Source organism: Columba livia, chromosome 2, assembly GCF_036013475.1.
Source record: "Columba livia isolate bColLiv1 breed racing homer chromosome 2, bColLiv1.pat.W.v2, whole genome shotgun sequence".
Taxonomy (NCBI): Eukaryota; Metazoa; Chordata; class Aves; order Columbiformes; family Columbidae; genus Columba; species Columba livia.
Genome location: NC_088603.1, coordinates 163471741 through 163541183, shown reverse-complemented (window position 1 = coordinate 163541183; position 69443 = coordinate 163471741). Strand labels below are relative to the sequence as shown.

The 69443-nt window shown below is 57.6% G+C and overlaps 2 protein-coding genes across 11 annotated transcripts; both read right to left on the bottom strand.

Moving 5' to 3' along the window:
* Window positions 1-12604: 12604 nt before the first annotated feature.
* On the bottom strand, window positions 12605-19601 carry LOC135578759 (uncharacterized). Of its 6 annotated transcripts, none has more exons than XM_065054783.1 (15): window positions 18227-19597; window positions 17800-18042; window positions 16474-17095; window positions 16243-16337; window positions 16023-16114; window positions 15751-15889; window positions 15395-15586; window positions 15026-15157; window positions 14746-14823; window positions 14297-14461; window positions 14022-14143; window positions 13641-13706; window positions 13392-13530; window positions 13103-13241; window positions 12605-12818 (listed from the first exon to the last, which is right to left on the bottom strand). In XM_065054783.1, the coding sequence occupies exons 1-15, from the start codon at window positions 18599-18601 to the stop codon at window positions 12694-12696; spliced, it is 2724 nt and encodes a 907-aa protein (XP_064910855.1). In that variant the 5' UTR covers window positions 18602-19597; the 3' UTR covers window positions 12605-12693. The 6 variants fall into 6 exon arrangements, with proteins under 6 accessions (XP_064910855.1, XP_064910858.1, XP_064910857.1 ...); XM_065054786.1 differs by having other exon boundaries at window positions 13103-13238; XM_065054785.1 differs by having other exon boundaries at window positions 15395-15583.
* An 18001-nt stretch (window positions 19602-37602) lies between these two features.
* LOC135578761 (collagen alpha-1(I) chain-like) lies at window positions 37603-61355 on the bottom strand. Of its 5 annotated transcripts, none has more exons than XM_065054808.1 (5): window positions 60814-61355; window positions 58958-59086; window positions 52401-57975; window positions 46878-51457; window positions 43969-46461 (listed from the first exon to the last, which is right to left on the bottom strand). In XM_065054808.1, the coding sequence occupies exons 1-3, from the start codon at window positions 61253-61255 to the stop codon at window positions 57692-57694; spliced, it is 855 nt and encodes a 284-aa protein (XP_064910880.1). In that variant the 5' UTR covers window positions 61256-61355; the 3' UTR covers window positions 43969-46461; window positions 46878-51457; window positions 52401-57691. The 5 variants fall into 5 exon arrangements, with proteins under 5 accessions (XP_064910876.1, XP_064910880.1, XP_064910878.1 ...); XM_065054806.1 differs by lacking the exon at window positions 60814-61355 and having other exon boundaries at window positions 43969-45100; window positions 45575-45683; window positions 58365-59203; XM_065054807.1 differs by lacking the exon at window positions 60814-61355 and having other exon boundaries at window positions 43969-45057; window positions 45575-45683; window positions 58365-59203.
* Window positions 61356-69443: the final 8088 nt, after the last annotated feature.

Genomic DNA, 69443 nt, shown 5'->3' with positions numbered 1-69443 from the left:
CATAACAACTTAAATAAATAAGGGCTCTAAAAAAACCGATTTGGACTCAAAATCCCGGGGAAAAGCCCCAAATCTCCCCGAGCTTTAAACTTTAATTCTCCTGATAAACCCTCAATAAACAGATTTCAAAGGCGCCTTCTGGCACAAATCGGCACCCAAAAATTACGTAAAAACATCTTTTAAAAGCCGAATTAGACCCAAACCAGCCCCGCTTGCTGAGAAAAGCCCCGAACCGGCTCCTCCCGCGTTCAACACAAAGATTTAAGCCGCTAAAGCGGCTTCGGGAGCCTTAATCGCCCCCGCCCCCCCCCCCCCCCCCCAAACCCGCGGCTTTAAAACCCCAGTTCCGATCAAAACCCCCAGATACACCCCAGCCCGCCGGTCACTCATTAACCCGCCGAGCCCCAATTAACACCCGCACGATAATTACCGCCCTTACCCATCCCGTTAACTGATTCCGGCCGCCGTTCCTGCCGTTCTCCGGTTTCCCGCGGCGGGCGGGCGGGCGGGGGGGGGGGGGGGGGGGGGGCCGATGAGCTCGCGCTGCCGCTGCCGCCTCCGCCTTTCTGGTCCTGCGCGCGTCCTGCGCCACCCCATTTATTACCTCGTTGTCCCGCCCGGTCCCGCCCCCCGCCCGCCCTCCTTCCAATGGACGATCCGCCCCGTCAGCCGCGCTGCCCAATCAGCGCTTCGTTGCTGTGGGCTAACGTCGGCGAGAAAACGCCGACCAATCAGCGCCTTTTCTACCTCAGGGGCGCTAGCGAATCAGCGCCTGTTACTGGGAGGGCGAACTTCGGCGGAAAGTGACCAATCAGTGCCTTCCTCCCCTCAGCGACACGGTGACCAATCAGCGCCTTCCTCCCACCCCCTCGGAGAACCCCTCGTGGGGATGAGCCAATGGACGACTTCCGAGGCTGACACTGTCAGCCAATCAGCGAGCGCCTCCTCCCTCCCTCGGTATAAAATAGCGAATGAGAGGAGAAGGGGGAAACAAGATGGCGGAAGAGAAGACATCGTGGCGGCATGCAGCGGCGATTGAGGAGGAAGGAGGAGAGTCGGGGCTAGGCGGAAAACCGGCGGCTCCTCCGGCCGCGGCAGCAGCAGCGATCGGGGGGTGTGTGGGGGGGAAACCGGCGGCTCCTCCGGTCGCGGCAGCAGCAGCGATCGGGGGATGTGGGGGGGAAACCGGCGGCTCCTCGGGCCGCGGCAGCAGCGATCGGGGGGTGCGGGGGGGAAAACCGGCGGCTCCTCCGGCCGCGGCCGGCACGTGGCTTCACCGGCACCGCGGCCGCGAGACCGCGCGCTGTGGGGCTGCGGGGCGGGTGTGGGGCCGGGGGCTCCAGGGGTCCCGCAGCGGCGGCCGTGGGGCGGGATGGGGCGGCTGCGGTGATAGCTGTGGGGCACTGAAGTGGCTGCTGTGGGGGCTCTGCAGAGGCGTGTCTGGAGCTCTTGCGGGGCAGGAGCAGGGCTGCTGTAGCGGTACCTGTGGGGCAGCCATAGGGCTGCCATGGGGTTACTTAGGGTCACGCATGGGTGGGGGGGCCGCGCGCGCAGCTGGGTGTCACACCCCCATAGGAGAAGCCGCTTGGGGTAGGGAGAAGGACACGCCCAAAGAGGGCGTAGCTTAGGAAGGGAGGGGTGGAGCCGAGAGTAGGGTGGGCTCTGTACAGCACGTGCTCTGAGGGGGCGTGGTTTAGCAGGGGCTGAGTTTAGGGGTGGAGCCGCGGGCGGGGCTTCGATGCATTATGCTGCTGGGAGGGGTCTGTAAGGGACACGCGCCTCGGGGAGGGCACAGACTGGCAGGGGCGGAGCTTGGACGGGGTGGAGTTGGGGGTGTGGCTTTCTCAGACCACGCCCTTGGAGGGAGAAGCCGGACTGGATAGCACACTGAAAAATTAAAATTAGCTGTTGTTAATCACATCTAGTTTGATGTCTTTTTATTTTAACTCAGAGGTAATTAATAGCGGTCATGTTTTTGCACAACCCCAAAAAAGCTGTGGTTAAATTCAGACTGTCATAACTGTTTTCTAATATTATTTTACATCTAAATATCTTTTAGTGTTCTGTTGGGAATCATTACTGCCTGGGAACTTTTTAATACCTCTGTTTATAAACAGCCACTACTTAGTGGTTCCTTTATACTTCTCTTTAAAAAAAGAAATGTAACGTTTTGACTCTGTTTGGTTCTGAGCTTTGTTGCCTCCCATCTCGTGGCTCTGTTATAATTTAAATACTAAACACTCCCGATCACTTTCCAATGCTGTTTAAAATCTAAAGCTTCCTCACTTTGTTTCCTATGCAGTCATTCGTGTCTGCGGTTTATTTCATAACGGTTGTTCAAATGAAGCTACCAATGACTCCACATTAGTTTTCTGCCTTTATCATTTAAAAGGAATTCCAAACAATGTGTTTTTTAAACTAGCATTCAGATTGGGAACAACTGCTGCCTACTTCACCAAGTAATAGCTGAAATTAAATTTACTTCTTGCTCATGCCTATATAATTTCATCTATTTACACTTTAACATTTTTATCATTACATTACTACCAGGCGGATTAACTAGCACACATTATTTTTTATTGTAGATATAAACTAGAGGTTTTTTTCTCTACAGGTATTACTTCCAATTAGTGATCCAGTATTTATATTCCACTCTTTTAAATTTTACTACATAAATTGGGGATTATTACTGTCTGCCTTGGAATTACCTTGGAATTTCCAGGCAAACCCACCGCAGCGCCTCGACGTGTCAAGATTGTCGGTGCCGGCTCCGCCAACAACGCGTCCAGCGAACGCCGCGGTGCTGCCGGGGCTGCGGCAGCGCGACGGAACCGACCGGAGCGCGGGGAGGAGACTCAGCCCAGCAGGTACCACACGTAACGTGGAACACCGGGCGGCCCAACTTCATTTCAAAGGAGGAACACGCACACGGAGCACAAAGGATGCTCTTCTGCACGAGACGCGCTGTCCTTAGCAGCTGCACAGCGACGCTGTCTCTGTGATTGGGAGATCTGGTGGCAAATGAGGGAGCTCTGCACGTTGCACCTTTCAAACCTGCACAGAGTCACACTTCACCCCGCAGGTGACACCAGAAACTAGGAAGCCTCCAAAAAGAATTTACAGCCCCACACCCAAACCAGCTGCACTCACCTCCACCACCAATCCTGCTCTACACACACCTCCTTCTCCTTCACACACCCTTCAACAGCCAGACCCACAGCCATCTCCTCACGGTCATTCACTGCACTGAACGCAGCAGGGTAGGGGTGGAGGGGGGAGAAAGCTAAAGGAAATTTTTTAAAAACTCCCTGTGTTTCTTTCAGTGGCATTTTTGGCGTTATTTTTGTTGGGGGCCGGGGCACATGTTGGGGTGTTTTTAATTAAGGAAACTGCTGTTTCAGCCTGCAAGTGAAAACAAACCACACGCACAAGGCTGGACACGATCAAAGCAGCCCCAGCTCGTTCCGCAGTCGCTGACAGCGCGTCCATTCAGCCGTCTGCCCGCCCTGACGCGCTCCCCCAGCGTACCCGGCTGGACACACACACGTGTGCTGGGGAACTCGGACCAGCGCTGCGGTCTGGGGAGGAGTGAAGGACGAACCAGAAATAGATCCTGCAAGAATCCGTCTCTAAAACACTGTAGATCAACAATGACGGTTGTAAGTCACAGACACTCCTCCTTTTCTCTCGGACTCTCACAACAGTAATAAGTAAGTCCTGAAGGATGGAAAACACCAGGATAGGCTGGGAACAACAACAAAGGTAGGTAAAAGAAGGTAAATGGGGGCTCTCAGGGGCCCCAAAAGACAAGCTCAGCTGTCCTGAGAGGAGCAGATGGGAATCAGAGGAGTCCTGAGGGGATTGGGGTGGGGGCTGTCCTGGTTTCATTAAAAAACAAGTTTCTCTTTCAGTGAATTTGCCTGTCAGCTAAAGCTTCATATTAGCTGCATTTTCCTGGAGAACCAGATACATGTTTTGGTAAACAATGCAATGGAATGCTTACTTGTTGATAAGGACAGATTCACATCTTGCAAGAGGAGCAACAAGAAACAGGTGACCAACAAACTGACCAACCGTGTATAACATCCCCTTCACATGAATACTTCATATAGAAGTGGCAGATCATGAGGATCTTGTCCTCTTTGCCCCTTTTCGTCCCTTCTGCTTATGGTGACATTAGGAGAGGACCTTGCTAGTCGTCCCTGCAAACTGAGGCCTACTGAGAGACTGAATCCAGCTCCGGTTGGCTGCAGAGTCCAGTCCAGGACTTCAGGTGCTGGCTCTGCAGTTGCTGAGACTTTCAGGATTGGTTTTGTATTATTTTCTCTACTCTTAATATAGCATTAGTAAAACATTGCCAGTTTTTCCAACTCTCTTCTCTCTGTCCTTCTTTCCCTCCGGATCGCCTGTCCTGAGTGGGAAGGGGGGAGAGGGAGGGGCAAAAGGGGGAAGTGGGGGGGAGACGGGGTTAACAATACATCTGCCAGGGTTTTACTGTCACCCCGCAATCTAAACCCTCGACAGGGGCCAACAGATGGGGGGTCCTGAGAGGAGACAAGAGGGGAAAATGAGGCCTCTGGGATGTGACAAGAGCAACCGGGGAAGTTTTGAGGGGAAGAGAGAAAAGAGGGGAATTTAATGGGGCAAAAGGTCAAACAGGCACCGTGATGCCACCAACGAGCCTGCAGGGACCCAAAGGCAGGCAGGGCAATCGCAGAGGAACTGGGAGGAAACGGGTTTCTGAGGGAACAAGGTGGCGAGTGAGCTTGTGAGGGGTCCAGAGGCAAAGGGATGTGTCCCGAGGAGAACAAATAGAGAGGTTCTTACTCTGAGAAGCTGTCCCGGACTTTGTTCCACCAGCAGCCGTCCTGCGGTCTCGGCACAGCCTGGGGATCCCTGACCCGCACCACCACAACCTTTAACAGCACATCGGGCTGCTCTAGAACCGCAATGACAAACAGCAAGTACTTCTCTAGGACAGCTTTGATGTGGGATTGTTCTGTTTTCTCTGCAACGGACAGGGAGACATTTCTCCTCCCCACAGTACCACTAAACACCCCACCCATGATTGTTCAGGCGTTTTGGGGCTGAAAGCCCCCATCTCTCACTGGCCTGCTCCTCCAGCAACATCATCATCACCCCCCGAGTCCCCCCATTTATTCACTCAAAAAAAAAAAGGTAGAAAAGGAAAACAGCCCCAGCGGGCAGCACATTACTTTAAAACGCCATTTACCTATGTACATACCAGAGCGCCCAAACATGGGGGGGCAGCGCCCCGAACAGCCGCAGCCACGTCCCACAGGCCGGCAGCCGCCCCCCGGCACGCTGGGGACGGAGGACGGAGCCGCGTCTCCCGCTCCGGCGCTGCTCCCCCCACCCGGGCTGGGGGGTCTGCTGAGCACGGGGCGGTCACAGCTCCCCCTCTGAAACACAGGAATTCCACATTAGAGTTCCGCGTTGGGGCGGCCGGGTGCAGCACCGCGCTGTGCCCGCAGCCTTTCCTTCCTTGTCCAATTTATACAACGGCCTCGGCTCCTCAGATTCCGCCAGGGCTGCTCTCCTCGCATTACCACCAGGTGGTTCCCCAATCCCTTTCCCGCGAGCTAAAATACCGCCCAACGGGCTCTTGTGCAGAGCACCGCTACCGCGCCGTCCTCCCGTTACACGTCACGCAGGACGACACGGCTCATCTTGTAACAGAGACAAGCAAGAACTACGAACGCTTCTAGCGGCACTCCACAGGCAATACTAAAACCTGCCCACGACGTACCGCCCTCACAAGTTGTGCTCCAGGTTTATCCCGCCCTCTCCAAAACAAAACGATTCCGGCACGCGGCTCAAGTCCGTCTAACGCTCAGCGCCGCGATCGGGACGCTCGGCCACACGGGCGGCTTCACGGCGCTCGCGCCCCTTGCACGCTAAAGCCACCGCAGCTTCCGCTGTAGGTTTTGGCGTTCGAGTGCACAGTCAGAGCCGAGGCCTATCCGAGAATCAAACCGAACTGCGGTACGCCTCACCGCTACGTACGGGGCCGGCTCTACACCGCGACGGAGCGCCGGAACAACCGACACCAAAAGCTGGCCGCACGAGCAACCACCGCACGCCTGTAAGGCGCTCGCAAGCCCGTGCGCGCTATCCTGCCTAAATTCCGTACCGCGACTTACGGACGCCCCGCGAGCGCGTGCCCGGTCCCGGCTCCCAGCGCAGAAAGACCCCTCGCCAGAGGTCCTCGTCCGTCCCCGCCGCGACGCGACCGAGACGAGGAGTCTCTCCAGAGAAACCCCCGGGGCGCGCCGACAGAGCCCTCGACTCCGCGGGCCCCGCGGCCGCACAGAGCGGGTCCTCCGGCCGCCTCGCCGGCTGAAACGGGGAAGGGAACGGGACGGCAGAGTCAGCAGCGCTGCTAAGCCGCATTCTTCACAGTATCACTGTATGTTTGGGACGGGAAGGGACCTCAAAAGATCATCCAGTCCAATCCCCCCATGGAGCAGGAACGCCCAGGTGAGGTCGCACAGGAGCATGTCCAGGCGGGTTTTGAATGTCTCCAGAGAAGGAGGCTCCGCAACCTCCCTGGGCAGCCTGGGCCAGGCTCTGCCACCCTCACTGAGAAGAAGTTTCTTCTCAAATTTAAGCGGAACCTCTTGTGTTCCAGCTTGATCCCATTACCCCTTGTCCTATCGTTGTTTGCCACCGAGAAGAGCCTGGCTCCATCCTCATGGCACTCACCCTTTATGTATTTATAAACATTGATAAGGTCCCCCCTTAGTCTCCTCTTCTCCAAACTAAAGAGACCCAGCTCCCTCAGCCTTTCTTCATAAGGGAGGTGCTCCACTCCCTTAATCATCTTTGTTGCCCTACGCTGGACCCTCTCCAGCAGTTCCCTGTCCTTCTGGAACTGAGGGGCCCACAACTGGACACAATATTCCAGATGGGGTCTCACCAGGGCGGAGCAGAGGGGAAGGAGAACCTCTCTGACCTACTAACCACCCCCCTTGTAACACACCCCAGGATGCCATTGGCCTTCCTGGCCACAAGGGCCCAGGGCTGGCTCATGGTCACCCTGCTGTCCACCAGGACCCCCAGGTCCCTTTCCCCTACACTGCTCTCTAATATGTAATTTCCCAACCTATACTGGAACCTGGGGTTGTTCCTGCCCAGGTGCAGGACTCTACACTTGCCCTTGTCAAATTTCATCAGGTTATTCCCCGCCCAACTCTCCAGCCTGTCCAGGTCTCTGATGGCAGCACAGCCTTCTGGCGTGTCAGCCACCCCTCCCAGCTTGGTGTCATCAGCAAACTTGCCGATAGTGCACTCTATTCCCTCGTCCAAATCGTTAATGAATATACTGAACAACATTGGCCCCAGCGCTGTCCCCTGAGGCACTGCACTGGATACTGGCCTCCAGCTGGACTCCGCACCATTGACTACCGCTCTCTGGCTTCTCTCCTTAAGCCAGTTTGCAACCCACCTCACTGCTCTATTGTCCAGACGAAGCTGTTCCATTACTTTCCCAGGGACAGAGCTGAGGCTGACCGGTCTCTAATTACCCGGGTCCTCCTTCTTGCCCTTTTTGAAGACTGCAGTGACATTTGCTTTCCTCCAGTCCTCGGGCACCTCCCCCGTTTCCCAAGACTTGGCAAAGATGACGGAGAGCGGTCCAGCAGTGACTTCAGCCGGCTCCCTCAGCACCCGCGGGTGCATCCCATGCGGACCCGTGGATTTATGGATGTCCAGACTATTTAATTGCTCCCTAACCCAGTCCTCATCGACTAAAGCAAACTCCTCCACTGACCTGGCTTCATCCGGGGTCTCAGGGGTACAGGGCTCCCCAGGACAGCCTCCGGCAGAGTAGACAGAGACAAAGAAGGCATTCAGGAATTCTGCCTCCTCTGTATCTTCTGCCACCAGGGCACCCACCCCGTTCATCAGTGGGCCTACATTGCCTCTGGTGTTAGTTTTATCTGCTATGTATTTGAAAAAGCTCTTTTTGCTGTCCTTGACCCCTCTCGCCAGCTGTAATTCTAGGGGGCCTTGGCTATCCTAGCTGCCTTCCTGCATCCTCTAACAGCAGCCTTATATTCCTCCCAAGTGGCCAGCCCCTGCCTCCATGACCTGCAAACTCTCCTCTTCTGCTTGAGCATACCCAACAGGTCCCTGTTCAACCACACAGGCCTCCTGGCTCCCTTCCTCGACTCCCTTCGTGTGGGGATGCTCTGATCCTGAGCGTGGAAGAAGCAATCTCTGAATGCAACCCAGCTATCTTGGGCCCCTTTTCCTTCAAGCAGTCTTGCCCGTGGGATTTCCCCCAGCAGTTGCTTGAAAAGGCCAAAGTTGGCCCTGCTAAAGTCCAGGGTTGCAATTCTACTTGCTGTTCTGTTCCTGCCACCCAAGATGCTGAACTCCACCTTCTCGTGGTCACTGCAGCCCAGGCAGCCCTCAACCTTTCCTGCTTCGACCAGACCCTCCTTGCTAGCAAGGATGAGATCCAGCAGTGCACCTCTCCCAGTCGGCTCCTCCACCACCTGCATGAGGCGGTTCTCACCGATGCACGGCAGGAACCTCCTGGACTGTGGCTGGCTGGCTGAACGGTCCCTCCAGCAAACAGCAGGGAACTTAAAATCCCCCACAACAACCAGGGCCTGTGACCGTGAGGCCGCTCTCAGCTGCCCATAGAAGGCCTCATCAACTTCCTCAGCCTGATCTGGTGGCCTGTAACAGACGCCCACAGCAGTGTCACCCCTGCCAGCCTGCCCCTTGATCCTGACCCATACACTCTCAACTCGCTCCTCATCCGCTCCTGGGCAGAATTTAGTACACTGCAGCTGCTCTCTCACATAGAGAGCAACTCCACCACCACGCCTGGCTGGCCTGTCTTTACTTCATTTGATGAGGTTAGTTGTAATCGTTTAGTTTCTCGCTGACAACACGTCTCTTAATTATTAGTTAAATACAAACTAAGCTCTCAGCTCCTAAACAACGTGTTACTTAACCTTCCGTCTCCCTCTTGTCGTGCAGAAGGAGCTAAAAGGTGAAAAACGTCCCCTCACCGCGCAGGCGGTCAGAAAGCATTTCCCTCACGTCAACCGGTTCCTGAGGGCCGCATCTTGTAGAACTTCACCGCAGCGTACGCTGACTCGGCAGCTTCTCTTCAAAAGCGGGAAGAGAAAACAGGGACAGGCGTCTGAAAAAACAAGGCAGAGAACAGAGCAGCTGGGAACACCGTGTCATTCGCACGTGCACGTCCCACAAGCCCCCGAACGTGGGGGGGCTCCCCGAGGAAAACAAAGCGGGGGCAGCGCCCCAAACAGCCGCAGCCCCGGCCCGCAGGCCGGCAGCCGCCCCCCGGCACGGCAACGCTTCCGGCCGACCCGAGAAGGGAGCCGTTCGTGCCGGCCGGTATCGACACCCCCCTTTTCCAGGCAGCTCGGAGAACTCCCTTTGCCAGCGTCGTCCTGGTACGTTTCCCTCGTCCGGCTGCTCTTGTCTGTACCCCGCGTGCACCATCAAGATGGTTTTCTAGGCACGTTTCCCACTGACTCGTTCGCACAGAGCTTCTAAATTCGCTCTTACCTGTTCGTCCGATCTCGACAGAGCGCTTCAGCTCCTCGCGCCGCGAGGCGCCACTGCTCTCCCGTCGCCGGTGACGGCTCCTTTGGACCCTAATTCTGATCGGGCTATAAATCTCCTATTAATTGCTCATCCTCTTTGTTACAGTTCCCTGACGTTGGCTGGAGGACACGGCCACCTGGGCTCAGAGACGCGGCTTCCGTACCGGTCTCTGTCCTCTCGGTGGCTGGTTTGACAGCGGCGCCTGCCAATTTATTGCCAGTTTCCTGAGCAGCGTTTCCCTTCTGAGGCCCGTTGCAACGCGTGACGGCAACTCTCCTAGCAACAGCACAGCTTCCAGCAACCGGAGCATCACGTTTAATCTGCCTCCCTTGTGCCGTTAATACACTTTATTCTTTTCAAACGGCTTCAAGGGCCCGCACCCTTCAAGAAACCTGCTTAGAATCAGTGCAGCTACTAATCTTCTTCTCTTTGCGTAACTCTACAGCTCACGCGAGAGCAATTGCTTCAGCTTTCTGGGCAGAAGTCCCTGGAGGTAAAGCTATAGCTTCCCTTACCTGCTGGGCGGTCGGCACCGCACGCCCGGCTTCACGTACCCCTCGCTTTACGCAAAGCTGCTCCCACCGCTGACCCGGGAGGCTTCGGCATCCTCCAGCGGCCGGTCCCTTCAATCCGCTTCTGCTGTTGCCGAGCAACCGTGGGCCACCGACTGCCAGACGGATCCACTGAGGAAAGAAGCCGCGCCGAAAACGTTAGCAGGAGCAATATTTACGTCATTAAACGTTTAAGGAGGCACCGAGGGAGGGATGTCGTTTGCACACCAATGGGGACCTGACCCCCGTCGGGGGGGACGGACACCGGCACGCACAGACCCGACCGCGAACCCCCGCGGCTCGATCGGCGTCTCTGCCCCCCCCCCTTGCCGTGCGCTGCAGTACCCGAGTTTCGCCACAGGGCGGCAGCACCGAGGCGCGCCGCGGCACCGCGTTGGGGCGGCCGGGTGCAGTACCGCGCTTTGCCCACAGGACGGCGCCACTGAGACCCGCCGCGGCAGCCCCGGGCGAGCGGTCGTGCCGCGTTTCGCGGGAATCCCGCCAAAAAAAACCCAAAAAACAAACGCGACCAAACAAAAAAGCGCACAGAGAGAGCCGCGGCGCGAAAGCCGCGCCGCAGGACACGGGACCCGCCGGGGCTCGCCCCGAGCTCCCGCCGAAGCGGCGCCACGCCACCCAGCCCGCCCGCAACCGCGCCTTAGCTCTGCTTGTAACCGTCCCCGCGACCGACGGGGGCTGCGCCGCTCCCGGAGGGGCTGCCGCACCGGGCACGGGCGCTGCGCCGGAGGGAGACGCGGCTCCGGACCGCACGCCTCCCAGCAGCTTCGCCAGCGCGGCCGTAAGGGCTGGGGGGGGGAACCGGAACCGAACGCCTCCGCGCCGCGCCGCGCCGGCCCCTCCCGCTCCCCCCGTTCCAACGGCACGGTCACCCTCGCCGCTGCCGCACTCACCTGCCGCCTCTTTCGCCGCTCCGTGCCCCTCGCGCTCCCCCGCCGTCCCGCCGGGCTCCGCGGGCACCGACAGCCGCCGCGCCCCCGAGACGCCCGCGGCGGGAGGTCCCCGGCTGTCGCCTCCTTCCCCTCCGCCCTCCTGCCGCCTCCGGGGAACCTCACGAAGGGCGGCCCTGAGCCGCCCGCCTCCCGATGCCCGGGCGCCGGCCGCAGCGAGCGCTCCGCAGCCGCCCCGACCCCCGTTCCCGTTCGCTCCCGGTCTCCGGCCCCGGCCCCGAGACACCGCGGACCTATCAGCGCTCGCGGTTTGGGCATGCGCACTAGGGAGACTGCAGCACCCGCCCCTTGCCGCATCCCGGTTGGCTCCCCGGGACACGTCAATCATCTCCCTCTCCGCCTATCAGCGCTCGCAACTGGGGCATGCGCAGTAGGGACACCGCAACGCCCGCCTCTTCCGCACCATCATTGGCTGCGGGCGGCACGCAGTACCCAGCCCTCGACGCCCGCCCCTCCGGCAATCTGATAGGCAGACAGCATGAATTTGCCTGTCAGCTAAAGCTTCATATTAGCTGCCTTTTCCTGGAGAACCAGATACATGTTTTGATAAACATTGCAATGGAATGCTTACTTGTTGATAAGGACAGATTCACATCTTGCAAGAGGAGCAACAAGAAACAGGTGACCAACAAACTGACCAACCGTGTATAACATCCCCTTCACATGAATACTTCATATAGAAGTGGCAGATCATGAGGATCTTGTCCTCTTTGTCCCTTTTCGTCCCTTCTGCTTATGGTGACATTAGGAGAGGACCTTGCTAGTCGTCCCTGCAAACTGAGGCCTACTGAGAGACTGAATCCAGCTCCGGTTGGCTGCAGAGTCCAGTCCAGGACTTCAGGTGCCGGCTCTGCAGTTGCTGAGACTTTCAGGATTGGTTTTGTATTATTTTCTCTACTCTTAATATAGCATTAGTAAAACATTGCCAGTTTTTCCAACTCTCTTCTCTGTGTCCTTCTTTCCCTCCGGATCGCCTGTCCTGAGTGGGAAGGGGGGAGAGGGAGGGGCAAAAGGGGGAAGTGGGGGGGAGACGGGGTTAACAATACATCTGCCACACGGCGGCCGTGGGCACCCCGGGGCGGGGCACGAAGCTGCTGCGTCCCCCCAGTTCTGGATCCCCTGACCCAGAGCAAAGCGCAAAGCGCTCCCCTCCTCCGGCTGCCGACAGCCAGCCCGGCTTCTTGCACAGCCCCCTGGTTCCCCCCTCACCCCGTCCCCCCAGTTAGTCCCAGGGGTGTTTCTGAAGCCCATGGACACCTCAGCCCCACCCGGGGGCAGGATGGGCCTCTGCTGGCTCTGCCCTGGTGCCCACTGGTTTGCTCCTCGTGCTCCTTCTGGGGGGGCCTGGATACCAACTGGATCCACCTGGGCACCCCCAAAGCGCCTTTTTAGCACTTATTTTTCTCCTGAAAAAGCAAACACAGCGGGGCTTTCTGCCATCCTGCCCCAGGGACTCCTCTCAGACCACACCGGTGCTTGGTTTCCCATCGCCATTTATTGCAGCCGCTGCCTGCTCAGTGCCCGGGGCGGTGGGACCGGGGCCGGGACCCCGTCCTGCCCGGCTGTCAGGGGGTTGGTTCACGGCGGGGGGGCGGGATGGGCGGCAGCAGCTGCGGTGCCAGGGTGAAGCGTCTGGGAGACGAGACTGGTAGGTGCTGCAGCACGGCTGATCTCAGCGAGGAGCGGGTGCCTGGGGGCGAGGGGCAGGGTCAGCCACAGACACCCACCAACAGGGTCCTGCCCCCACCCTGAAGCACACAGGCTGTTGTCCCACACTGCCCAGCACCACCCCCCATGTGCCCCCAGCTCCCTCCAGCTCCACCACGAGGACCGGCTGCCCCAGCAGCCAGTGCTGCCCCCACAGCCCAGCCCAGACCCCAGACCCCCCTCCCACCCCGCCCAGCTGTGGGCACAGACCCGTCCCCCCAGACAGCGGGGTGTCCTCTGCCCCCCGGTGCCCTGACAGGGCCATACTTGGCCGGTTCCTGGAGGTCGGGGTGTCTGGGGTGGCCCTTGGCATTGTGGGCAGCTCAGAGCCCCCCATCATGGAGAGCTGCTCGTCCTGCTGGTTCCCATCAGTGCCGTCCTGGCCCGACAGCTGCATCGCGTCCTTCTGGGAAGGGGAGAGCGTGTGACCCAAACACGGGGCCCCGTTCCGCATCCCCCAGCAACCCTCCCCCAGCCAGCTCTCCCCGGGGAAACTGAGGCACGGATGGATCCCCCCACAGGCTCAGATCCCCCTCCCCACCTCTGTCATCCCTACCTTGTTGGGGCTGCGGGCACTGGGTTTGGATGGCCGTGGGGTGCTGGGCGGTTTGGGCTGGAAACGCGGGGGCGTGACGGTGTGTTGGCCTCCGCAGCTCCGCGGAACAGTGGGGTATCTACACTCGCCTGTCCGCTCCCTGTGGGACAGGACATGGGGGTGCTCAGTGCCCGGCAGGTGGCACCCCGTGTGTCACTCGACGCCAGGAGGGGTCGGAGGCTGCTCCCTGTTCAGGGGGCAGTTACTCACGGTCCAGGTGCCAGCATGTTGAGGGGCCGGTCGCAGGACAGGCAATGGAAACCGGGCAGCAGCTGCCTGGAGGGGGGAGAAAAGGGCTGGGGAGCTCCTGGGGGGCACAGCCCCACCTGCACACCAGCCACAAAACGCCTCTGCACCCACCCCCCAAGACTGGTTGAGGAGGGCTCCTCCCGCACGTGCCCCCTCATTGTGCCGCCTCTATCGCTGCGAAGCTGCAGCTGGCAGGAGCACAAGGCACAGCCACTTGCTCAGCATCCCCAGGGGCGCTGCCCACGTGGCTCCCACGCCAGGTACCACACCGGCACGAGCCGGGACAGCCAGCAGGAACAGGGCCAGCACTGCCAAAGCCACCACTGTCCCCATCGCACTCACTTCCTAATCCCAGCGGCATCGTCACGCTCTGCCTGCAGCGCCTTCTCCTGGAGCTGCCCGCTGAGGCTCTTCCACCGCTCCTCCTGCTGCTGCCGGAACGCCCCCAGCTCCCGGCGGTCCAGCTGTGGACGGGTGACACCCTCAGCCAGCTACCCCAGGATGGGACATGGCGGTCCCCTGGGGCACAGCCGGGAGGGGGGACCCTCGCAAGAATGCTGCCTTAGGCTGCCAGGCCCCCAAGGTGCCAGTTCTGCGTGGAGGGGACAAGCCCTCACCTTGCAGTCCATCTGTCTCTGCAGCTCTCGCTGGAACTGGTGCCAGCCCTTCTCCTGGCCCGTCACCTGGCTCGTCACCTCCTCCATCATCTTGGTCAGCCGCTCCTCGCACGCCTCAAGCTGGCTGCGACTGACTTTGTCAGCCAGGGCGGCTTTGTCTGCTTTCTAGCAACGGGGAAAGGCAGGAGAGCGGTGGGGACAGGATGCAGGGACAACGGGAGAGGGAGAAGTGGCTACGTGGTCCTGTTCACCCCATCACCCCCGTGGCGTTGGTCCCACCAGCCGAAGGGACTCGGGGCCACAGAGGGACCTGGCAAGGGACCCGCAGCCGGGCTGGAAATCCTCCCTCCCCCTGGCTGGTTCTGCCAGCCGGCACCCAAGGGACAAGGGGTGTTTGTCACCCTGCCTGGGACACCCTTGGCTGGCACCAGGGCCCCTCGAGCCCGTACCTCATCGATTCCCAGCACCAGCATCTCCTCCTTGTCTGCTTGCTTCTTCTCCAGCCTCCCCAGGGCCTGGGACAGAGCCTTCCAAGGCAGACAGCAGCCCGTGATGCCACGGCAGGGTCGGAGCTGCCCCCCGGCCAGCCGAGCACCCCCTGCCTCCCCACCCCATCAGAAACCTCCAGGAAAGGCATGGGGAAGCTGTGCAGGGCTGCGAGCAGGGTGGCAGGGGGACAGACCCCTTGGGGTCCCAGCCTGGGCTCTCCTGCGGGTTACAGCCACCCACCTTGATGTCATTCTGCTTCTGCTGACGATCCTGCTGGAGGTTTGCAAGGGCCGAGCTCAACTTCTCATAGTCCTTTTGTAGCTGCATGATGCTGGCCTGGAGGCACTTGAGTTGCTCGTCCTGCTGCAGGGACTAAGAGGACAAGGCGGTGCTGAGCAAGGGGGTGGCTGCCCCTCGGGGACAGACCCAGGGTATTTTGGCTGGTGGCCACGGGCCCTCAGTGCAAGCAGGACATTTGCTCCAAGGCTTTAGTTCCCTTCCGTGCTGCTGACTCTCACAAGCCAATTAGGGGGGCAGCGAGGGGCTCCCCCACGTTGAAATGTCTGAGGGGTCCTGGCAGCTCAAGCCCCCTACACCACATCTCCTTACCTGTCTCCTCCACTTCGGATGACTCTCCACCTTGCTGCCCGCCTTCTGGACCAGGGACTCCACCTGCTCCTCGAGCTTCTCGCAGCGCTGGAGGAGCTTTCCCAGCAGCACCCTGGTGTCCGGGCTGCAGACGTGGCACCCTGCGTGTTCGTGTCCCCCGCTCTGCGCCGTCGTCCTCGGCTCGTCCACCTGCTGGCAGGGGAGGAGGAATCAGCTCTGAGCCGGGCTGGATGCCGCCCACAAGCCCAGGTGCCGTGGAGGCTCCATGGCCCCGTCCAGCCAGGGGACGTGGCCGGGACCCCGCCAGGACCCCCCCCGAGCCAGCGGGGACTGGGAGCGCTGCCCCCGGGCCTCACCTCTGCCTGCAGCTGCTGCGCTGCCTCCATCACCAACTTATTCACGTACTTGGCCGCAAACTGCTCCAGCTCGGCCTGGGTTGGCTCCTGCTGCTTCCCCAGCTCCTTGCGCTCTGCCTTGACCTTCTGTCCCTTGGGCCTGGACAGCGAGACAGGGGCAGGGGCAGGCTTAGCCTTCGTGGGGGTGTCCCTCGGCCCCCAAACTGGGATGTTCCCAGACCCCAGGCTCCCTCACAGCCCTGCAGGTAGGAAACCCTCTCCCATCCTTTTACCGTGGCTGTTGGGTCATCTGGCCACTGCCGTCTGCTTTCCTACCGGCTCCAGACCCCCTCGTCTTTCTGGGAGCATCCTCCACCTTGCTGATCTGGGAACGGCAGTGGGGGGGGTGAGGGCACAGCCCCCTGTGTCATTCCGGCACGGGGAGCCTTCAGCTGCCCCCTCCCTGCCCAAACTGCTGTCCCCACAGCCCCTCGGGGACTGCTGCCGGCTCACCTTCTCCTTCTCCCCGTGGAGGGCCCTGGCCATGTCCTGCAGGAAGGACACCTGGCACCTGAGGTCGGCCAGGATGCTGGTGATGCTCTGCCGGCCTAGAGGGACATGGTGCAAGGGGATATGCTGTCGGTGAGGGGGTCTCACCCGTGGGGCCAGGCTCTGAGCATGACGAGCCCCTGACCCAGGGTGTCCCCACACCAAACAACCCCGCCAGCCCCCCCGTGCTCTCACCTCCCTTTGGGAAGAGCCGGCGCACGTCCTCAAGATCTGTGCTTTCTGCTTTTGTAGATTTAAGCTGCTCCACCTGTTCCTTCAGACCAGCGCAGAGCTGGCCGAGCTGCCCAACCTGTGACAGCACCTCCCGCATCTCCGACTCGTAGCTTGAGGTGCTGGTGGAGCCCCAGGGCTTGGCCAGCTCTTGGGCATCCCCTGGGATGGTGGCTTTGGAGCTGGAGGACCCAGGCTGCACCCCAGGGGTGGTGGTGTGGGTCCCAGGGGATCCTGCCTGCATCCCCGCGGTGCTGGCCTGGGCATCAGGGGCCCCTGGTTGTGTCCCCAGGGAGGTGCTGGCCTGGGTGCCCGGGGATCCTGGCTGCATCCCCGGGGTGGTGGCGCTGGCACCAATAGACCTCTTGTGAATGGAGGGAGCGCCTGACAACTTCACAGGGGTCGCTGGTTGCCCCTGTATCCCTGCTTGCATCCCCGGGGAGCCAGACCCTGCAGTCCCCTTGCTGGTCTCCATCCCAGGCTGTGTCCCACGTCCCTTTGGCTCCAGTGCTGAGCTCCTCCTGGCCTGGCTGTCCATGGCCACCTGGGTGGGCTCAGCGGGGGCAGACTGGCCCCCAGCACCCTCCTGGGAAGAAGAGGCAAAAGGCAGCAGGTTTACTGGCAGCTGGGCAGCCTAGAGGACAGACCCCAGAACCCCCCGCCATGTCCCCAGTCCCCGTCCCCAAACCACCATCTTGCATGGCCAGACTCGTGTTGAAAACGAGAGCCCAAATGCAAAGTGATCACGGGGTCAGCCCGGCCATGGAACCAGAGGGATGGGATCCCCAGGGATGGAACCCCCAGTATCACTGCCCAGCACCCCAGCCCACAGGCTGTGCCCCGAGGCAGGAGGGCTGGTGTCCCCGAGGGAGCGGGGGACGCAGCCGCCTCCTGTCCCTGCGCAGCCCGGCAGTGTCCCGGGGCTTCCCCTGGAGCTGGGCGAGGAGAGGGACACCCGTTCAGATGTGGGAGCGGGATTTAAAGAGTATCCCCGAGTGAACTGGGGCACGAGGCAGAGGGACACTGGGCAGGGCTGTGCCTGGGGACCGCGGCTGAATTGCATGGGCAGAACTTTATCTCCCCTCCTGCCCCTCCCATGGTTCTGTTTTGAGGGCTCTCTAGTTCAAAAGTGCCTTAGCAACTCCTGGGACACCCTTCCCATCTTCCCTCCTGCTGCCCTTCACGCTGGTGACACCGATGGCCGTGGGGCAGGGGCACAGTGTGACAGGGCAGCAGGAGCGGGGAGGGACGAGGGCCCAGCTCCCTCCCGGGGCACCAGGGGATGCTCACCAGGCCAAGCGTCTCCTGGATCTCCTGGATGTCCTCCGCCAGGCCAGAATGCGCCTCCTGCAGGGCATGCATGTCCTCTGCCAGGCCGACATGCGCCTCCTTCACCTCCTGGATGTCCTGTTCCAGGCCAGAATGCGCCTCCTGCATGGCCTCCTTCATCTCCCGCACGTCCTGTTCCAGGCTGGACTGCGCCTCCTTAAACTTGCTGATCTCCTCCCACAGGTCCTGGAGCGAAGCCCTTTTCTGGGAGAGCGGGTGGGGGGTGAGCCCAGGGGAGGGTCCCTGGGGACCTGGGCCCCGCTGTGCTCTGCTGCGGGAGCTCGGGCTTAACCCAGCCCTTGGGCTGAGGGCGGCACGACGGCAGCGCGGAGCCCGGAGGAGGGGGCGTCTCGTGGGGGAGCACCCAGGGACCAGCAAGAGCATCTACCTTGGGGACATCTCTCTTCTCCTCTTCCGTTGTTTTTGGCGTGGCCTCCTTGGCCACGGAGGAGACCTTGGAGTTGCTCCTGGTCCCCTCCAGCATGTCCTTCTCATCCAGCTGCTGCTTTGGTTTCCAGAGCTGCTGCCCTGTGCCCACGGCTCCATCCTCCTCCTTCTCCTGGCCAGGCTGGGCCTTGCTGTCCTGATCCTTTGCCAGGCCGGGGGTCGGGCTCTGCTCTGGCTCCAGGACAGACAGCTCCTGCTGGCCCAGCTGCCCGATGATGGCCTCAAGCAATTTGTGCAGTGCCACCAAGTCGACAACCCCCAAATGGGGTGTCCCCATGGCGGCGTTCAGCATCTCCAGCAGTCCACGTGTGGCCATCGCTGCTGCTCTGCCCGAAAACACTGAACTGGATGTGGGAAGACGGGAGCTCTTCTGTCCGGAGATGATGTTGGAGGGATGGGCAGCCAGCAGCCTTTCTCCTCCTCCTCCTTGCCACAGAAAGTGATCCAGTCACCAAACAGATCCAAGTGCCAAAAGCAATCCGAGTGATGAAAGTGATCCAGTCGCCAAACAGATCCAAGTTCCGAAAGTGATAAAACCACCAACAGCAGTTCAACCACCAGAAGTGGTTCAACCACCAGTAGCGATCCTACCACCAAAAGTGGTGCAACCACCAATAGCGATCCCACCACGAAAGCGATCCAACTGCCAAAATGAGTCCACCACCACAGTGATCCCACCACGGCAAGTGATCCCACCACGGCCAGTGACCAAATGGGCGAGGGGCACAGGTGACAGGGGACAATATAGTGTCTCTGTTGCCTGGCAACAGCCGCCCCAGGAGCCAGCGGGCGCCGCCCTGGTCCTTTGTGATGAAGTCACCCACGGGATGGGAGATGCTGAGGCTCCCTCCTGCCTTTCCCACTTTACCACCTACAATGCAGCTGGTGACACCTCAAATGTTGTGGCAGGTCACTGCAGCCCGTGCCCAGATTCAAAGTACAATCAGACAGGTCATGGGGAATGAAATCTCATTTCACTCAATTAAATACCCTCAGTTTTAATTGCAGAAAGAATGGCTTTATCCGTGTTGTGCACTAAATGAAACTCTCCCGACGTCTCACCCTTTCCTTTCCCCATGGCACAGCTGGCCTCGGAGGCGATTCCCCTTGGTGGCAGATGGGCAGCGACTGGCTCACGAGTGCACCAGCACTGGGAACCTGGGCTGAAAACAAGGTCAAAGTGCCTGGTTTAGGACGCCTTTCCCTGCGGTTCATCAAGCAGAAGGGTGTCTTTTGAGAGGGAGCTGTTCTGAAGGGATTTCTTCTGCCTCTCTTGACCGTTGGCACGAGCCAGCGGCTGCTGACCAGGAAATGTGCTCATCGCTTGCTCCCTCAAGAACACTGTCCTGGCCTTTGCAGCTGGAACGACATAAACCAGAGGATGTTTCCTGTCACCTCTGCAAGAAGGTGGTTCAAATGCAAAGGCTGATCTTGCCCGTAAGCAGCACAAACTGCTCTAGAGACAGCTCTTTGCTGGGGATGGAGCTGCGAGAGAGGTTCTCCAGCTGGCACGGCTGCCTCCCTTTTGAAACACGGGCAATCTTGTGCTGGGAGTCCCGTCCCTCAGCCTCATGGCTCTGACATCTCCTCTGATGCTTCAGAAACGCTGCTGCTAGCTACACAGCCATTGCAAGATCCTTTTGCACTGCGAACTGAAGCTGCTCCATCGCTGAAAGGGAGACCCCAACACAGAAAGCAGGGCTGCCATGATTCCTCTGAGAGTGAACCCCACATCCCAAAGAAAGCCGGTCCTTAGAGATGGCCAAGTTTGGAGCAGCGCTGTCACACGTGAGCTGCGAGTCACACAAGGAAGAGTTCCAGGGGACGGAGCGTGTCCCCAGATGGCTTTTGCCAGCGCTGACTGAGGAAGAGGCGTCCTGTCCAGGGACCTCTGCACAGACATCTCCAGGCAGAGCAAGACACCGGGGGGCAACAGCCCCTCTCAAACCCCAGTTTTGCACCCCAAGTGGCCACACGGCAATGGGCAAGCGTTCATCCCGGGCCAGAGATGCTGGCTCCAGAAGTCATGGCTTGCTCCCGGGAGGGTCTTCTTGTGTCAGAACCTCCTGTGTTTCGCCACGCATTTTTCACTGTCAATGACTTTCATTTCTTTTCCCTCTACGCTCTCCTCCACTTTAGCCGTGGAGAGCAGATGCCAACAGTCTATTCCAGCCTTACGGGATCTTGCAGACTTCTCCTTTGCTGTCTGTGGTGCTGGTGACTGCCTTCTGCTGCCCCTGGTTCATGTTGAAGACTAATTCCTGGCAGACGCGGTTGGTGCTGCTGAGCAACGCTCTTGGCTTTGTGCTAGTGCTCAGTAGGACACCGACAAGGAAGCAGGTGTCAAAAACCTCTCGGTTCTTGTGTTGAATGGTGTTGTGAGGAATCATTTAACTTCTCATTTTCATCGTGAGCTCCTGGGGTTTTTGGCAAGACTGGCCTCAAAAAGGGCCGGGTCTGTCCGGGGGGGAGGTGGGGAGGGCACTAAATTCAGCTCAGTGCTCAGAAAGCAGGGGCCGTGCCGGGAACCGCGAGGGGCCCGGCCAGCGCCTCGTGTCCCGGGGGCCCTGCCTGACTTTCTGTGTCCTAATGGGGTGCGAAGTGGAGCAGGGGACAGGGAGCCGGGTGAAGAGGGTCCTGAGGGACCCCAAAACTCTCCCCACCCATCGTGCTGGTCCTCATTGCATCACCTCATCCCTGCCCGGGGCAGCTGGCATCAGAGCAGTGTCCCCTCCCCAAACCCGCTGCACCCCAGCGCTCTAAGCACCCTGGATGGTCCAAACTGTTCTTCGCAGCCCGAGCTGGCCCTGCCTGGGCTGGAGATCCTCCCCAGGCAGCCCCCACGTTCTGGGGGTGCCACCCAGACCCTGCAGCGCTGGGTACCCCAATACCCACCAGAGCTCGGCTTCGAGCATCCCCTGGTGCGGGATGCAGCCAGATCTTCAGTGATGGGGAGTTGGCAGGTTGGGACTCCAAAAACCATCCATGGCCGATCTGACACCCCCGCAGATGTGCACCCCCAGCAACACACCGGCCACGCCGCCCAACTTCCCCGACGCTCTGGCCACGTTCTCCAAGCTGCGAACCCCCGAGAGCCACAGAGCAGCATCAGCCCCATCACCTCCATGGCCTGTGCCCCCGGGAGCTTCAGTCCCTACTGGGCTTCCTCACCCACAACCCCCAGCCCGCCTGGCTGCCCCCTCCTCACCCACCGCCCACGGCCTCCACCACCCCCTGCCCCCCAGAAAGCCACGGCCACCATGGACAGCCAGAGACCAGACTGGGTTGGCGGAGGTGGGGGGGTCAGGGGGGTCCCGGGCCAGGGTGTTGGGAGCGGGGGCTCCCCTGAGAATCGCACTGGAACAATTTTCTAGGTATTATTTCTAGGGTGGGGGGCACACACTGCTGGGGAGGGCACTGGCCCTTGAGAGCCTCTAGATGGTCTTTTCTCCCCTCATTTTTTAAAAATATATATTTAATATATATAAATCTAGAGAGAAGGAGCAGCAGCACAGGGGTGGGTGCTGGGTGGGGGGGGTTTCTTAACGCCCCCTCCCACCAGCATCGCTGCAGCGGGGCGGGAGAGCGAAGGGGACGCAAATAACGAAGAAATCAATGGCCAGAGGCAGCTGTCGGCACCCAGGTCATGGCTATGGGGGCACCCTGGATTGGGGGCACACAGCCGCTGGGCCCCCTGCCTCTGCATGTCCCAGACCCCTGATGAAGCCCCCAAAGCAATCCCCTCCTCCGGCTCCCATTACCCTTTGTCCTATCATTGTTTGCCCCCGAGAAGAGCCTGGCTCCATCCTCATGGCACTCACCCTTTATATATTTATAAACATTAATGAGGTCCCCCCTTAGTCTCCTCTTCTCCAAACTAAAGAGACCCAGCTCCCTCAGCCTTTCTTCATAAGGGAGGTGCTCCACTCCCTTAATCATCTTTGTTGGCCTACGCTGGACCCTCTCCAGCAGTTCCCTGTCCTTCTGGAACTGAGGGGCCACAACTGGACACAATATTCCAGATGTGGTCTCACCAGGGCGGAGCAGAGGGGAAGGAGAACCTCTCTCGATCTACTAGCCACCCCCCTTCTAATACACCCCAGGTACCATTGGCCTTCCTGGCCACAAGGGCCAGTGCTGGCTCATGGTCACCCTGCTGTCCACCAGGACCCCCAGGTCCCTTTCCCCTACACTGCTCTCTAATATGTAATTTCCCAACCTATACTGGAACCTGGGGTTGTTCCTGCCCAGGTGCAGGACTCTACACTTGCCCTTGTCAAATTTCATCAGGTTATTCCCCGCCCAACTCTCCAGCCTGTCCAGGTCTCTGATGGCAGCACAGCCTTCTGGCGTGTCAGCCACCCCTCCCAGCTTGGTGTCATCAGCAAACTTGCCGATAGTGCACTCTATTCCCTCGTCCAAATCGTTAATGAATATACTGAATAACATTGGCCCCAGCGCTGACCCCTGAGGCACTGCACTGGATACTGGCCTCCAGCTGGACTCCGCACCATTGACTACCGCTCTCTGGCTTCTCTCCTTAAGCCAGTTTGCAACCCACCTCACTGCTCTGTTGTCCAGACGAAGCTGTTCCATTACTTTCCCAGGGACAGAGGTGAGGCTGACCGGTCTGTAATTACCCGGGTCCTCCTTCTTGCCCTTTTTGAAGACTGCAGTGACATTTGCTTTCCTCCAGTCCTCGGGCACCTCCCCCGTTTCCCAAGACTTGGCAAAGATGACGGAGAGCGGTCCAGCAGTGACTTCAGCCGGCTCCCTCAGCACCCGCGGGTGCATCCCATCCGGACCCGTGGATTTATGGATGTCCAGACTATTTAATTGCTCCCTAACCCAGTCCTCATCGACTAAAGCAAACTCCTCCGTTGACCTGGCTTCATCCGGGGTCTCAGGGGTACAGGGCTCCCCAGGACGGCCTCCGGCAGAGTAGACGGAGACAAAGAAGGCATTCAGGAATTCTGCCTCCTCTGTATCTTCTGCCACCAGGGCACCCACCCCGTTCATCAGTGGGCCTACATTGCCTCTGGTGTTAGTTTTATCTGCTATGTATTTGAAAAAGTTCTTTTTGCTGTCCTTGACCCCTCTCGCCAGCTGTAATTCTAGGGGGCCTTGGCTATCCTAGCTGCCTTCCTGCATCCTCTAACAGCAGCCTTATATTCCTCCCAAGTGGCCAGCCCCTGCCTCCATGACCTGCAAACTCTCCTCTTCTGCTTGAGCATACCCAACAGGTCCCTGTTCAACCACGCAGGCCTCCTGGCTCCCTTCCTCGACTCCCTTCGTGTGGGGATGCTCTGATCCTGAGCGTGGAAGAAGCAATCTCTGAATGCAACCCAGCTATCTCGGGCCCCTTTTCCTTCAAGCAGTCTTGCCCGTGGGATTTCCCCCAGCAGTTGCTTGAAAAGGCCAAAGTTAGCCCTGCTAAAGTCCAGGGTTGCAATTCTACTTGCTGTTCTGTTCCTGCCACCCAAGATGCTGAACTCCACCTTCTCGTGGTCACTGCAGCCCAGGCAGCCCTCAACCTTTCCTGCTTCGACCAGACCCTCCTTGCTAGCGAGGATGAGATCCAGCAGTGCACCTCTCCCAGTCGGCTCCTCCACCACCTGCATGAGGCGGTTCTCACCGATGCACGGCAGGAACCTCCTGGACTGTGGCTGGCTGGCTGAACGGTCCTTCCAGCAAACACCAGGGAACTTAAAATCCCCCACAACAACCAGGGCCTGTGACCGTGAGGCCGCTCTCAGCTGCCCATAGAAGGCCTCATCAGCTTCCTCAGCCTGATCTGGTGGCCTGCAACAGACGCCCACAGCAGTGTCACCCCTGCCAGCCTGCCCCTTGATCCTGACCCATACACTCTCAACTCGCTCCTCATCCGCTCCTGGGCAGAATTTAGTACACTGTAGCTGCTCTCTCACATAGAGAGCAACTCCACCACCACGCCTGGCTGGCCTGTCTTTACTTCATTTGATGAGGTTAGTTGTAATCGTTTAGTTTCTCGCTGACAACACGTCTCTTAATTATTAGTTAAATACAAACTAAGCTCTCAGCTCCTAAACAACGTGTTACTTAACCTTCCGTCTCCCTCTTGTCGTGCAGAAGGAGCTAAAAGGTGAAAAACGTCCCCTCACCGTGCAGGCGGTCAGAAAGCATTTCCCTCACGTCAACCGGTTCCTGAGGGCTGCATCTTGTAGAACTTCACCGCAGCGTACGCTGACTCGGCAGCTTCTCTTCAAAAGCGGGAAGAGAAAACAGGGACAGGCGTCTGAAAAAACAAGGCAGAGAACAGAGCAGCTGGGAACACCGTGTCATTTGCACGTGCACGTCCCACAAGCCCCCGAACGTGGGGGGGCTCCCCGAGGAAAACAAAGCGGGGGCAGCGCCCCAAACAGCCGCAGCCCCGGCCCGCAGGCCGGCAGCCGCCCCCCGGCACGGCAACGCTTCCGGCCGACCCGAGAAGGGAGCCGTTCGTGCCGGCCGGTATCGACACCCCCCTTTTCCAGGCAGCTCGGAGAACTCCCTTTGCCAGCGTCGTCCTGGTACGTTTCCCTCGTCCGGCTGCTCTTGTCTGTACCCCGCGTGCACCATCAAGATGGTTTTCTAGGCACGTTTCCCATTGCCTCGTTCGCACAGAGCTTCTAAATTCGCTCTTACCTGTTCGTCCGATCTCGACAGAGCGCTTCAGCTCCTGGCGCCACGAGGCGCCGCTGCTCTCCCGTCGCCGGTGACGGCTCCTTTGGACCCTAATTCTGATCGGGCTATAAATCTCCTATTAATTGCTTATCCTCTTTGTTACAGTTCCCTGACGTTGGCTGGAGGACACGGCCACCTGGGCTCAGAGACGCGGCTTCCGTACCGGTCTCTGTCCTCTCGGTGGCTGGTTTGACAGCGGCGCCTGCCAATTTATGGCCAGTTTCCTGAGCAGCGTTTCCCTTCTGAGGCCCGTTGCAACGCGTGACGGCAACTCTCCTAGCAACAGCACAGCTTCCAGCAACCGGAGCATCACGTTTAATCTGCCTCCCTTGTGCCGTTAATACACTTTATTCTTTTCAAACGGCTTCAAGGGCCCGCACCCTTCAAGAAACCTGCTTAGAATCAGTGCAGCCACTAATCTTCTTCTCTTTGCGTAACTCTACAGCTCACGCGAGAGCAATTGCTTCAGCTTTCTGGGCAGAAGTCCCTGGAGGTAAAGCTTTAGCTTCCCTTACCTGCTGGGCGGTCGGCACCACACGCCCGGCTTCACGTACCCCTCGCTTTACGCAAAGCTGCTCCCATCGCTGACCCGGGAGGCTTCGGCATCCTCCAGCGGCCGGTCCCTTCAATCCGCTTCTGCTGTTGCCGAGCAACCGCGGGCCACCGACTGCCAGAAGGATCCACTGAGGAAAGAAGCCGCGCCGACAACGTTAGCAGGAGCAATATTTACGTCATTAAACGTTTAAGGAGGCACCGAGGGAGGGATGTCGTTTTCACACAAATGGGGACCTGACCCCCGTCGGGGGGGACGGACACCGGCACGCACAGACCCGACCGCGAACCCCCGCGGCTCGATCGGCGTCTCTGCCCCCCCCCTTGCCGTGCGCTGCAGTACCCGAGTTTCGCCACAGGGCGGCAGCACCGAGGCGCGCCGCGGCACCGCGTTGGGGCGGCCGGGTGCAGTACCGCGCTTTGCCCACAGGACGGCGCCACTGAGACCCGCCGCGGCAGCCCCGGGCGAGCGCTCGTGCCGCGTTTCGCGGGAATCCCGCCAAAAAAAACCCAAAAAACAAACGCGACCAAACAAAAAAGCGCACAGAGAGAGCCGCGGCGCGAAAGCCGCGCCCGCAGGACACGGAACCCGCCGGGGCTCGCCCCGAGCTCCCGCCGGAGCGGCGCCCCGCTCGCCACGCCACCCAGCCCGCCCGCAACCGCGCCTTAGCTCTGCTTGTAACCGTCCCCGCGACCGACGGGGGCTGCGCCGCTCCCGGAGGGGCTGCCGCACCGGGCACGGGCGCTGCGCCGGAGGGAGACGCGGCTCCGGACCGCACGCCTCCCAGCAGCTTCGCCAGCGCGGCCGTAAGGGCTGGGGGGGGGGGAACCGGAACCGAACGCCTCCGTGCCGCGCCGGCCCCTCCCGCTCCCCCCGTTCCAACGGCACGGTCACCCTCGCCGCTGCCGCACTCACCTGCCGCCTCTTTCGCCGCTCCGTTCCCCTCGCGCTCGCCCGCCGTCCCGCCGGGCTCCGCGGGCACCGACAGCCGCCGCGCCCCGGACACGCCCGCGGCGGGAGGTCCCCGGCTGTCGCCTCCTTCCCCTCCGCCCTTCTGCCGCCTCCGGGAAACCTCACGAAGGGCGGCCCTGAGCCGCCCGCCTCCCGATGCCCGGGCGCCGGCCGCAGCGAGCGCTCCGCAGCCGCCCCGACCCCCGTTCCCGTTCGCTCCCGGTCCCCCCCACCCCGGCCCCGGCCCCGAGACACCGCGGACCTATCAGCGCTCGCGGTTTGGGCATGCGCACTAGGGAGACCGCAGCTCCCGCCCCTTGCCGCATCCCGGTTGGCTCCCTGCGACACGTCAATCACCTCTCTCACCGCCTATCAGCGCTCGCCAGTGGGGCATGCGCAGTAGGGACACCGCAACGCCCGCCTCTTCGGCAACATCATTGGCTGCGGGCGGCACGCCAATCAGCATCTCTCCGCCTATCAGCGCTCGAGCTTTAGGGCATGCGCAGTACCCAACCCTCGACGCCCGCCCCTCTGGCAATCTGATAGGCAGACAGAATGGTAACTGACGTGCCTAGGCAGCCAACCAGCGCTCCGCTCCTCCAGCCCTCCCGCGCCATCTGATTGGCCCGCTCTGCATCCCCAGGCTAATGGGGAAAAAAAAGCCTAGAATTCAAACCCAAATTTAAAATTGCACGTGTCTTTTCCAAGCAGAAGGAGCCTGTGATTCCACAAAAAAAAAGAAGGGCAAAGAGCAGGTCAGCTTATCACAGAAAGACAGGGACAGGGAGCAAGACAAGGTGACACAGAGAGAGGGAGAGAGAGGTAAAAGGGACGGAGAGGCCAAAATGAGCGCTCCACAGCCTCCCCTCCCTCGCCCCGACCCCCGTTTCCCCGTTAACTCCCGCTACCCGCCCCGGGACCCCACGGACGCGTTTGCCAGGGAGGCAGCTGTTCAAACGGGATTGAGACGGCGCGCTCTGATTGGCTGCTTTCCACCCCGCCGCGCCGTCCTCCTATTGGATGCTCCTTCCCGCGCTCCGCCCCCAGGTGCCCCTACCCACGACTGCTCCTTCTCTGGAAGGACAAGCTGAACGTCCTAAACCGAAGGAACGCAACTCCGCTGGCAGCCAATTTGCCTCTTCTCCGGCTTCCCCGCGGAATATCTTGTAGCGCCCTCCAACTCGCAAACGTTCTTCCCCAGTCCACGGCCCCAGAGACGCGGCATCTCCCGAGCGGCGAGCGGAATCGACCGCGCGGGATTTTCTTCACGGCGCGGAGAAGGCCGCGCTGGCTAAAAAGCACGCCAGAGCACCTGAACCCGTCTGCCGCCCCCGGCCTGCGGCCCAGAGACCGGGAGCGCCCTGCCCGAGGGGCCGCGCGCCCCGCGGCTCCGGCCGGCAGGTCTCTCTCCCCTCCGCCCCCCGGCACCGAGGAGGCGCTGCCGCCGCCTCGCTCGCGCCCCCCGGCAGCGGGGCCGCCCCGGGAGAGCCGGGGGACCCCGCCTCGCCGCTGCCCCCGGGAAGGGCACGGACGGGCGCGGGTTTAACCCCCGAGGGAGAGAGAGGCCGGGCTCCCCGCGCTCACCTCCCCAGGGAAGGCGCGGCCAACGGCCGCTCCAGCTCCGAGCGGCTCCCGCTCGTTGCCGCCGCAGGTCACTTCGGCTCCGCCGGACGCGGCCCCCGGGCAGCGCGCGCGCCCCCTCCGTCTGCCGCAGCTCTGGCTCGTCGAGGCCCCCCGCCTCCGCGGCTCCCGCTCCCGACGAGCTCTGTGCAGCAGCCTGGGCTTCCCGCGAGGTCACAGACCCGCCGCTGCCAAAAGAACGAGGACTGGGATTAACCCTCCTAAGGAGCCATCGAGGGAGGGGTGTCGTTTGCACACCAATGGGGACCTGACCCCCGTCGGGGGGACGGACACCGGCACGCACAGACCCGACCGCGAACCCCCGCGGCTCGATCAGCGTCTCTGCCCCCCCCCTTGCCGTGCGCTGCAGTACCCGAGTTTCGCCACAGGGCGGCAGCACCGAGGCGCGCCGCGGCACCGCACTGGGGCGGCCGGGTGCAGCACCGCGCTTTGCCCGCAGCCTTTCCTTCCTTGTCCAATTTATACAATGGCCTCTGCTCATCAGATTCCGCCAGGGCTGCTCTACTCGCATTCCCACCAGGTGGTTCCCCAATCCCTTTCCCGCGAGCTAAAATAGGATCGGCTGACAGGCGCAAGGCAGGCTTCCCGAACTACACCACAACGCAGACGCAGGCTGGAGCTGCCCTGCCCGGCACACGCTGGCATCGCACGGTAAAGGTCCCCGGGCCCTTGACCCGCGCCAAGGGCGCGGTTCCTGGACGGCCCTTGCCCTTAGCAGAGCTAAACCCCCCGTCCCTGCCATTCCCGGCCCCTTCCCAGCCCTCGCGCCTCCACTTAGCTTTCAGAGGGCCGAGGGACCGAACCCATCTTCGGCAGAGGAAAACGCCACGTGCGCCAACGGCCGTCTTCCCGCGTCGCCGGGTTCCTCTTCAGCGCCTGCAGGAGCACGAGAAAGCACGCGCTCGCTAAGCCACGCCGGCACACGGCGCCGCGGGGCAAACGCCGAGTCCGTCCGCGACACCCACCTCCTGCTGAGCTCCAGGGCGGTCCGGTCGGCGTGTCCTGCCGCTGGCGCGGTCACAAACCCTCAGCGCTGGTGACGCCTACGACGGCGAGAAGCAAAAGAACTGTAGTGCTTGGGACAAACCAGGAAGTTGCCACTTTCCCCTTCGTCACTGTTCTGGTTTTGCTAAAAAAAAAATTTCTCTTTCAGTGAATTTGCCTGTCAGCTAAAGCTTCATATTAACTGCATTTTCCTGGAGAACCAGACACATGTTTTGGTAAACCTAGCAATGGAATGCAAACTTATTGATAAGCACAGATGGACATCTCATGAGAGGGGCGACGAGAAGCAAGTGAGCAAGAAACTGACCAACTGTGTATAACATCCCATTCATGTGAATACTTCATATAAAAGTGGGAGATCACGAGGATCTCGTGTGCTTTTCCCTTTTCCCTTCTGCTTATGGTGACATTAGGAGAGGACCTTGCTAGTCGTCCCTGCGAACTGAGGCCAGTGACAGACTGAATCCAGCTCCTATTGGCTGCAGAGTCCAGTCCAGGACTTCAGGTGCCGGCTCTGCAGTTGCTGAGACTTTCAAGATTGGTTTTGTATATTTTGTATTATTTTCTCTATTCTTATTAGTAGCATTAGTAAAACATCTTTAATTTTTTTCCAACTCTCTTCACTCTCTGCTTCTTTTCCTCCCAATCGCCTCTCCTTAGTGAAAAGGGGGGAGAGGGAGGGGGAAGTGTGGGGAGGGGGGGAGAGGGGGTTAGCAATACATCTGCCAGGGTTTTATTGTCACCCCACAATCTTAACCCTCAACAGATAAATTGGCGCCCAACGTGGGGCACGAGAAAGGGGTAAATTTGAAGATTTTTGGCTTTTCTACTGCTCTGACGTACCGTTCAGTTTTCTTGGCACGGTGCCAACTCATAGAGTTGTGATACTCGGGCGTCTGTTTGCTTTGGATATTATTTAGTTGTATTAAGGCAAAGTGAATTACACTGATTTAAAGATGTTATGGCATAAGTTGTATCAGTTATTTTCTACACTGTGCTCACTGATTCCATATCTGTGTTGGGCTTTCTTTTTAAATCGAAGTATTCATTATATAACAACAAGGAACTGGACAATGGTCATGATGATACTGTGTGGTTTGTCACTGGTTTATTTCATTATACTGCAGCCGCTAATGAATTTCTACTCGCTTCTGCTTTACCTTGAAAAGCCTCCAGGAGAGATTAAAGAGCAGTACGGCTCTGTGTTTGCTAATTGGTCAGGCGAATCTTTAGAAAGGCTGACTAACAATACTTTCGTTTTTTCGCTAGGATAGTTCACAAATGTTTTAGAGAACTTTGAATATCCTTGGAGTTTTGATAGAACTGTGATGGTGTTGTCTGGTTTGCTGAATGTGTGTCAGTTTGTGCTTCTGTTAAGAGAAATGGCGTTCAACAGGAGGTTTGCGTCTCTTTGTTGTCCTGAGATTTGCGGTGCGTCTTCGGAAGCTTTAGCAAAAAGCACTCCGAGCCACTCGAGAAAGAGCAAAACAGCCAAAGCTGCCGCTGCAGCCACTGCCCCCGCAACGGCGGCTTCGCAGGCTGAAGCTACAGCTCCGCCGCAGAGTTCCTCTGCCAAGGTCGCTGCAGATAACATCCCTTCTCCAGCCTCAAAGGCTAACAAGGCAGCCCCCCCTTCTTCACACACTGGGCACTGTTGCTGCTGTAACCACTGTGACAGTCATTCAGACTCTGGAAATAAATCAAATGATGGTAAACCCATATCAGCATCAGTTGCTGGTTGTAAGAAAGTCACTAGAAAGACTACCCGTGCAGCAGATGATGGCACAGGGCCAACATCAACCCAAGGTGCATCATCAGGACAGGGAGGAGATGAAGTGACCACCACTCGGTCCTTTTCTCCAGGTGAGCTGAGAGATATGAGAAAAGACTTTAGTCGTCGTGAAGGCGAGAATATTTTAACCTGGCTGCTCCGATGCTGGGACAATGGGGCAGAAACAATTGAATTGGAAGGTGGTGAAGCCAGGCAGCTGGGATCTCTGTCAAGAGATTCCACCATTGGTAGGGCAATTTCAAGAGGGTCTAATGCCACTAGTCTCTGGACCCGACTCATGGCAGCTATGAAAGTAAGATTCCCCTACAAGGAAGATTGTATATCCAAGTTAGGGAAATGGAATACTATGGAGAGAGGTATTCAGTTCCTGAGAGAATTAGCTGTGCGAGAGATCATCTATTTTGGATCAGACAACCAAGAGGGGACAGACCCAGATAGAATCAATTGTACACGATCTCTGTGGCGCAGATTTGTACAAAGTGCACCCCCTGCATATGCTAAGTCATTGGCAGGAATGGTCTGGTCAGCTGGAGGTCAACAAGAGATTAATGAAGTGATTGAGCAGCTCCGGAACTTTGAGGACAGCCTTGCTGGTTCTCTACGGGCTTGTGTCTCCGCTGTAGAGAAACTGTGTGAAAAATCTGATGACCGGTTTGAAAAGATATTGCAAGAAATCAAAGAACTCAGCGAAGACACATACCATTCACGACCTGCACAAACCTATGTTTCAGCTATTAGGAAAAGGCGTTTCCAATCTCGAGAGAGAGGACAGAGGCAGCCCACAAAAAGAGGTTCACTGTGGTTCTTCCTACATGAGCAGGGAGAAAACATGAATAAGTGGCATGGAAGACCGACCTCAGAACTTCAGGAACGAGTACGTGAGATAAAAGGAAAAACTCCTAGGAAGGTGGCTGCTCCAGTTTACAAAAGGAGCAGAAGAGATTCTGATGCTCTTGAAGGAACCTCTAATTCACACCCAGAGACTGTGCAAAACAGAAATTAGAGGTGCCCTGCCTCCAACCAGGTGGAGGAAAGGGATAACAGAGTATATTGGACTGTACAAATACTATGGCCTGGTACAACACACCCCCAGGAGTACAAAGCTTTAGTGGACACTGGTGCTCAGTGCACAATAATTCCTTCTAATTATAAAGGAACGCAATCCATCAATATTGTTGGAGTGACTGGGGGATCCCAGGAACTGACTGTTGTAGAGGCTGAAATGAGCCTAACTGGAAAAAACTGGCAAAAGCATCCCATTGTGACTGGTCCAGATGCTCTGTGCATCCTTGGCATAGACTACCTCAAGAGAGGGTATTTTAAGGACCCAAAAGGGTATAGGTGGGCATTTGGTATAGCAGCTGTGGACACTGAGAAAATTGAACAGCTGTCTGATTTGCCTGGTCTTTCAGATGATCCTTCTGTTGTAGGACTGCTGATGGTTGACGATCAGCAGGTGCCAATTGCTACCACGACGGTGCATCGTCGGCAATAGCGCACCAACCGAGACTCTTTGATTCCGATCCAGAAGTTGATCCGTCAATTGGAAAGCCAGGGTGTGATCAGTAAGACTCGCTCACCTTTTAACAGCCCAATCTGGCCAGTGCGTAAGTCTAGTGACGAGTGGAGACTAACTGTAGACTATCGTGGCCTGAATGAAGTTACACCACCACTGAGTGCTGCTGTGCCTGACATGCTAGAACTGCAATTTGAACTGGAGTCAAAGGCAGCCAAGTGGTATGCTACAATTGACATTGCTAATGCATTTTTCTCTATTCCTGTAGCAGCAGAGTGCAGGCCGCAGTTTGCTTTCACCTGGAGAGGCATCCAGTACACGTGGAATCGCTTGCCCCAGGGGTGGAAACACAGTCCTACCATCTGCCATGGACTGATCCAGACCACGCTGGAGCAAGGTAAAGCTCCAGAACACTTGCAATATATTGATGACATCATCGTATGGGGTGACACAGCGAAAGAAGTCTTCGAGAAAGGTGAGAGAATAATTCAGATTCTTCTGGATGCTGGTTTTGCCATAAAACGAAGCAAGGTCAAGGGACCTGCACGAGAGATCCAGTTTTTAGGAATAAAATGGCACGATGGCCGTCGTCAGATCCCAATGGATGTGATCAACAAAATTGCAGCAATGTCTCCACCTACTAATAAAAAGGAGACACGGACTTTCTTGGGCGTTGTAGGTTTTTGGAGAATGCATATTCCTGACTACAGCCAGATTGTGAGCCCTCTCTATCGAGTGACTCGTAAAAAGAACCAATTTGAGTGGGGCCCTGAACAACGACAAGCCTTTGAACAAATTAAGCGTGAGATAACTCATGCGGTGGCCCTTGGACCAGTTCAGACTGGACTAGATGTTAAAAATGTGCCCTACACTGCAGCCGGAGATAATGGACTTACCTGGAGCCTCAGAAAGCACCAGGAGAAACGCGAGGTCGACCCTTAGGTTTTTGGAGTCGAGGATACAAAGGATCTGAGGCCAACTATACTCCAACTGAAAAAGAGATACTAGCAGCATAGGAAGGAGTTCGAGCTGCTTCAGCAGTGATCGGTACTGAAGCACAGCTCCTCCTGGCACCTCGACTGCCGGTGCTGAGCTGGATGTTCAAAGGGACGGTTCCCTCTCCACATCGTGCAACCGAAGTTACGTGGAGTAAACGGATTTCATTGATCACGCAACGAGCTCGAATTGGAAATCCCAGTCGCCCAGGGATCTTAGAAGTGATTACAGACTGGCCAGAAAGCAAAGACTTTGGGATGTCTCCAGATGATGAGGAAGTAAAACGTGCTGAAGAAGCACCACCGTATAATACTCTTTCAGAGACTGATAAGCAGTGTGCACTGTTCACAGATGGATCCTGTCGTCTTGTAGGAAAACATCGAAGGTGGAAAGCTGCTGTGTGGAGTCCCACACGACAAGTTACAGAAGCCACTGAAGGACAAGGTGAATCTAGTCAATTTGCAGAAGTGAAAGCCATCCAGCTGGCTTTGGACATTGCTGAACGAGAGAAGTGGCCAATACTTTATCTCTATACTGACTCATGGATGGTAGCAAATGCCTTGTGGGGTGGCTACAGCAATGGAAGAAAAGCAACTGGCAGCGCAGAGGTAAACCCATTTGGGCTGCCACACTGTGGCAAGACATTGCTGCTCGGCTAGAGAGCCTGCCTGTGAAAGTTCGGCACGTAGATGCTCATGTGCCTAAAAGCTGAGCCACCGAGGAACATCGAAACAACCAACAAGCAGATCAAGCTGCTAAGATTAAAGTAGCTGAGGTGGACTTGGACTGGCAACATAAAGGTGAACTTTTCCTAGCTCGGTGGGCCCATGATGCTTCAGGGCATCAAGGTAGAGATGCAACATATAAATGGGCTCGCGATCGAGGGGTGGATTTAACTATGGGCACTATTTCACAGGTTATTCACGAATGTGAGACTTGCGCCGAAATCAAACAAGCGAAACGGTTAAAGCCTGTATGGTATGGGGGGCGATGGTTAAAGTATAAGTATGGAGAAGCTTGGCAGATTGATTATATTACACTTCCACAAACACGTCAAGGTAAGCGTTATGTACTTACAATGGTGGAAGCAACCACTGGATGGTTGGAAACATATGCCGTACCTCATGCTACAGCCCGAAATACCATCTTGGGCCTTGAAAAGCAAGTCCTTTGGCGACACGGTACGACAGAAAGAATTGAATCAGACAATGGTACTCATTTCAAAAACAGTATTATAGACAATTGGGCCAAAGAACATGGTATTGAGTGGGTATATCATATTCCATATCATGCACCAGCCTCTGGGAAAATTGAAAGGTACAATGGTTTGCTAAAAACTACACTAAAGGCACTTGGTGGTGGAACCTTTAAAAACTGGGATTCACATTTAGCAAAAGCCACTTGGTTGGTCAACACCAGGGGATCAACCAATCGAGCCGGGCCTGCCCAGTCAGAAGTTCTACGGACTGTAGAAGGAGATAAAGTCCCTGTAGTACACATGAAAAACATGTTAGGAAAGGCAGTCTGGGTTACTCCTGCCTCAGGCAAAGGCAAGCCCATTCGTGGGATTGTTTTTGCCCAGGGACCTGGCAGCACCTGGTGGGTGATGCTTAAGGATGGAGAAGTTCGGTGTGTACCTCAAGGGGATTTGAGTTTAGGTGAAAATACGCAATACTGAACTGCATGATGTGAATTGCCATGCTAACAATGTTTAATAAGTGTTTTTCAGATCAAAACAGTGATGACGAAACCAGAGCTAGCTTCTTCGAGTGGCGCCTGACAACTTCTTCGAAGTTGATGTCTTTAACCCACAAACAGTGGTCATGAGATGCACTTGTACCATTTTTCCTGCCCTGGGAGACTGTCGTGACAAAATGAACTTAATGAACTTTTTAAAGGATGGTCTACTGATTAATTACTCCTGTGTATATATGTACATATGTATATATATATATATATAGTAGTAGTGAGTAATTAGATTGTATTGATAGATTGTATTGATAAGGTTTAAGCATTCAGTGAATGGCATATTATAAGGGGTGGAATGTCCTGGTTTTGCTAAAAACAAGTTTCTCTTTCAGTGAATTTGCCTGTCAGCTAAAGCTTCATATTAACTGCATTTTCCTGGAGAACCAGACACATGTTTTGGTAAACCTAGCAATGGAATGCAAACTTATTGATAAGCACAGATGGACATCTCGTGAGAGGGGCGATGAGAAGCAAGTGAGCAAGAAACTGACCAACTGTGTATAACATCCATTTCACGTGAATACTGCATATAAAAGTGGGAGATCACGAGGATCTCGTGTGCTTTTCCCTTCTGCTTATGGCCGACATTAGGAGAGGACCTTGCTAGTCGTCCCTGCGAACTGAGGCCAGTGACAGACTGAATCCAGCTCCGGTTGGCTGCAGAGTCCAGTCCAGGACTTTGGGTGCTGGCTCTGCAGTTGCTGAGACTTTCAAGATTGGTTTTGTATATTTTGTATTATTTTCTCTATTCTTATTAGTAGCATTAGTAAAACATCTTTAATTTTTTTCCAACTCTCTTCACTCTCTGCTTCTTTTCCTCCCAACCGCCTCTCCCTAGTGAAAAGGGGGGAGAGGGAGGGGGAAGTGTGGGGAGGGGGGCAGAGGGGGTTAGCAATACATCTGCCAGGGTTTTATTGTCACCCCGCAATCTTAACCCTCGACAATCACCCACAATACGAAAAGACATACACAATAATAAGCACTCAGATAGCGGTTGTCCATACTAGTTCCCTAGCCATCGTTCACCTTGACTGAGTTCTGGGAGTTACATTTGAATGATCTACCGGGGTCCACCGCACACTGCAAAGGTTCTGTGGACAACACACTGTTCTGTGGGTGATCAGGGAGGCCATGAGCCGCCCCGTAGCTTGAAAGACACTCTGCCTTATGGTCCTGCTGCTTCCTTCAGAAATGCTAAAACTCCACCTGCAGATACGAGATGCTCATCCTAACCCCTGGTAGATAACCTGAGCATCCTAGGAGGAGAGATTATATCAGCAACTTGTTACACACCAATACAAACCAAGAATTAACACCCCATCTTCATTGCAATCAGGAATTTATGGAAAACACCAAGTACCAGGAATTGATGCAATAAATGAAAAATAGTTACAAACATACTTTCAACTACAGCTGCAATTGAAACTTCTCTGCTCCTGAAGGTCCTACCTCAAGCAGACATCTCCACTTCTCCAAACACATCTGTCCATGCAGCTTAAACAGCTCAAAAGCTGCCGACTGCTAAAGGAGCAGCAGAGAACCAGCACCCAAGCAGCCCAGCAGCAGAATGAGCTCCCCACCTGGGGACTGGGGCTCAAATACCCTGAGCCCCGCCCACCCCTTCCCACAATCCCCTGGGAAAGGGGAGGGGTCAATCACCCCAGGCCCCACACACCACCCTTATCAAATCACCTGGACCCTCACTGGAAGTGACAGCACCTGCACTCCTGTCGGGCTCTGTCAGACATTGTTGTTTTTTGTGAAGCCCTGTGAGACCTCTTGGGTCTGTCAGGCTGTGTCAGGCTTTGATGGGCTCTGTAGGGCTCTGTCGAGACCTCTTGGGGTCTGCTGAGCCCTGTCAAGATTTCTCAGGCTCTGTTGAGACCCCCAGGGCTCTGTCATACACATTGGGGCTCTATCAGGAACTGACAAGATTTGTCAGGCCCTGACGGGTCCTGTTGGGCTCTGCCAAGCTTTGTCAGGCTCTGTGAGGATCCGTCAAGCTCTCTCGGGCCCTGTCGGGCTCTGTTGGACTTTCTCAAGTTCTCTCAGGCCCTGCCTGGCTCTGTTGGTCTTTCTTGAGCTTTGTCTGCCCCTGTCATGCCCTATCGGGTACATGGCTCAGCAGGGGAGGGGAAGGAGTTGTAGGTCTGTAGGCCACACCCCCTGCAGGGAGCCCACCAATGGGGGTGAAGTGTGGGTCAAGGGGGAGGAGCCCAGCGGGGAGGGTGGGGTACTTGGAAAGGGGGTGGGGCCTGGTTGGGGCACACCCCTTCAAGAAGGCACATTGGGGAGAGCTTGGGAGGGAGGTGGGGTTGGCAGTGGCCCCGCCCACACCTTCAGCCCCACCCTCAACCCTAAACCCCACCCCCAAATCCTTCACTGGAAATGGAAGAAACCAAATGCTTAAGGTTTTTTTACATTATTTAATTTTATTGGGTGAGAATTGGCCCCAAAACCAGGTTAAAAATCCCCCAACATGGCCCTGGGGGAGCAACGTCAGGATGGCAGCGGCACAGTGCTGCCCTTTTCCAAGATGGCCGTCAGGGGCAAACAGAGCCACAGGCCCCACCACCCACCTTGGGCCCCACCCCAAAATGGCCACCCTAGCCAGGCCCCGCCCACCTCAGCCCCACCCTTCCAGCACAGGCTTGGCAGCCATGACAGCCATGGCCCCGCCCACCAGCAGGGACACAGCAGCCGAGATGGCCACGCCCATCAGGGCAGCCACCTTGTTCCCATGGGCAGGGTGCAGGGCCACAGGAGCAGCCGATACAGCCGGGAGCTGCCGCCTGAGCACGGCGCAGACCAACAGCCCCAAGGCAGTGCCAGCATGGCTGCCAGCCCTGCCCCCCAGCCATCTCGGATTCCAAGCAGGGTGGCGCCCAGCAGCCATGCTGTCCTCATTTTGTTGTGCACAGGGCCCCGTGCAGCATCGCAACCCAGGACAGCTGGTGGGGTGAGGGGACCCAGGAACGTCGATCTATGGGTGGAATGCAGAAGCTGTGGGGTGCTACATATCAATGGGGCAGAGTGCTGGAAGTATATGGTGCTGCAGAGCAGTGCTGTGGATGTATAGGGCAGACTGGATCTGTGGGGCACTGCTGTGGGTCTATGGGGCAGGGTGCAGGAGCTAGTGCGCTGTAGGGCAGAAATGCTGGCCTATGGGCTAGTGGGAAGAGGCTATGGTGTTTTCTGGGACAGTGCTGTTGATCTATAGGGCAGAGGAACTATGGGGTGCTGTAGGGTTACACTGTGGGTCTATAGGGCAGAGTGAACAAGATATGGGGTGCTGTGGGACAGCACTGTGTGTCTATGGGGCACAGTGGAGACTTAGGGTGCTGTGGAGCACTGCTGTCCATTTATGGTGCAGAGTAAAAGCAGCTATGGGGTGCAGTGACTCTATAGGGCAGAGGGGCTATGGGCTGCTGTGGGTCACTGTGTGGGTCACTCACCTGTAGGGGGTTCAGCCTCTTCAGGGGTGTTTCACCCCACAACCACCCCATTGACCCCACAGCCCCCCTGACCCCCACACCGCCCCATAGACCCTTGTGACCCACCCATAGTGGGCAGTGCAGGCGCAGTCAGGAGGGAAGGGTGGTCAGGTGGACAGAGGTGTGGGGCGCTGTGGGGCAGCACTTTGCACCAATGGGGCAGAACACAGCACCTACAGGCTGCTGTGGGGCAGCTCTCTGGGTCTAAGGGGCAGAGTAGAGTCCTGTGGGGCAGCACTGTGGGTCTATGGGGAAGAGTAGAGTCACTATGGGGTGCTGGGGGGCACTCCTGTGGATGTATGGGGCAGAGTACAGGAGCTATACGGTGCTGTGGGGCAGTACTGGGCATCCATGGGGCAGAGTGCAGGAGCCATAGGGTGCTGTGGGGCACTCCTGTGGATGTATGGGGCAGAGTACAGGACCTATATGGTGCTGTGGGGCAGTACTGGGCATCCATGGGTCAGAATGCAGGAGCCATAGGGTGCTGTGGGGCACTCCTGTGGATGTATGGGGCAGAGTACAGGACCTATATGGTGCTGTTGGGCAGTACTGGGCATCCATGGGGCAGAGTGCAGGAGCCATGGGGTGCTGTAGGGCACTCCTGTGGATATATGGGGCAGAGTACAGGACCTATATGGTGCTGTGGGGCGTTACTGGGCATCCATGGGGCAGAGTGCAGGAGCCATGGGGTGCTGTAGGGCACTCCTGTGGATATATGGGGCAGAGTACAGGACCTATATGGTGCTGTGGGGCGTTACTGGGCATCCATGGGGCAGAGTGCAGGAGCAATGGGGTGTTGTGAGGCAGTGTTGTGGGTCTATGGGGCAGAGTGTAGGAGCCATGGGGCATTGTAGGGCAGTACAGTGGGTCTATAGGCCAGATGAGCTATAGGGTGCTGTGGGACAGCACTGTGGATCTGTGGGGCAGAGTACAGGAGCTATAGGGTGCTGTAGGGCAGCACTCTGCACCCATGGGGCAGAGTGGAAGACATATGAGGTACTCTGTGGCACTGCTGTAGACATATGGCGCAGAGTGGAGAAGCCATGGGGTGCTGTGGGATAGCAAGCAGGAGCTATAGGGTGCTGTGGGGCAGTGTTGTGGATCCGTAGGGCAGAATGGAGGTGCTATGGGGCACTGTGGGGCACTGTGTGGGTCACTCACCTGCAAGGTGTTCAGCCTCTTCAGGGGTGTTTCACCCCACAACAACCCCATTGACCCCACAGCCGCCCTGACCCCCACACCGCCCCATAGACCCTTGTGATCCCCCCCACCCCATCCCCGCCATGGTGTGCAGTGGAGATGTGGCCAGACGGAGGAGGTGGGGGGGGCGCACAGTCAGCAGGAGTGCAGTGGGGGGGGCACGCGGTCAGCCGAGTTGCGGGGGGGGGGGGGGGGCACGCGCGGTCAGCCGGAGGGGGCGTGGCCAGGCTGCCTTCGCTGTTCTCTGCGCAGGAGCTGCAGTGGGAAAGGGAAGGAAAGGGCCGTTATTTGTGTCACAGTCCTGGGAAACAGCCCCAAATCCCCCCGCTTCAACATTAACCGAGTGAGCAAATTAACTGCCAAAAAAATGGATCTTGAAAGCTTCTTTGAGCACAAATTATCCTAAAAACAGCCCCAAAATGAAGTAAATTGAATTTGAGACCAAACAGCCTTAAAAATCTCAAAATCCTGCCCAAATATGGTCCCTCACAGCTTTATATAATAAGATATAATGTAAAAATAGATTAGATACATTACATAGTAATTATACATAATATATATAGTATATATTAATATTTAATGAATATCATTACAATAGTATATTATAGATATCATTATGCCATTATATATTAATTATAAATTTCATTACATAATATCAATGAGCATTAGTTGATCAGTTAATTATATCAGATTATATATTATATATTTCTACTATTCATCATATTGTATCGTTTATAGTAGCATATTGCTATACTGATTTAGTCTATATATTTACTATTAAATTAAAATTAACTTTAATAATTTAAATTTAAATTAAATTAAAAATAAGTTAAATTAAATTAAAATATAGAAATAAATTTTAAAATACAATGTAAACAATCACGTGGGTTTAGGGAGGCGGCGACCAATCAGCGCCTTTCTCTCCTCAGAGGCAGCGACCAATCAGCGCCTTTCTCTCCCTCGGAGACAGCCGAGCGGGGCTGAGCCGGGGGAGGCTTTCCCGCCAGACGGCACCGGCCAATCAGCGAGCGTCTCCTCGGCCCCCTCAGCGTGAGGAAGAGCGGGACGGGGGAGACAAAATGGCGGCGGGTTAAAAAAGCCGAACATGTTCCCGCTTAAATATTAATTCAGTAAATTATATAAATAAATACATTTTTAAAGCTTTTTTTGGGGCCAAATCAGCACCAGATCTGGGACCCCCAGCTCTAGACACGTTCAATGAAGTGAATTCAGCCCTAAAACCCCCCAAAAAGCAACGAAACGCCCCTCCCGGCTTTAAATACAATAACTTACACACTTATTTCAACAACTACTTACATTATTTTAACAATTAATAATTTAAACAATTAACCGGCTTTAGGAGCCTCAGAACCGCCCAAAATGCTCAAAAAAACCCTCATAAAACCTCAAAAAGCCCCGTTTAAATATAATAATTTAAATTAATAAGCGGTTAACAGAAAAAAACGCATTTGGACTCGCAATCCTGGGAAACAGCCCCAAATCTCCCCCCGGGCTTTAAATATTAATCTATTGTATAAATTCTTATCAATAAGTAGATTCAAAAAGCTTTAAAGTCGCAAATCGGCCCCTCAAACTTTAAACGCGTTAAATAAACCTTTTAAAAAGCCGATTTAGACCCCAACGGCCCCAAAACGGCTCCTCACAGCGCTAAATAATTGAAACAACTCAGCGTCTTCAGGAGCCCCGCACCGCAGTGAAATAATAAATCAAATAATAAACCAACAATTAAATCTTAGGAGCCTCAAACCCGCCCAAAATGTTCCAAATAAAACCTCAAATAAACCCTTTAAACATAACAATTTAAATAAATAAGGGCTCTAAAAAAACCGATTTGGACTCAAAATCCCGGGGAAAAGCCCCAAATCTCCCCGAGCTTTAAACTTTAATTCTCCTGATAAACCCTCAATAAACAGATTTCAAAGGCGCCTTCTGGCACAAATCGGCACCCAAAAATTACGTAAAAACATCTTTTAAAAGCCGAATTAGACCCAAACCAGCCCCGCTTGCTGAGAAAAGCCCCGAACCGGCTCCTCCCACGTTCAACACAACGATTTAAGCCGCTAAAGCGGCTCCGGGAGCCTTAATCGCCCCCGCCCCCCCCCCCCCCACAAACCCGCGGCTTTAAAACCCCAGTTCCGATCATAACCCCCAGATACACCCCAGCCCGCCGGTCACTCATTAACCCGCCGAGCCCCAATTAACACCCGCACGATAATTACCACCCTGACCCGCCCCGTTAACTGATTCCGGCCGCCGTTCCTGCCGTTCTCCGGTTTCCCGCCGCGGGGGAGGGGGGGGGGGGGGCCGATGAGCTCGCGCTGCCGCTGCCGCCTCCGCCTTTCTGGTCCTGCGCGCGTTCTGCGCCGCCCCATTTATTACCTCGTTGTCCCGCCCGGTCCCGCCCCCCGCCCGCCCTCCTTCCAATGGACGATCCGCCCCATCAGCCGCGCTGCCCAATCAGCGCTTCGTTGCTGTGGGCTAACGTCGGCGAGAAAACGCCGACCAATCAGCGCCCTTTCTACCTCAGGGGCGCTAGCGAATCAGCGCCTGTTACTGGGAGGGCGAACTTCGGCGGAAAGTGACCAATCAGTGCCTTCCTCACCTCAGCGACACGGTGACCAATCAGCGCCTTTCTCCCACCCCCTCGGAGAACCCCTCGTGGGGATGAGCCAATGGACGACTTCCGAGGCTGACACTGTCAGCCAATCAGCGAGCGCCTACTCCCTCCCTCGGTATAAAATAGCGAATGAGAGGAGAAGGGGGAAACAAGATGGCGGAAGAGAAGACATCGTGGCGGCATGCAGCGGCGATTGAGGAGGAAGGAGGAGAGTCGGGGCTGGGCGGAAAACCGGCGGCTCCTCCGGCCGCGGCAGCAGCAGCGATGGGGGGTGTGTGGGGGGGAAACCGGCGGCTCCTCCGGCCGCGGCAGCAGCAGCAGCGATCGGGGGGTGTGTGGGGGGGAAACCGGCGGCTCCTCCAGCCGCGGCAGCAGCGATCGGGGTGTGGGGGGGGAAACCGGCGGCTCCTCCAGCCGCGGCAGCAGCGATCGGGGTGTGGGGGGGGGAAACCGGCGGCTCCTCCGGCCGCGGCAGCAGCGATCGGGGTGTGGGGGGGGAAAACCGGCGGCTCCTCCGGCCGCGGCAGCAGCGATCGGGGTGTGGGGGGGGAAACCGGCGGCTCCTCCGGCCGCGGCAGCAGCGATCGGGGGATGTGGGGGGGGAAAACCGGCGGCTCCTCCGGCCGCGGCAGCAGCGATCGGGGGGTGCGGGGGGGAAACCGGCGGCTCCTCCGGCCGCGGCCGGCACGTGGCTTCACCGGGGCCGCGAGACCGCGCGCTGTGGGGCTGCGGGCGGGTGTGGGGCCGGGGGCTCCAGGGGTCCCGCAGCGGCGGCCGTGGGGCAGGATGCGGCGGCTGCGGTGATAGCTGTGGGGCACTGAAGTGGCTGCTGTGGGGGCTCTGCAGAGGCGTGTCTGGAGCTCTTGCGGGGCAGGAGCAGGGCTGCTGTAGCGGTACCTGTGGGGCAGCCATAGGGCTGCCATGGGGTTACTTAGGGTCACGTATGGGTGGGTGGGGCCGCGCGCGCAGCTGGGTGTAGCCCCACCCACGGGGGTGGGATCCGTGCTGAGGGGCGGGGACTGGGAAGACACGCCCATTGGGAGGCCCACCTGGGGGAACTGGGCAGGGGGTGGGGCCTCCGTGTGTCACACCCCCATAGGAGAAGCCGCTTGGGGTAGGGAGAAGGACACGCCCAAAGAGGGCGTAGCTTAGGAAGGGAGGGGTGGAGCCGAGAGTAGGGTGGGCTCTGTACAGCACGTGCTCTGAGGGGGCGTGGTTTAGCAGGGGCTGAGTTTAGGGGTGGAGCCGCGGGCGGGGCTTCGATGCATTATGCTGCTGGGAGGGGTCTGTAAGGGACACGCGCCTCGGGGAGGGCACAGACTGGCAGGGGCGGAGCTTGGACGGGGTGGAGTTGGGGGTGTGGCTTTCTCAGACCACGCCCTTGGAGGGAGAAGCCGGACTGGATAGCACACTGAAAAATTAAAATGAGCTGTTGTTAATCACATCTAGTTTGATGTCTTTTTATTTTAACTCAGAGGTAATTAATAGCGGTCATGTTTTTGCACAACCCCAAAAAAGCTGTGGTTAAATTCAGACTGTCATAACTGTTTTCTAATATTATTTTACATCTAAATATCTTTTAGTGTTCTGTTGGGAATCATTACTACCTGGGAACTTTTTAATACCCCTGTTTATAAACAGCCACTACTTAGTGGTTCCTTTATACTTCTCTTTAAAAAAAGAAATGTAACGTTTTGACTCTGTTTGGTTCTGAGCTTTGTTGCCTCCCATCTCGTGGCTCTGTTATAATTTAAATACTAAACACTCCCGATCACTTTCCAATGCTGTTTAAAATCTAAAGCTTCCTCACTTTGTTTCCTATGCAGTCATTCGTGTCTGCGGTTTATTTCATAACGGTTGTTCAAATGAAGCTACCAATGACTCCACATTAGTTTTCTGCCTTTATCATTTAAAAGGAATTCCAAACAATGTGTTTTTTAAACTAGCATTCAGATTGGGAACAACTGCTGCCTAGTTCACCAAGTAATAGCTGAAATTAAATTTACTTCTTGCTCATGCCTATATAATTTCATCTATTTACACTTTAACATTTTTATCATTACATTACTACCAGGCGGATTTACTAGCACACATTATTTTTTATTGTAGATATAAACTAGAGGTTTTTTTCTCTACAGGTATTACTTCCAATTAGCGCTCCAGTATTTATATTCCACTCTTTTAAATTTTACTACATAAATTGGGGATTATTACTGTCTGCCTTGGAATTACCTTGGAATTTCCAGGCAAACCCACCGCAGCGCCTCGACGTGTCAAGATTGTCGGTGCCGGCTCCGCCAACAACGCGTCCAGCGAACGCCGCGGTGCTGCCGGGGCTGCGGCAGCGCGACGGAACCGACCGGAGCGCGGGGAGGAGACTCAGCCCAGCAGGTACCGCACGTAACGTGGAACACCGGGCGGCCCAACTTCATTTCAAAGGAGGAACACGCACACGGAGCACAAAGGATGCTGTTCTGCACGAGACGCGCTGTCCTTAGCAGCTGCACAGCGACGCTGTCTCTGTGATTGGGAGATCTGGTGGCAAATGAGGGAGCTCTGCACGTTGCACCTTTCAAACCTGCACAGAGTCACACTTCACCCCGCAGGTGACACCAGAAACTAGGAAGCCTCCAAAAAGAATTTACAGCCCCACACCCGAACCAGCTGCACTCACCTCCACCACCAATCCTGCTCTACACACACCTCCTTCTCCTTCACACACCCTTCAACAGCCAGATCCACAGCCATCTCCTCACGGTCATTCACTGCACTGAACGCAGCAGGGTAGGGGTGGAGGGGGGAGAAAGCTAAAGGAAATTTTTTAAAAACTCCCTGTGTTTCTTTCAGTGGCATTTTTGGCGTTATTTTTGTTGGGGGCCGGGGCACATGTTGGGGTGTTTTTAATTAAGGAAACTGCTGTTTCAGCCTGCAAGTGAAAACAAACCACACGCACAAGGCTGGACACGGTCAAAGCAGCCCCAGCTCGTTCCGCAGTCGCTGACAGCGCGTCCATTCAGCCGTCTGCCCGCCCTGACGCGCTCCCCCAGCGTACCCGGCTGGACACACACACGTGTGCTGGGGAACTCGGACCAGCGCTGCGGTCTGGGGAGGAGTGAAGGACGAACCAGAAATAGATCCTGCAAGAATCCGTCTCTAAAACACTGTAGATCAACAACGACAGCTGTAAGTCACAGACACTCCTCCTTTTCTCTCGGACTCTCACAACAGTAATAAGTAAGTCCTGAAGGATGGAAAACACCAGGATAGGCTGGGAACAACAACAAAGGTAGGTAAAAGAAGGTAAATGGGGGCTCTCAGGGGCCCCAAAAGACAAGCTCAGCTGTCCTGAGAGGAGCAGATGGGAATCAGAGGAGTCCTGAGGGGATTGGGGTGGGGGCTGTCCTGGTTTCATTAAAAAACAAGTTTCTCTTTCAGTGAATTTGCCTGTCAGCTAAAGCTTCATATTAGCTGCCTTTTCCTGGAGAACCAGACACATACATGTTTTGATAAACACTGCAATGGAATGCTTACTTGTTGATAAGGACAGATTCACATCTTGCAAGAGGAGCAACAAGAAACAGGTGACCAACAAACTGACCAACCGTGTATAACATCCCCTTCACATGAATACTTCATATAGAAGTGGCAGATCATGAGGATCTTGTCCTCTTTGCCCCTTTTCGTCCCTTCTGCTTATGGTGACATTAGGAGAGGACCTTGCTAGTCGTCCCTGCAAACTGAGGCCTGCTGAGAGACTGAATCCAGCTCCGGTTGGCTGCAGAGTCCAGTCCAGGACTTCAGGTGCCGGCTCTGCAGTTGCTGAGACTTTCAGGATTGGTTTTGTATTATTTTCTCTGCTCTTAATATAGCATTAGTAAAACATTGCCAGTTTTTCCAACTCTCTTCTCTCTGTCCTTCTTTCCCTCCGGATCGCCTGTCCTGAGTGGGAAGGGGGGAGAGGGAGGGGCAAAAGGGGGAAGTGGGGGGGAGACGGGGTTAACAATACATCTGCCAGGGTTTTACTGTCACCCCGCAATCTAAACCCTCGGCAGGGGCCAACAGATGGGGGGTCCTGAGAGGAGTCAAGAGGGGAAAATGAGGCCTCTGGGATGTGACAAGAGCAACTGGGGAAGTTTTGAGGGGAAGAGAGAAAAGAGGGGAATTTAATGGGGCAAAAGGTCAAACAGGCACCGTGATGCCACCAACGAGCCTGCAGGGACCCAAAGGCAGGCAGGGTAATCGCAGAGGAACTGGGAGGAAACGGGTTTCTGAGGGAACAAGGTGGCGAGTGAGCTTGTGAGGGGTCCAGAGGCAAAGGGATGTGTCCCGAGGAGAACAAATAGAGAGGTTCTTACTCTGAGAAGCTGTCCCGGACTTTGTTCCACCAGCAGCCGTCCTGCGGTCTCGGCACAGCCTGGGGATCCCTGACCCGCACCACCACAACCTTTAACAGCACATCGGGCTGCTCTAGAACCGCAATGACAAACAGCAAGTACTTCTCTAGGACAGCTTTGATGTGGGATTGTTCTGTTTTCTCTGCAACGGACAGGGAGACATTTCTCCTCCCCACAGTACCACTAAACACCCCACCCATGATTGTTCAGGCGTTTTGGGGCTGAAAGCCCCCATCTCTCACTGGCCTGCTCCTCCAGCAACGTCATCGTCGCCCCCCGAGTCCCCCCATTTATTCACTCAAAAAAAAAAAGGTAGAAAAGGAAAACAGCCCCAGCGGGCAGCACATTACTTTAAAACGCCATTTACCTATGTACATACCAGAGCGCCCAAACATGGGGGGGCAGCGCCCCGAACAGCCGCAGCCACGTCCCACAGGCCGGCAGCCGCCCCCCGGCACGCTGGGGACGGAGGACGGAGCCGCGTCTCCCGCTCCGGCGCTGCTCCCCCCACCCGGGCTGGGGGGTCTGCTGAGCACGGGGCGGTCACAGCTCCCCCTCTGAAACACAGGAATTCCACATTAGAGTTCCGCGTTGGGGCGGCCGGGTGCAGCACCGCGCTGTGCCCGCAGCCTTTCCTTCCTTGTCCAATTTGTACAACGGCCTCGGCTCCTCAGATTCCGCCAGGGCTGCTCTCCTCGCATTCCCACCAGGTGGTTCCCCAATCCCTTTCCCGCGAGCTAAAATACCCCCCAACGGGCTCTTGTGCAGAGCACCGCTACCGCGCCGTCCTCCCGTTACGCGTCACGCAGGACGACACGGCTCATCTTGTAACAGAGACAAGCAAGAACTGCGAACGCTTCTAGCGGCACTCCACAGGCAATACTAAAACCTGCCCACGGCGTACCGCCCTCACAAGTTGTGCTCCAGGTTTATCCCGCCCTCTCCAAAACAAAACAATTCCGGCACGCGGCTCAAGTCCGTCTAACGCTCAGCGCCGCGATCGGGACGCTCGGCCACACGGGCGGCTTCACGGCGCTCGCGCCCCTTGCACGCTAAAGCCACCGCAGCTTCCGCTGTAGGTTTTGGCGTTCGAGTGCACAGTCAGAGCCGAGGCCTATCCGAGAATCAAACCGAACTGCGGGACGCCTCACCGCTACGTACGGGGCCGGCTCTACACCGCGACGGAGCGCCGGAACAACCGACACCAAAAGCTGGCCGCACGAGCAACCACCGCACGCCTGTAAGGCGCTCGCAAGCCCGTGCGCGCTATCCTGCCTAAATTCCGTACCGCGACTTACGGACGCCCCGTGAGCGCGTGCCCGGTCCCGGCTCCCAGCGCAGAAAGACCCCTCGCCAGAGGTCCTCGTCCGTCCCCGCCGCGACGCGACCGAGACGAGGAGTCTCTCCAGAGAAACCCCCGGGGCGCGCCAACAGAGCCCTCGACTCCGCGGGCCCCGCGGCCGCACAGAGCGGGTCCTCCGGCCGCCTCGCCGGCTGAAACAGGGAAGGGAACGGGACGGCAGAGTCAGCAGCGCTGCTAAGCCGCACTCTTCACAGTATCACAGTATGTTTGGGACGGGAAGGGACCTCAAAAGATCATCCAGTCCAATCCCCCCATGGAGCAGGAACGCCCAGGTGAGGTCGCACAGGAGCACGTCCAGGCGGGTTTTGAATGTCTCCAGAGAAGGAGGCTCCGCAACCTCCCTGGGCAGCCTGGGCCAGGCTCTGCCACCCTCACTGAGAAGAAGTTTCTTCTCAAATTTAAGCGGAACCTCTTGTGTTCCAGCTTGATCCCATTACCCCTTGTCCTATCGTTGTTTGCTACCGAGAAGAGCCTGGCTCCATCCTCATGACACTCACCCTTTATGTATTTATAAACATTGATAAGGTCCCCCCTTAGTCTCCTCTTCTCCAAACTAAAGAGCCCCAGCTCCCTCAGCCTTTCTTCATAAGGGAGGTGCTCCACTCCCTTAATCATCTTGGTTGCCCTACGCTGGACCCTCTCCAGCAGTTCCCTGTCCTTCTGGAACTGAGGGGCCCACAACTGGACGCAATATTCCAGATGCGGTCTCACCAGGGCGGAGCAGAGGGGAAGGAGGACCTCTCTGACCTACTGACCACCCCTCTTCTAATACACCCCAGGATGCCATTGGCCTTCCTGGCCACAAGGGCACAGGGCTGGCTCATGGTCATCCTGTTGTCCACCAGGACCCCCAGGTCCCTTTCCCCTCCACTGCTCTCTAATATGTAATTTCCCAACCTATACTGGAACCTGGGGTTGTTCCTGCCCAGGTGCAGGACTCTACACTTGCCCTTGTCAAATTTCATCAGGTCATTCCCCGCCCAACTCTCCAGCCTGTCCAGGTCTCTGATGGCAGCACAGCCTTCTGGCGTGTCAGCCACCCCTCCCAGCTTGGTGTCATCAGCAAACTTGCCGATAGTGCACTCTATTCCCTCGTCCAAATCGTTAATGAATATACTGAATAACATTGGCCCCAGCGCTGACCCCTGAGGCACTGCACTGGATACTGGCCTCCAGCTGGACTCCGCACCATTGACTACCGCTCTCTGGCTTCTCTCCTTAAGCCAGTTGGCAACCCACCTCACTACTCTATTGTCCAGACCACACCTCCTCAACGTAGCTGTGAGGATGCTGTGGAGACTGTGTCAAAGGCTTTGCTGAAGTCAAGATATAGACCACATCCACCGCTCTGCCATCGTCCATCCACCTTGTTACATTCTCATAAAAGGCTATGAGGCTGGTCAAGCACGACTTACCCTTGGTAAAGCCATGCTGACTGCCCCTAACAACCCTCTTATCCTTGATATGCCTTGAGATGGCACCAAGGATTAGCTGTTCCATTACTTTCCCAGGGACAGAGGTGAGGCTGACCGGTCTGTAATTACCCGGGTCCTCCTTCTTGCCCTTTTTGAAGACTGCAGTGACATTCGCTTTCCTCCAGTCCTCGGGCACCTCCCCCGTTTCCCAAGACTTGGCAAAGATGACGGAGAGCGGTCCAGCAGTGACTTCAGCCGGCTCCCTCAGCACCCGCGGGTGCATCCCCTCCGGACCCGTGGATTTATGGATGTCCAGACTATTTAATTGCTCCCTAACCCAGTCCTCATCGACTAAAGCAAACTCCTCCACTGACCTGGCTTCATCCGGGGTCTCAGGGGTACAGGGCTCCCCAGGACGGCCTCCGGCAGAGTAGACAGAGACAAAGAAGGCATTCAGGAATTCTGCCTCCTCTGTATCTTCTGCCACCAGGGCACCCACCCCGTTCATCAGTGGGCCTACATTGCCTCTGGTGTTAGTTTTATCTGCTATGTATTTGAAAAAGCTCTTTTTGCTGTCCTTGACCCCTCTCGCCAGCTGTAATTCTAGGGGGCCTCGGCTATCCTAGCTGCCTTCCTGCATCCTCTAACAGCAGCCTTATATTCCTCCCAAGTGGCCAGCCCCTGCCTCCATGACCTGCAAACTCTCCTCTTCTGCTTGAGCATACCCAACAGGTCCCTGTTCAACCACGCAGGCCTCCTGGCTCCCTTCCTTGACTCCCTTCGTGTGGGGATGCTCTGATCCTGAGCGTGGAAGAAGCAATCTCTGAATGCAACCCAGCTATCTTGGGCCCCTTTTCCTTCAAGCAGTCTTGCCCGTGGGATTTCCCCCAGCAATTGCTTGAAAAGGCCAAAGTTAGCCCTGCTAAAGTCCAGGGTTGCAATTCTACTTGCTATTCTGTTCCTGCCACCCAAGATGCTGAACTCCACCTTCTCGTGGTCACTGCAGCCCAGGCAGCCCTCAACCTTTCCTGCTTCGACCAGACCCTCCTTGCTAGCGAGGATGAGATCCAGCAGTGCACCTCTCCCAGTCGGCTCCTCCACCACCTGCATGAGGCAGTTCTCACCGATGCACGGCAGGAACCTCCTGGACTGTGGCTGGCTGGCTGAACGGTCCTTCCAGCAAACACCAGGGAACTTAAAATCCCCCACAACAACCAGGGCCTGTGACCGTGAGGCCGCTCTCAGCTGCCCATAGAAGGCCTCATCAACTTCCTCAGCCTGATCTGGTGGCCTGTAACAGACGCCCACAGCAGTGTCACCCCTGCCAGCCTGCCCCTTGATCCTGACCCATACACTCTCAACTCGCTCCTCATCCGCTCCTGGGCAGAATTTAGTACACTGTAGCTGCTCTCTCACATAGAGAGCAACTCCACCACCACGCCTGGCTGGCCTGTCTTTACTTCATTTGATGAAGTTAGTTGTAATCGTTTAGTTTCTCGCTGACAACACGTCTCTTAATTATTAGTTAAATACAAACTAAGCTCTCAGCTCCTAAACAACGTGTTACTTAACCTTCCGTCTCCCTCTTGTCGTGCAGAAGGAGCTAAAAGGTGAAAAACGTCCCCTCACCGCGCAGGCGGTCAGAAAGCATTTCCCTCACGTCAACCGGTTCCTGAGGGCCGCATCTTGTAGAACTTCACCGCAGCGTACGCTGACTCGGCAGCTTCTCTTCAAAAGCGGGAAGAGAAAACAGGGACAGGCGTCTGAAAAAACAAGGCAGAGAACAGAGCAGCTGGGAACACCGTGTCATTCGCACGTGCACGTCCCACAAGCCCCCGAACGTGGGGGGGCTCCCCGAGGAAAACAAAGCGGGGGCGGCGCCCCAAACAGCCGCAGCCCCGGCCCGCAGGCCGGCAGCCGCCCCCCGGCACGGCAACGCTTCCGGCCGACCCGAGAAGGGAGCCGTTCGTGCCGGCCGGTATCGACACCCCCCTTTTCCAGGCAGCTCGGAGAACTCCCTTTGCCAGCGTCGTCCTGGTACGTTTCCCTCGTCCGGCTGCTCTTGTCTGTACCCCGCGTGCACCATCAAGACGGTTTTCTAGGCACGTTTCCCATTGCCTCGTTCGCACAGAGCTTCTAAATTCGCTCTTACCTGTTCGTCCGATCTCGACAGAGCGCGTCAGCTCCTCGCGCCGCGAGGCGCCGCTGCTCTCCCGTCGCCGGTGACGGCTCCTTTGGACCCTAATTCTGATCGGGCTATTAATCTCCTATTAATTGCTTATCCTCTTTGTCACAGTTTCCTGACGTTGGCTGGAGGACACGGCCACCTGGGCTCAGAGACGCGGCTTCCGTACCGGTCTCTGTCCTTTCGGCGGCTGGTTTTACAGCGGCGCCTGCCAATTTATGGCCAGTTTCCTGAGCAGCGTTTCCCTTCTGAGGCCCGTTGCAACGCGTGACGGCAACTCTCCTAGCAACAGCACAGCTTCCAGCAACCGGAGCATCACGTTTAATCTGCCTCCCTTGTGCCGTTAATACACTTTATTCTTTTCAAACGGCTTCAAGGGCCCGCACCCTTCAAGAAACCTGCTTAGAATCAGTGCAGCTACTAATCTTCTTCTCTTTGCGTAACTCTACAGCTCACGCGAGAGCAATTGCTTCAGCTTTCTGGGCAGAAGTCCCTGGAGGTAAAGCTTTAGCTTCCCTTACCTGCTGGGCGGTCGGCACCGCACGCCCGGCTTCACGTACCCCTCGCTTTACGCAAAGCTGCTCCCATCGCTGACCCGGGAGGCTTCGGCATCCTCCAGCGGCCGGTCCCTTCAATCCGCTTCTGCTGTTGCCGAGCGACCGCAGGCCACCGACTGCCAGACGGATCCCCTGAGGAAAGAAGCCGCGCCGACAACGTTAGCAGGAGCAATATTTACGTCATTAAACGTTTAAGGAGGCACCGAGGGAGGGATGTCGTTTTCACACCAATGGGGACCTGACCCCCGTCGGGGGGGGACGGACACCGGCACGCACAGACCCGACCGCGAACCCCCGCGGCTCGATCGGCGTCTCTGCCCCCCGCCTTGCCGGGCGCTGCAGTACCCGAGTTTCGCCACAGGGCGGCAGCACCGAGGCGCGCCGCGGCACCGCGTTGGGGCGGCCGGGTGCAGTACCGCGCTTTGCCCACAGGACGGCGCCACTGAGACCCGCCGCAGCAGCCCCGGGCGAGCGCTCGTGCCGCGTTTCGCGGGAATCCCGCCAAAAAAAACCCAAAAAACAAACGCGACCAAACAAAAAAGCGCACAGAGAGAGCCGCGGCGCGAAAGCCGCGCCCGCAGGACACGGAACCCGCCGGGGCTCGCCCCGAGCTCCCGCCGGAGCGGCGCCCCGCTCGCCACGCCACCCAGCCCGCCCGCAACCGCGCCTTAGCTCTGCTTGTAACCGTCCCCGCGACCGACGGGGGCTGCGCCGCTCCCGGAGGGGCTGCCGCACCGGGCACGGGCGCTGCGCCGGAGGGAGACGCGGCTCCGGACCGCACGCCTCCCAGCAGCTTCGCCAGCGCGGCCGTAAGGGCGGGGGGGGGGGGGGGGGAACCGGAACCGAACGCCTCCGCGCCGCGCCGCGCCGACCCCTCCCGCTCCCCCCGTTCCAACGGCACGGTCACCCTCGCCGCTGCCGCACTCACCTGCCGCCTCTTTCGCCGCTCCGTTCCCCTCGCGCTCCCCCGCCGTCCCGCCGGGCTCCGCGGGCACCGACAGCCGCCGCACCCCGGAGACGCCCGCGGCGGGAGGTCCCCGGCTGTCCCCTCCTTCCCCTCCGCCCTCCTGCCGCCTCCGGGAAACCTCACGAAGGGCGGCCCTGAGCCGCCCGCCTCCCGATGCCCGGGCGCCGGCCGCAGCGAGCGCTCCGCAGCCGCCCCGACCCCCGTTCCCGCCCCTTGCCGCATCCCGGTTGGCTCCCCGGGACACGTCAATCAGCCCTCTCGCCGCCTATCAGCGATCGCGGCTGGGGCATGCGCAGTAGGGAGACCGCAGCTCCCGCCCCTTGCCGCATCCCGGTTGGCTCCCCGGGACACGTCAATCAGCCCTCTCGCCGCCTATCAGCGATCGCGGCTGGGGCATGCGCAGTAGGGAGACCGCAGCTCCCGCCCCTTGCCGCATCCCGGTTGGCTCCCCGGGACACGTCAATCAGCCCTCTCGCCGCCTATCAGCGATCGCGGTTTGGGCATGCGCACTAGGGAGACCGCAGCTCCCGCCCCTTGCCGCATCCCGGTTGGCTCCCCGGGACACGTCAATCACCTCTCTCGCCGCCTATCAGCGCTCGCGGTTTGGGCATGCGCACTAGGGAGACCGCAGCACCCGCCCCTTGCCGCATCCCGGTTGGCTCCCCGGGACACGTCAATCACCTCTCTCGCCGCCTATCAGCGATCGCGGCTGGGGCATGCGCACTAGGGACGCCGCAACGCCCGCCCCTTCGGCAACATCATTGGCTGCGGGCGGCACGCCAATCAGCATCTCTCCGCCTATCAGCGCTCGCTCTTTGGGGCATGCGCAGTACCCAGCACTCGACGCCCGCCCCCCCGGCAATCTGATTGGCAGACAGAAAGGCAACTGACGTGCCTAGGCAGCCAACCAGCGCTCCGCTCCTCCAGCCCTCCAGCCCTCCCGCGCCATCTGATTGGCCCGCTCTGCATCCTCACCCGCCGGGTCGCCGCCCTGCCGGGACCCCCCCCCCCCCCCCACCCCGCGCCCTCCGTCCGCTCGGCTTGCCGCCGCCGCCGCGTTTAAAAGGCGACAACGAACCGCGCTCCTCTGCTTCACGCGGAAAAGGGGGGCGGCTGGTCACCCGCAGCAGGAAAAACCCTTCTGTCTTGCGTTGCCCTTCGCCCTTACCATTGCACGGCTGTGCGCTCCTCAACGTAAAGCAGCCGCCTGACAGACGCACGCTCAGAACTTGACTAGGCTGGCTGGGGTTTCTGTCTGTCTTACGCACACGGACTTGCACTTCTCTGAGGAAACACGTTCTTTTTTAAGCACAGCCTCCCCTCGGGGAAAAAAACGTGCCCGCTCCGAGCTCCCCAACACCAGGGAGCCGCGGGGAAACCAGTGAAAGCCAAGACCCACAGCGGCAACGTCAAGTGCCATTTGGCTTCAATTCCAATCACGCGCTTAAAAGCCTCTCTCGGTCCTACCGGTGACTGCTCCTTTTCTGGAAGGACAAACTGTCTTACCTGAACATCCTAAACTGAAGGCTCCACGGAACAGAACGGGGATTGAGCCACAGGACAACGTGCCGTCCACTTACGCTAATGGGGGAAAAAAAACCCTAGAGTTCAAACCCAAATTTAAAACTGCACGTGTCTTTTCCAAGCAGAAGGAGCCTGTGATTCCACAAAAAAAGAAGGGCAAAGAGCAGGTCAGCTTACCAGAGAAAGACAGGGACAGGGAGCAAGACAAGGAGACACAGAGAGAGGGAGAGAGAGGCAAAAGGGACGGAGAGGCCAAAATGAGCGCTCCACAGCCTCCCCTCCCTCGCCCCGACCCCCGTTTCCCCGTTAACTCCCGCTACCCGCCCCGGGACCCCACGGACGCGTTTGCCAGGGAGGCAGCTGTTCAAACGGGATTGAGACGGCGCGCTCTGATTGGCTGCTTTCCACCCCGCCGCGCCGTCCTCCTATTGGATGCTCCTTCCCGCGCTCCGCCCCCAGGTGCCCGCCTCAGCGTCGGACCTGACTGAGGACTGCGCAAGTTGGGCATGCTCAGTACGGACACCGCAACGCCCGCCCCCCCGGCAACCTCATTGGCTGCCTACGCACATCAATTGCCATGCTCCCCGCCTATCGGCGCTCCGCCCCTCCAGCCCTCCCGAGCGATCTGATTGGCCCGCTCTGCATCCTCACCCGCCTCGTCTGTCTTCTTCAAGCAAGTTCTGTTTCAAGCACAGCCTCTCCTTGGGGGAAAAAAAATGCCCGCTCCGAGCTCCCAAACACCAGGCAGCCGCGGGGAAACCACTGAAAGCCAAGACCCACAGCGGCAACGTCGAGTGCCATTTGGCTCCAATTCCGATCACGCGCCTAAAAGCCTCTCTCGGCCCTACCCACGACTGCTCCTTCTCTGGAAGGACAAGCTGAACGTCCTAAACCGAAGGAACGCAACTCCGCTGGCAGCCAATTTGCCTCTTCTCCGGCTTCCCCGCGGAATATCTTGTAGCGCCCTCCAACTCGCAAACGTTCTTCCCCAGTCCACGGCCCCAGAGACGCGGCATCTCCCGAGCGGCGAGCGGAATCGACCGCGCGGGATTTTCTTCACGGCGCGGAGAAGGCCGCGCTGGCTAAAAAGCAGGCCAGAGCACCCGAACCCGTCTGCCGCCCCCGGCCTGCGGCCCAGAGACCGGGAGCGCCCTGCCCGAGGGGCCGCGCGCCCCGCGGCTCCGGCCGGCAGGTCTCTCTCCCCTCCGCCCCCCGGCACCGAGGAGGCGCTGCCGCCGCCTCGCCCGCGCCCCCCGGCAGCGGGGCCGCCCCGGGAGAGCCGGGGGAACCCGCCTCGCCGCCGCCCCCGGGAAGGGCGCGGACGGGCGCGGGTTTAATCCCCGAGGGAGAGAGAGGCCGGGCTCCCCGCGCTCACCTCCCCAGGGAAGGCGCGGCCAACGGCCGCTCCAGCTCCGAGCGGCTCCCGCTCGTTGCCGCCGCAGGTCACTTCGGCTCCGCCGGACGCGGCCCCCGGGCAGCGCGCGCGCCCCCTCCGTCTGCCGCAGCTCTGGCTCGTCGAGGCCCCCCGCCTCCGCGGCTCCCGCTCCCGACGAGCTCTGTGCAGCAGCCTGGGCTTCCCGCGAGGTCACAGACCCGCCGCTGCCAAAAGAACGAGGACTGGGATTAACCCTCCTAAGGAGCCATCGAGGGAGGGGTGTCGTTTGCACACCAATGGGGACCTGACCCCCGTCGGGGGGGACGGACACCGGCACGCACAGACCCGACCGCGAACCCCCGCGGCTCGATCGGCGTCTCTGCCTGTGGGTTATCTAGGCTTATAGGATATTAGCAAAAATATATATCTATAATTAATATGCTAGTTCTAGCTACTAGACCTGTTGTGTTAGCATGGAAAATTACTAAGGGCCGTGAAAAGTTACAACATGCAGATGTAAGCACAAAGAGCAGAAACTTGTGATGATAGATGGGAATGTCCTGTTTAGCAACAGGACCTTGTGGCTGTGAGAAAGCAGCCTGTAAAGCTTGCCCAGCACACAGGACACGATAGTAACAAGGAGCTAGGACAGATTTGCATGCTCTTACTAACCTATCATGAGCTCAGCCTTTGTAATATGTATGAGATAATTAATTGTTGTGCCAATCAGCATAATCCACGATAGTAGTTGTTATGCATGTAACAGTATAAAAGAATTGTGTGAAGAGCAATAAAGTGGACACTTTGCTTGCATCAAGTTGCGTCCCCGTCTCTCAATCGCGGCATCTGCCCCCCCCCCCTTGCCGTGCGCTGCAGTACCCGGGTTTCGCCACAGGGCGGCAGCACCGAGGCGCGCCGCGGCACCGCACTGGGGCGGCCGGGTGCAGCACCGCGCTTTGCCCGCAGCCTTTCCTTCCTTGTCCAATTTATACAACGGCCTCGGCTCCTCAGATTCCGCCAGGGCTGCTCTCCTCGCATTCCCACCAGGTGGTTCCCCAATCCCTTTCCCGCGAGCTAAAATACCCCCCAACGGGCTCTTGTGCAGAGCACCGCTACCGCGCCGTCCTCCCGTTACGCGTCACGCAGGACGACACGGCTCATCTTGTAACAGAGACAAGCAAGAACTACGAACGCTTCTAGCGGCACTCCACAGGCAATACTAAAACCTGCCCACGATGTACCGCCCTCACAAGTTGTGCTCCAGGTTTATCCCCCCCTCTCCAAAACAAAACAATTCCGGCACGCGGCTCAAGTCCGTCTAACGCTCAGCGCCGCGATCGGGACGCTCGGCCACACGGGCGGCTTCAGGGCGCTCGCGCCCCTTGCACGCTAAAGCCACCGCAGCTTCCGCTGTAGGTTTTGGCGTTCGAGTGCACAGTCAGAGCCGAGGCCTATCCGAGAATCAAACCGAACTGCGGGACGCCTCACCGCTACGTACGGGGCCGGCTCTACACCGCGACGGAGCGCCGGAACAACCGACACCAAAAGCTGGCTGCACGAGCAACCCCACAGCAACCGGTTCCTGAGGGCCGCATCTTGTAGAACTTCACCGCAGCGTACGCTGACTCGGCAGCTTCTCTTCAAAAGCGGGAAGAGAAAACAGGGACCGGCATCTGAAAAAACAAGGCAGAGAACAGAGCAGCTGGGAACACCGTGTCATTTGCACGTGCACGTCCCACAAGCCCCCGAACGTGGGGGGGCTCCCCGAGGAAAACAAAGCGGGGGCAGCGCCCCAAACAGCCGCAGCCCCGGCCCGCAGGCCGGCAGCCGCCCCCCGGCACGGCAACGCTTCCGGCCGACCCGAGAAGGGAGCTGTTCGTGCCGGCCGGTATCGACACCCCCCTTTTCCAGGCAGCTCGGAGAACTCCCTTTGCCAGCGTTGTCCTGGTACGTTTCCCTCGTCCGGCTGCTCTTGTCTGTACCCCGCGTGCACTATCAAGACGGTTTTCTAGGCACGTTTCCCATTGCCTCGTTCGCACAGGGCTTCTAAATTCGCTCTTACCTGTTCGTCCGATCTCGACAGAGCGCGTCAGCTCCTCGCGCCGCGAGGCGCCGCTGCTCTCCCGTCGCCGGTGACGGCTCCTTTGGACCCTAATTCTGATCGGGCTATTAATCTCCTATGAATTGCTTATCCTCTTTGTTACAGTTCCCTGACGTTGGCTGGAGGACACGGCCACCTGGGCTCAGAGACGCGGCTTCCGTACCGGTCTCTGTCCTTTCGGTGGCTGGTTTGACAGCGGCGCCTGCCAATTTATTGCCAGTTTCCTGAGCAGCGTTTCCCTTCTGAGGCCCGTTGCAACGCGTGACGGCAACTCTCCTAGCAACAGCACAGCTTCCAGCAACCGGAGCATCACGTTTAATCTGCCTCCCTTGTGCCGTTAATACACTTTATTCTTTTCAAACGGCTTCAAGGGCCCGCACCCTTCAAGAAACCTGCTTAGAATCAGTGCAGCTACTAATCTTCTTCTCTTTGCGTAACTCTACAGCTCACGCGAGAGCAATTGCTTCAGCTTTCTGGGCAGAAGTCCCTGGAGGTAAAGCTTTAGCTTCCCTTACCTGCTGGGCGGTCGGCACCGCACGCCCGGCTTCACGTACCCCTCGCTTTACGCAAAGCTGCTCCCACCGCTGACCCGGGAGGCTTCGGCATCCTCCAGCGGCCGGTCCCTTCAATCCGCTTCTGCTGTTGCCGAGCGACCGCGGGCCACCGACTGCCGGACGGATCCACTGAGGAAAGAAGCCGCGCCGACAACGTTAGCAGGAGCAATATTTACGTCATTAAACGTTTAAGGAGGCACCGAGGGAGGGATGTCGTTTTCACACCAATGGGGACCTCACCCCCGTCGGGGGGGACGGACACCGGCACGCGCAGACCCGACCGCGAACCCCCGCGGCTCGATCGGCGTCTCTGCCCCCCCCCTTGCCGGGCGCTGCAGTACCCGAGTTTCGCCACAGGGCGGCAGCACCGAGGCGCGCCGCGGCACCGCGTTGGGGCGGCCGGGTGCAGTACCGCGCTTTGGCCACAGGACGGCGCCACTGAGACCCGCCGCGGCAGCCCCGGGCGAGCGGTCGTGCCGCGTTTCGCGGGAATCCCGCCAAAAAACCCCCAAAAAACAAACGCGACCAAACAAAAAAGCGCACAGAGAGAGCCGCGGCGCGAAAGCCGCGCCCGCAGGACACGGAACCCGCCGGGGCTCGCCCCGAGCTCCCGCCGGAGCGGCGCCCCGCTCGCCACGCCACCCAGCCCGCCCGCAACCGCGCCTTAGCTCTGCTTGTAACCGTCCCCGCGACCGACGGGGGCTGCGCCGCTCCCGGAGGGGCTGCCGCACCGGGCACGGGCGCTGCGCCGGAGGGAGACGCGGCTCCGGACCGCACGCCTCCCAGCAGCTTCGCCAGCGCGGCCGTAAGGGCGGGGGGGGGGGGGGGGGCGGAACCGGAACCGAACGCCACCGCGCCGCGCCGCGCCGACCCCTCCCGCTCCCCCCGTTCCAACGGCACGGTCACCCTCGCCGCTGCCGCACTCACCTGCCGCCTCTTTCGCCGCTCCGTGCCCCTCGCGCTCCCCCGCCGTCCCGCCGGGCTCCGCGGGAACCGACAGCCGCCGCACCCCGGAGACGCCCGCGGCGGGAGGTCCCCGGCTGTCCCCTCCTTCCCCTCCGCCCTTCTGCCGCCTCCAGGAAACCTCACGAAGGGCGGTCCTGAGCCGCCCGCCTCCCGATGCCCGGGCGCCGGCCGCAGCGAGCGCTCCGCAGCCGCCCCGACCCCCGTTCCCGTTCGCTCCCGGTCTCCCCCCACGGCGCGGCACCGAGACACCGCGGACCTATCAGCGCTCGCGGCTTGGGCATGCGCAGTAGGGAGACCGCAGCACCCGCCCCTTGCCGCATCCCGGTTGGCTCCCCGGGACACGTCAATCACCTCTCTCGCTGCCTATCAGAGCTCGCGATTGGGGCATGCGCAGTAGGGAGACCACAGCTCCCGCCCCTTGCCGCATCCCGGTTGGCTCCCCGGGACACGTCAATCACCTCTCTCGCCGCCTATCAGCGATCGCGGCTGGGGCATGCGCAGTAGGGACGCCGCAACGCCCGCCCCTTCAGCAACATCATTGGCTGCTGTCGGCACGCCAATCAGCATCTCTCCGCCTATCAGCGCTCGCTCTTTGGGGCATGCGCAGTACCCAGCACTCGACGCCCGCCCCCCCGGCAATCTGATTGGCAGACAGAAAGGCAACTGACGTGCCTATGCAGCCAACCAGCGCTCCGCTCCTCCAGCCCTCCAGCCCTCCCGCGCCATCTGATTGGCCCGCTCTGCATCCCCACCCGCCGGCTCGCCGCCCTGCCGGGACCCCCCGCGCCCTCCGGCCGCGCGGCTTGCCGCCGCCGCCGCCGCGTTTAAAAGGCGACAACGAACCGCGCTCCTCTGCTTCACGCGGAAAAGGGGGGCGGCTGGTCACCTACCCATAAATTCATTGTGAACAGACAGAGCCCGAAGGAGCTCCGTCCGGCAGGTTTCTCTCCCCTGTGCTCGGGGCCGAGGAGACGCCGCCGCCTCCTGCTGCTGCCTCGCCCGTTCTTTTCGCAGCGGGGCTGCCCCCGGAGAGCCGGGGCCTCTTTGTCTCCCGGCGGTTCGTCCGACCGCCTCCGCCCTTTCTGACCGGCACGACCCCGCCCGCAGCGGCAGCGCCCCCTCGTCCCCCGGCACGGGCACAGCGCGCCGCTCCCCAGCTGCAGTACCGGGCTGTGGCCACCAGGCGGCAGCACCGGGCGCGGTCACGCAGCGCCCCCCGGGCCCCGCAGCGCGGGCCTTTTCTTGGCCCGGGGGCAGCCGGAGCTCCCTGAACGCGCTTTCCCGGAGCCGCGCACACGGCAGACACACTGATAACAGATAAAACCCCGACATTTATAAAGTATTGTTTTTCCTCAAGATGTCTTCTGGCCTAGTAAAATATATTGCCTGTGCCTGTGCCCGTGTCTTGTCTGCAGCAACAACTCGGCTCTGGGCAGTTACAGGGGCAGTCCCAGCCCTCACCCACGGTCAGGAACGGTTCTCAAACGATCCTGCGCCACGATGCCCAGAGCCAGGACACCCGCGCGGTGGGGCGGGAGCACACGGCCGGGGGCACGTCCCGGCTCGGGGCTGTTTCCGCAGCCGCTGCGAGCTGCTCCGTGAGCTGGAACCAACCTCCCGCTGCCCGGCCTGGCCCTCTGTCCCCGGCTTTCCCAGGCAGCCCAGCGGGTCGGGTCACACAAACTGTGCTCTGCGGGCACCACCCAGCCGGGTCACCTGTGTCTGCGGCTGTGGGGACACCCCGCGGGCTCCCTGGGAAACGGACCGCACAGCACAGCACAGGCGGGTTCCTGGTGCTGTGCCCGTGGTGGTTCATCCCTGTGGCCGTGGGTGTCAGACCTTGATACGACAGACACAAAACCTGGGGAGGGACGTGACCACAGTAAAACGCTTAAAGATAACGAGCTAGCAGACTTGATTTACTCTTTATTTAAAAATACACATGGCTGCTGTCTTTTCTCCAGTTCAGCTAGGACGGGCTTCAATATCTCTATTAATTCTAATTACAATATGTGACAAAAATTAAGGGGGGAAAGCTTTATTTTTACAATGGTAAATACAGTTTAAATCGCAATTTGGGAAACAGATAAAGGGGTGTAGCAAGTGACGCACAGACACTCTTTGAGATGCGAAGAGACATTTAATACAAACTCAGGTTTGCATTTGAAACATCACGAACCTCTGTCCCTCATGTACCAATCCCGTATCAACCCCTGTCCCTGTTTATCAATCCCTTTGTCCCTGATGTACCAATCCCGTATCAATCCCTCTGTCCCTGATGTACCGATCCCGTATCAATCCCTGTCCCTGATGTACCGATCCCGTATCAATCCCTGTCCCTGATGTCCCAATCCCGTATCAATCCCTGTCCCTGATGTACCAATCCCGTATCAATCCCCCTGTCCCTGATGTCCCAATCCCATATCAATCCCTGTCCCTGATGTCCCAATCCCGTATCAATCCCTGTCCCTGATGTACCAATCCCGTATCAATCCCCCTGTCCCTGATGTACCAATCCCGTATCAATCCCTGTCCCTGATGTACCGATCCCGTATCAATCCCTCTGTCCCTGATGTACCGATCCCGTATCAATCCCTGTCCCTGATGTACCGATCCCGTATCAATCCCTGTCCCTGATGTACCGATCCCGTATCAATCCCTGTCCCTGATGTACCGATCCCGTATCAATCCCTGTCCCTGATGTACCGATCCCGTATCAGTCCCTCTGTCCCTGATGGTTCATGTCCCACACAGTCCTTGCTGCTTGTGTTGTTCCACCAGCGCTTGTTCTCACGCTGTGACTCTTGCAGTTTCTCACAACTGATGTCACAACCCAGCCACATCTCCCCTTCTTTGTTTAACAATTGCAGCCATAGCAGCGTGTAACTGCACAGCCACTGCACCACTAAAGCTTTTGTCAACCATTCGTTGTGCACAAGAGAAGACACACGGCACACAATCAATAAGTACCAGACTCCACACACAAACATTCTAAGCAGCGGGTTAAAGGGCCGTGTTTTGCAGTTTTTGTGGCACCCATAACTGTTACAGAATCGCTACTTAATATTCCCTGCACAGTGTTTAACACAGAATAATGAGCACCCAGTCAACTAAGAATTCTATTTCTCTGTTCTCCAAGTCAGGACCTATATTAATATATTTCTGAGCTGTCGGTTTAAGACGGTGTAAAAACTCAGTGGGAGACGCCTCACGATCCTGTTTAATCTCAGAAGGTTTTGGCGTATTTACAGCTTTAGGCACAGCGCGTCTAATCCCGTATGAAATGCACCGTCCATAGCAATGCAGCCTGTCCCCGATGTAAGGACATCAGGATGCCACCCTGGACCGACCGCGGGACAGTTCTGATCCCGTGTGCTCTGTGTACTCTACACCAATAGCTGCTCTTCAACAAACCTTTTACTGGTTTCAACTTCTGATTATCCTTTTTCAAAACAAATGGATCTGATGGGGATAAATACAATGCATATGTAACATTATGTATTGTGTAATACACATTATGTAATAAGCAATATGTGATTTAAAATATACATCTTATTATATATTACATGTAGTGCGGTACTATACTACACATCTCCAAGTATACCCACCTAGACCTGTGCAGCATGTTAACATTATTTACAGTGGCCACCATTAATTACAATATTCAATCAGATTCCCCTGGTTGCTGTTCCCCAGCGAGTCAAACGATCCTTTTCCAGTGTCACAAAATACAACCGGGGGGAATTTCTTCCAAATCCCTCCTGTCGATTGTACCACCACCTGTTTCACAATCACAGTAACAGACAATTGGAGAACTGTAAGTACTGGACTATAAAATCACCCAAGACACAAGTAACAACAACAACATTTCACTGAAGACACAATCCTACAATCGCTAAGGCAAAAACAGCAAAATCACTACAGGTACCTTTACCAAATTACTGTTCCCTCGTGTTTTCTTTTATTTATAGTTTTCTCATTTTCCTCTTTAATTTTTTATTTCTTTTGAAGTTCCCCGGTTTACCCAAACGCGCAGACGCGAACGCGCAGACCCCACGCGCCGTGTCGCCCACGTCTCGCGCAGGCAGCGTGCCAGCCCAACCAGACAGTGAAAGCGCCTCATCTCACTGATGGGGCTTCACCCGCGTCCGAGCTGGTCCCAGGATCCGTGGTCCCTTCCGGGAATTCCCCGGTGCCGGCACAAGGTCCCAGAGACCCTGGGGACCACGGCAGGTCAGGCAGATCATCCCATCCTCGTCGCCAGAACATGATACCGGAAAGTCGGCAAACAGACTCGCTATCACTGTTTTGAAAGTGTTAAACAGCAGGCACTTCTATTACAGCGCGCTGGGCACTCGGGGGATCGCTCCTCTAATCCAGCGTGCGTTCTGCTTTCCTTGGTTTTACATATCGTGGAACTCCTCAAACAGTGAACATGTCAACCAACGTCACAGACGTCTCGTGCTCTTTCACCAGCGTGCAGCAGCAACGAGAAATCCGGAATGAGCGCGTACAGAAACACGTACGTATTTACCCCATTCAGAACAACGCGTTACCCCAGCTGGCCGTACTTCACTGGCAGCAATCCCTCCTGCATTCACACCCTCTGTGCACGGCACGGGTGCCGACTGCTGGCAATCAGGGCAGGACATAAGAACGCTCCTGGCCTGATCCACTGTCATTTGAAATTGTCGCTTTAACGCCTTTGCACTCTGGTGAAAGGATTCATGTGATCATTTAGCTTGCTGCAAGGCTTCAGGCACAGTGAGCAGCACAGCTTGTGCATCGGCCCTCCTATTGCCTTCCGCAAGAGGTCCTGGGAGGGCCGTGCGAGAGCGGGTGTGCATTGCATAAAAACCATGATGTCTGTGATTTATTAGAAACCATAGCATTCCCAATTCAGCCATCGAAAGAGGATTGTCCTCTTCCTTAAGAAAAGAAGCTTCCAGGCGGTTAAGTACGCCAGCTGCATAATACGAGCCAGTTCCAACATTCCAAGGTTTGTTGCAGAACACCTCAAAGCGATCCCAACAGCTGTCAGCTCCAGAACTTGTTGGACCCTTGGTCTCTTTCTCTACCTTGTGTTTGCAGCACTGGGTATCTGAGTTCAGCCACGTCATTACAACTCACGTGAGCGACCAGAGCCATCAGTAAATACAGTCTTGTCGCTTACTGGTCGTTGCTGACAGCAGCGTTTGCTGCACAACGGTAAATTACCAGTTTCAGCCCACACTTTATGTTGAGGGTAATAAACTGATATGTTCTCTGGGTATGTTGCCAATGCAATCTGGAAATTCACATCCTCAGTTAATTACCATTGCGAATTCTCCTTTGTCGTAGGAATAAATACACCTTCAGGTCTATCCCATACATAGCATATAAACACTCTCTGCCTTTACTTATCGGTTTTGCATACATTTCTTTTATTATCCAAACTGTTTTCATTGGTGTGTGAGCTAGAAAAACCCATATGGCCACAGTCACCTTTCTCCCTCCTTGAGCTCTCCTGACCTGCGGTTCCACCACCGGTGTCTTCTTCCCTGATCCCTCCTGACCGGCAGGTGCGCTCCAACCCTCTGTATCCATCACTCTGCCTCCTTCCTTGCTTTTCCTTTGCACGCTGCTCCCCTAAGAGAAACACACGGAGGACTGAGCTACAGCAGCAGGGACAGATTATGATAGACAAAAGATGTGTTACTGGCAGCAACTTTGGTGGGAACACAAAATACATCGCTTATGTAATGTCTAACCTAGCTAATCAGCAAATGCTTGAGCGAGCTTCATAGCGAGTATAAACGCAAACCTGAGTTTGTAATTAATGTCTCTCACGGCACCTTACCGTGAGTCCACGCCAGACTCGCTACACTCTTCCTCGCAGGCTCACCGTCTTCCTCTGCTTCCTTTTTCCTTTGCACGCTGCTCCACCTGAAGAGAAACACACGGAGGACTGAGCTACACCAGCCCACGGGCACTACAGTCAGACAGGGGACAAGTCTGGGGGCTGATACCTCCCCACACCCCACAGCGCGCCCACCTTGCCTTGGCCCCGGCCCCTCGCACACGCCTTAGAGATGTCACAGCTCAGTACAAACGCCCACGGTCCTCACCTGCTCTTTGGTACTTGCTGGACCCCAATGTCACGGGTTAGAGATGTCACAGCTCAGTACAAATGCCCACGGTCCTCACCTGCTCTTTGGTACTTGCTGGACCCCAGTGTCACGGGTTAGAAATGTCACAGCTCAGTACAAACGCCCACGGTCCTCACCTGCTCTTTGGTACTTGCTGGACCCCAATGTCCCGGGTCAGAGATGTCACAGCTCAGTACAAATGCCCACGGCCCTCACCTGCTCTTTGGTCCTTGCGGAGGTCACGTCGCTGTGCCCCAGGGCACTGGCCTGCACGGCCCTGCCCGGCAGCGGGAGCCTCTGGAGCTGCCGGCCGGTTCTCCAGCTTTAGGGTCACCCGCAGCAGCCCGCTCTCCTCAGCTCTGCACACCCAGCCAGTTGCGCCGCCCAGGCAAAGTCAGCTTCACCCTCTGCCCTACACCTCACCTGCAAACAGCCAACTCTTCAGCTGACAACCGCCCAAAACCACCCACAAACCCTCCAAATCTCAGCCTTTCGCTTTCAGCTGCTGCCTCTGGTGCATCTCACAGACAAGCTCAAAAATCCCCTCATCCTGCAATAACACTCCAGCACTGATCGCCTGCGGGAACAACCGCCACAATACCATGCAAACACCAACCAGTTCTGGCACGGAAATATCGCTTTCTCCTCCAGATTCCACCTACACCAACTGCTGACAAACACACGCTGTCCTCACCAAAGCCAAACGCTGCGACAACCAGCGACAACTCAAATCCGCACGTGCGGCGCAAAACCGCAGGTGTGAGCTGACGCAGAGCTGGGCTCGACAGCTGCAGAGTGTGCACCCTGTGGCTCCACGTGGCCAGTCCCTGCCATTCCGCCTTCCCCCTGGAGAAGCGCATGAGCACAGGCTGCTTCAAGGCACCATGCGAACGGTTTGGATCTCCGGGTCTCTGAGGGCGAGAGCGATAAATGTGATCTGTGTGTGGCGCAGGAGCTTCCCGTCCACTTGCTCCTCCGTTCGGTCAGGTGCTGCAAGAGAGGGACAGAGATTCAGGGCAAGACTGACAACCCTGGCATCCCCGTCCCAGCCACGGGTCACCCGCACCTGCAGACATCCCGGGAGGCCCCATAACATTTACGCTCCCCTATCCCCCCCCCTCGAAGCCTGGACATCCCCAGAACCACAGAGCAAGTATTCTGGAGGAGGCACCCAAAGCGTCCGTGTTCTCCTCCAGGCAGATGCTAGCGCAAGATTGCAAATCATCTCACAGCACCAGGAAGGTAAAAAATAACGTCTCGAAACGGAAAAGGAACAGGTATTGTTTCTCTTCATCACCTCCCTCAGTGCCACGTTATCGAGGTCTCCCGCAACGTTCCACAGGAAACTTGAAGCTTGGAATTCCCAGTATTCTGAACCTGGGCAAGAAAGGAAGAAAAGCCTGAGACTGAGCATAACGAGGGTGGCTGCTCGTAGCACGAAAAGAGCAATAAGAAGGCAAAAAGGTATCACTTTTACTTAGAGAGCTCTCAAAGCTGCCTGTTAAGGACAAGAAAAACAAAATAAAGGGGAACCAAAGAAAATATTCACAGAAAATATGGTGATAAAAACATAGTGTACATCATGCAGAAAGTGACGGCTCGTCAGTTAAAATGCAAGGCCCAGGGCGCGAACTCGTGCACTGAAACGCGGGCCACGAGACAGCGGAAGTGCCACGAGCTGAGACTGGGACAGCGGACGGATTTCCAAAGAAGTTTAGACTTCAATGTCAGAACAGAAAATTCTACGTAATGAAAAGATAATGCGAAAGTCAGTGTAAAACCAAGTAAGGCAGCAACTACAAATGAACTCCCAGGCACTTCAGTCAAATACCTGGATCACTTCTCACCCGCCCACCTCCCAAACCCCAGCCTATGGCCCCTGCTTCCAGCTTACCTGAGCCCAGATTAAAGGAGGATTTCAGAGGCCATGCCAAGTTCTGCTTCTCCTCGCTCTGGAATTGCAGGTCAACCGCCTCTTCTGCAAGAGAGGGACAGAGAAAGAAACAGTCAGGACCGGATTAACAACCTCGTCATCCCTGCCCCCAAACCTGCAGGCGTACTAGGAGGCCTGATCTAAGTTTGGCTCTTCTCCCTCTCTTTGCTGGAATCCTTCACTGCACAAATTTCTGTCATGAACACTCTCTGAACCAGCCTGATGTGTTCATAGTTCCCAGCCCAGCGTCCATTCCTCAAGGTACCTCAGCATTTCCCTTTGAAACCACACCTGAGTGCCATCCCGTCCTGAGCTACCTCAGCATTGCCCACTGCAGCCTCCCCGACGCCATCTCCTCCCTGAGCTCCCTCAGCCTTTCCCGCCAAAGCCTCCCCGATGTCACCCCTCCCTGAGCTCCCTCAGCCTTTCCCGCCAAAGCCTCCCCGATGTCCCCCCTCCCTGAGCTCCCTCAGCCTTTCCCGCCCAAGCTCCTTCCGCGCCGTCCCGCCCTCAGGCTCCTCCGCCGCTCCCGCCGCTCCCCCCGTTCCCGGCCCCTCCCCGCGGCAGCACCGCCCCCGCCCCTCGCGCCCCCTGGCGCCCCCACGGCGGCCCCGGCCCCGCCCGCGCCGCTCCCGACCCGGCGCTGCCCCCTCCCGCTCGCTTTCCTCCCTCTGCCCTGCGGCACCGCGGGCTCCCCCCTCCGCCCCACGGCCCCGCCCGAGCCCCGCGCAGCGCTCAGCCCGGGGCTCCCTTCCCTCACAGCCGCCCGCGTGTTTCCCCCTCGCCCCTTGCCCGGCCCGGGGCCGCGCTCTTGCGGCTGGCTGCCCCTCGCCTTCCTCCTGCCGAACCCAGCCCGTCCCTCCCCCTCCAGCCTCCCCCCTCAGCCGGGACCGGGGCGGCCCCGTCCAGTCTCCCCGCTGTCCGCCCGCCCCTCGCTCACCGCCGGCCCCGCCGCTCCTCGCGCGCTGCTCCCGCCGCCCCACCGCCGGCACGCGCTCCTCGGCCCGCGCGCTTCTGCAGCATGGCCCCGCCCATCCCGCGCAGGAGCCAATCGCGTCCGCCACCGCCCCCTCCCCCCCCCGCGCCCGGCACCGCCCCCCCCCCCCCCCCTCCCAATGTTAGAGATTGGAAGGGACCTCGAAAGATCATCTAGTCTGGGCAAATCTGGGTGGGGAAACATTTAATGAAATAGAACAAGGGCAAGTGCAGAGTCTTGAATCTGGGCAGGAACAACCCCAGGTTCAGTGTAAGTTGGGGAACGAGCTGTTGGAGAGCAGTGTAGGGGAAAGGGACCTGGGGGTCCTGGGGACAGCAGGGTGACCATGAGCCAGCACTGGGCCCTTGTGGCCAGGAAGCCAATGGTACCTGGGGTGGGTTAGAAGGGGGTGGTCAGTAGGTCAGAGAGGTTCTCCTGCCCCTCTGCTCTGCCCCGGGGAGACCACACCTGGAATATTGTGTC

Coding starts and splice junctions, on each gene's coding strand:
- LOC135578759 (XM_065054783.1), bottom strand. CDS start 18,601: ATGGCCACACGTGGACTGCTGGAGATGCTGAACGCCGCCATGGGGACA. Junction 15,158..15,394: donor ATCCGAAGTGGAGGAGACAG/GTAAGGAGATGT, acceptor TTGTCCTCTTAG/TCCCTGCAGCAGGACGAGCA. Junction 13,531..13,640: donor AACATGCTGGCACCTGGACC/GTGAGTAACTGC, acceptor CCTGTCCCACAG/GGAGCGGACAGGCGAGTGTA.
- LOC135578761 (XM_065054804.1), bottom strand. CDS start 53,625: ATGCGGCAAGGGGCGGGAACGGGGGTCGGGGCGGCTGCGGAGCGCTCG.